General features: G+C 34.6%; 1 protein-coding gene and 1 long non-coding RNA gene across 2 annotated transcripts; both read left to right on the plus strand.

The window, feature by feature from the left end:
* Positions 1-28026: 28026 nt before the first annotated feature.
* LOC116406083 (umecyanin-like) lies at positions 28027-29906 on the plus strand. The gene is made up of 2 exons (XM_031889785.1): positions 28027-28248; positions 29401-29906. The coding sequence occupies exons 1-2, from the start codon at positions 28065-28067 to the stop codon at positions 29712-29714; spliced, it is 498 nt and encodes a 165-aa protein (XP_031745645.1). The 5' UTR covers positions 28027-28064; the 3' UTR covers positions 29715-29906.
* Positions 29907-45135: 15229 nt separating this feature from the next.
* Positions 45136-46408, plus strand: LOC116406086. The gene is made up of 2 exons (XR_004219148.1): positions 45136-45264; positions 45895-46408. It is a non-coding gene; the product is annotated as an uncharacterized LOC116406086 (long non-coding RNA).
* The last annotated feature ends 20844 nt before the right edge of the window (positions 46409-67252 follow it).

Raw genomic sequence — 67252 nt, forward strand, 5'->3', positions numbered from 1 at the left:
TTTGATGTAATGATACACCTTGCTCTTTACCTACCATATGAAATCAAAGTTGTTGGTTCGGTTAGTTACAGTTCGATGTATCCCATTGAAAAAAGTTTAGAAATGTTAAAAAATTTGTACATAACAAAACAGTCCTAAGAGGTCTATTGCAGAAGCATATGTGATGAATGAATCAGAGAATTTTTGTTTGCGATATCTAAGTGGGATTGAAACACGATCCAATAGAGATGGTCAAAATGATGATAACATTCTCGATTATGAGGTATTTGGTGAATTTGAAGTGTTTAGGCAGAGAGTACGACCATTAGGGCCATCAACTTTACAAAATCTTTCACCAAAAGAAAAACAACAGGCACATTAGTACATCCTTAACAGTTGTAAAGAAATAACGAATTATCGCAGGTACGTATTTCAAACTTTATATTTTACTCACTATTTTAGGACTTTGCAATTGTCTTCATACAACATTACAATTATTAACTTTAGGCAACACATGAGGTTGATATGTCCTCAAGTTCAAAGCTCTTCTGATTTCCGTATAAGACATAAACAAGCATTTTGTGATTGGTTTAGAGCTCAAGTATATATCGTATATGAATTTGAGAATTGATATATCTTACTTTAGGATTTATATTCATGTATATCAAATTTTAGGTTCTACAAATGCGTGAAAGAGAAAACCTTTTTGATGATTTATTCTCAGTTGCAATGGGACCTTCATCTGAGGTTCACTCTTACAGTGGATGCATTGTTAATGGGGTATGATTTCACATGGTAGAGAGTGATTCTCAACGCACTACACAGAATAGTGGATTTATATTTGTCAATGAAAATAGTGACAAGGGAAGTACTGACAAGAATGTCTACGGTGTTTTAGATGAAGTGTTGGAGTTTCAATATGTGTTTGGACGACGTGTTTGGGCATTCAAGTGTAGATGGTTTGACACGGATAACAAAAAAGTAATAGAATACAGGTGGAATTAGGATACAAATCAATCAACACGTTGCATTTTCGGTTTGTTTATGAACAATTCATTCCCGCGACAGGGATGTAACAAGTCTTTTATCTCGCTGATTCAAAATATGGTAGCAGTTGGAAAGCTGTTCAAGTGGCGTAAAATAAATGTATATGGAATGTTTCTGAAGTGGAAGATGTTGAAAATGAACAGTTGGATGCATTGGAAATTGTTGTTGGACATCGTGTGGACGAACACATTGAGGATGATATTCTATGTAGAGTTGGCATTGATCCTATAGTGGTGGAAAGATCAGTTGTTCGACATCTTGTTGACGACTTCATAAATGAAGATGATGAATCTCCTCAAAAAAGATCAAGCGACAACGAATCATGACACTTTAGGTTAGTTTCGTGACTTAGAGATGACACTTTAGGTGAATTTCATAAGTTTACATGAGTTCACACTAATACTTGTTTTTTTCTTAGATGGCTCTAAACCCATTTATAAGACATGTGACCACTCTCGAAACATTGAGTTGGAGAAATATGTCCACAAACATAGAAAAATTCTAATATCCATCACACCAAAAATGTCAGAGATGTATGTCCAATAAATGGAAGAAATGAAAAAAAAAAAAAACGATTGAAGAAATGACATGAGCACAAAGAGGACCTGGTAAATAGTTTTGAAATTTCTAATTATCGATATTTTATTGAGGATAGATAGATTTATTTCAAATGATTGGTTATGGTTATCTTGTAGTTATGGGTAGTTTTTAGTTAATTCTAGCTTTTGCATTATGATGATTGGTTCTAGCTATCCTGGAGTTATGGTAGTTTTTAGTTAAACTTAACTTTTGCATTTGAATGTGTGTTCTGACTATCCTACAATTATGGTAGCCTTCAGCTGAACTTACTTTTTGCATCCTTAAAGGTTGGGTTGTTATGAGGTAGTTTGATCATGGAGTGAAGTTTTCGCGGGGAGGGGACTTAAACGTCAATTTGACACTTCACAATGTAATTGTTACGTTGGATGACACACCAAAGTGATTTTTTTAAGGAGTCAAGGTTTACCGATACTATTGTTGTTGCATTTGTGGAAAGTGAAGTTGAGAGGTTGAGTTGTTATGGGGTAGAGTTTGATCATGAAGTGATTTTTTTTTTTTTTGGGGGGGGGAGTTGAAATTAGTTTTTGCATCCTTAGAGGTTAGGTTATTATGAGTTTGATCACGAAATGAAGTTTGGGGGGAGGGGGAGCTTAAATGTCCGTTTGAAGATCTCAATGTCATTGTTACCTTGGGTCAAAATTAGTTTTTATATAAGGAGTAAAAATATTATATTGTTGTTGCATTTGTACAAAAAAATCAAAGTTGTTACATTGGGTTATTATGGAGTAAGTTGTTGGAGTGAGTTTGTTGGGTTGTTATGAGATAGTTGGTTGGTCATGGGAGTTAGTTTGATCATTGTTGTGAATTTTTTTTGGTTTTTTACATCCATTTTGGTTATTTGAAGTTTAAACAATGTATTTTACTTTATTATAGGTGTGTTAGTAGATGACATCTGGTGAGATGATATTTTTTTTCTTTTTATGTATTTATTATTTAAAATGAACATCGTAAACAAACTCTCCCTTTCTTTTATAAAGTATGTTCTAAATTTTGTTAATTAAACTTTGGTATTTTAATGTAATTAATTTTGTGAACTTTTTGTAGAAGGTTTTTATTCAACTTAAAAGTCAAGCTTTCTGTTCTTTTGCTGGACATAATTCTATTTGGTGGAAAAAGGTTTGGAAATCGTCTCTCCCCTAAAACATTACAATCTTTTTTGGAGGGCTTTCAGGTTGAGGAGGTGTTTGTGTTGTGGAAGTGATTTTGAGTCTATTGTACATGCTCTTTTCTTGTGTCATCGTGCTCGCAAGATGTGGAGAAATATCTTACCGTTGATGGGTTGCAGATTGGGGGCAATAGCTTCGGCTTGCGACGTCTTTTTTGTGGATGTTGCAATAAGGTTACTGATTTGGACTTCCTCCTCTTTGGGATGATTGGAATAAGGTTAATAATTTGATACGGATTGCCCTTGTTGATTACAAAATTAAATGGATTCTCCACTATAGATATGAGTTTTGAATAGTTGATGGATTGGTCATGTTGTTGTTACTTCCACTGGTGTGAGGGTGTGAGTTGAATGGTTTGGCTAGGCTTTGGTGGAGGTCGCTGGAGTATGGGTGACTTCAAATAAAATGTTGGTGTTGCCTGTTCCCTTTTCAAAGATGGTCTCAGTATGGGGTTGATCGTAAGAAATCATGATAATGATGTGGTCGAAGCTGGTGTTGTGTTCTGTAGGGGTGGTTATATGGCTGAAGCTGTACAGATTCTTGCTTTGTTATTTTAATTAATTTTTTGGCCACCTAAAGTTAGAGTTAATGTGTAATATATAATTATGGATGTGTGGTGGAAGGTGGAGATAAGGAGATTGGAGTTAAACTATGTAGGGAGAAATTATTGTATAATTATTATTATATTTATGTAACCGTTGTGGTTGGTTAATATTTAATTGATCAAAATAATTAGTTTATTGAATAATTGTGATAAAAACATTTGTTTGGTGGTCATCGCCATTAGCCTGTTCATATTTTTAATTTCAATTTGAAATAAACGTATCTTTTAATTGACCCAAAATTTCTCGTTTAGTAAATGGTTTTTAACTTTTTTTTTTTTTAATTTTTTTTAAATTTTTAGATAGTCTAATTAAATGGTTTCAATTTACAAAATATTGAATGCAACACATATTTTGGATTTATAAAAGAACCATATTACAATTATTGAAACCCAAGTACCATCTGGATTGTGGACCAAAGAGAGTTCTAGGAATTTACATTAAAAGTTCGAAAGTCATAAAACCACAAATTTAAGTTATACCGATAAGAAACTTGACTACTCACCTTTTCTATTCAAAGGGAAGCATGTATAAGTTATTATTAAAAGTCAAATTTCAATATGCATATCTTAATTGATTAAATCCCACACTCCCACTTCCTTGTACTTAATAAAAGGTTAAATTATTAAAAAAACATTGTCACTAAATGTCAAAAAAAAAAACTTGGTCAAGTTTCAAAAGTACTGTTCAACTTAAAAAATATTTCATCAACTTTCAAACGTTTAAAAAACACTTTTAAATGATAAAAAAAAAAAAAAGTTAAGAAATTCAGCACTTTGACTGTTGTATGAGCAGAAACCATTAATATTGACAATTGTTCTACGTCTCTGTTTTTCATCCCTCTCTCCTCCCTTCTGCTATTAGTCATTTTATCCCTTTTTGTTAACTATTTTGACACTTGCTTATCTAAAATAAATGAATAAATCAAATTCCACATTTCAATCAAGTGTGTATGAAATTATGGTAAAAATAAATATAATAAATAAAATACCAAATGACTTTAGGTTAATTAAGAGTAATATTATCTTATTTGACCGTTAGAACTCAGCTTGACCAAAATATGTTTTTTTAAAAACGTTTAAGAACTAACGTATAAACGTTTTTAAAAGTGATAAAAATTGAATAAAATAAAAAGTTTAGGTCTAAAATAATTTTTAAACCATGATTTAAGATAAAATATTTCTTACGTCGGTAGTTTAGTAGTTGAATATATGTTAATAGGCATTTTTTTATTTAACTATTTATGGTTTTGGTACGTTTTAAGTGAAAGATTTTGATTTTGGAATTTCCTAAAATTTGTGATATTTTATGTTTTAACTTTTTTTTTTCTTTTGTTGTCAGACAAAAATTTTGTAGACTAAGAATTGGAAAATTAAAAGAAATATGAGAGTGTTTAATGAAAAAGATCCAAATATAATTTTATTAACAGAGCATTTTAAAAGTATTAAAATAAATAAAAAAATTTACTAACTATAACAAAATTTTGGATTCTATTAATTATAAAAGTTGATAGACTTTTATTCTTGGCTATCAATGTCACTCGTAAGAGCATATCAGTGGCTATCAATTTCTATTATTAATAGAATCTCTAAATATTTTGTCAAATTTGTTATTTTTAATAATTCCTCTTTATTAATTTATTTTGAAAATTTTTATTTCAAACTTAAAAATTCAAACAAATTAACCATCATATTATAATGATAGAAGCATTTTTTTAAAACGAAAAATTACATCAAGTGACAAAAACATTTAGAAAAAAACAGTTCATGATATCTTTTTTTGCATATTGCGAATATGGCAAAGTTAGTGATATCAGACGGTAATCATAAGACTATCAAAGGGTTATCCGACGGTAATCATAGGATTATCGGATTTTGAATTTATTACTTTTGCAATTTAGAAAACGACTATTCTATTATCATTAATTTTTTTTTTTCTATTTTTGGTCTGCTCAAATAATAGTGATAGTAGATGTATTTTTGAAACAAAATTTTAATAGTTTCTTTCCAAAACTAATAATATTTTTGAATTCTTTGGTAATTTTTATTTGCATTGTAAAGTTCAAACCAATTTTTATAATTTAGTCTTTATAAAATAACTTGCTTCCTATTTTGAAATAGAGAAAAATGAACCAAATCATTTACAAAGCATTACAAAATATCACAATCTATCTAGAATAGACGATTATACTTTATACTTGTAAATATTTTTATATTTTTTTGTTATTTAAGATAATATTTCCATATAAACAACTTGAAAATTTTACTTAATATTCCAAAAAAATCAAGCCTAAAGATCAATCCTAGATTGCAAATAATGTCAACTAATTTAAATATATGGTGTCTAGAAGTCGAACTTCTCCCTATGCCATAACTTGAAAACATGTTTATCTACGCAATTAAATGTTTATACTTTATAGCTTAAATTTTCGTTATTAATGAGTTAATATATATATCTTTCAATGACCAAATAATTTTGTTGACCAAGACCTAAAGTTGTCATTGTCATTTGTATGAAGGGTAGCAATCAACCTGATTAAGATTATTATGAGTATAATTAAATGTTATATAGTTCTTAAGAGAAAATAATAATAAATAAATATTGTTGAACATATAAAATGGACACATTCAGACGGCAAGAGAGACTTATTCAAAAAAAAAAAAACTATTTATATCTGAATTTAATAATATTATTATTATTATTAATTTTTTAAAAATATAAACTTAGGGTACGGTATTTCATCTTTTAATTTTTAACGATTTGAACAACAAATCCTTCATTCTTAATACAAATGTATGTATTTGGATTGGGATTGAACTTAAACTATACCTACTTTTATTAATTGCCTAAAATAAAAAATAATAACTTTTTATTTTATTCGTTATCAAAGAAAATTTTTGGTGTTTGTCTTTTTTTTTTTTTTTAAAAAAAAATTCAATTGACCAAGTAATTATAAATTATTATATTTGGAAGTTAGACCAGTTTTATTTTTATTTTTACTATCATTAATTTTTTGAATGGAGAGCTTTATTTTATCCAGTCTTGTAAGCAACCCTTATTTTATTGCCAAATGGTATGGCTTTAAAATATAATATGTAAGTCTTTGGAAAAATATCAATTACCCTTAATTTGTGCAAGTTTGAATTAATTTGGATTCTAAACTTTCTTTTTTATTTATCAATTTAACCCAATTTATATTTAACATTTAGTTAAGCTTCACCTAATTCACCTACTAGTTTTAACCTAACATTCTTCATCAACTTATTAATTTCAACAAGTTAAGTTTTCTACCCAAATAGGTTTGGTAAATGCACAAGTTAAGTATTAGATAATACTTCTGAAATTAGTAATTTTTTTAATAAAAAACTCTAATATTATTTTTTGAAAAAATTGTGAATTTTATATTGTAGGTATAATTAAATCCATAAAGTTATATTGAGTGAGGGATGAGATAACATATGAAATACACTATCTATCTTTGCTTAATTCAGGCTCGTTTTGTAATTTTACGATTTGATTTGATTGTGTTATAGGTTTTGAGCTATACAAAGGTAGATTGTGTAATTGATATTGATTTGAGGCTAATTATATTCAAGCAATTACGAGGTCATAAGACATCAATCGAGACATCCAGACTAGAAAAAGAAGTCTTTTGGCTTATGCCTTGCAGCGCTGCGGCACCCCACAGTGCCCTATGTGGTCTCGATGTTGTAAGATAGAATGGTAACTATCTGCAAAAAGAGTTTGGCGCTGTGACTCCCCAAAATTTTTGCATGTGAGTTTACTGGTTAACCTATCTCATATTCCGTTGTTCTAAACTTATTTTCTCTCTTTTTTCTTTTTCCATTTGTTCTCTTTTAGTCCAACTTGGTTTTTAAATACTTCCTCATCATTTGACCACCATTTTCAGCTTGGATTTTTAGTATTTTTTTTCTTTTTGCTCCTTTGAATTTACGAGAGTTTGAACTTGTTTGATGTAATCTTGGTTTCAATTTTATAGTTGATTGGTATTTTGTTATATGTTGGGAAGCATGGATAATGTTTAACTTAGGCTTTACATTGAATCTTTAACTTGTGACATTTTAATAAGATTTAGTTAGAAGCAATAGATTATGTTAGCTTGTTAATATATTTTGACGAGTATTGTTCTAACCAACCTAGAACTAAACCTAATGAATATCAATTAGACACGCATGAAAATTAGGCATTCTACCAAAATATCTCTTGATCTTAATGCTACTGAAAAATTTGATTAAGCATGCTTAATCGTATTGGATTAGAACAACAAATACCTTTGAGATAATTTAATTATCTCAAGTAATTAAATTGGTTAGGTGAAGGTTTCATATAAATAAGTGGTGATACCTCAATGAATTAATTTTTTTGGATAGAGCTGGGAGAGATCATTATAACCCAAGCTAGGTCTTTTTATTGATTCTTTACAATTCTTCGTTCATTTCATGCAATTTAGCTTTCTTGCGATTGAAATCAACTTCAAAACCCCACCTTTTTTTGTTCCCATGCATGGTTGGAAATTAGTTTGAGTTTGAAGAATTAGTGTGCTTGTTGAGTTCAACCCGGATTTACCACCAAGACTAGTGCTTAGTGTGAATTTGGTAATTTATTTAGCACGAAATTGAGTGACAAAATCCGTTTGTCAAATTGGTGCCATTGTCGGGGAGTGCTTAGATTATCTTTTTGAAAGAGTTTTCTATCTTTAATTTTATTGTTCTTTATCTTTCTTTTTCTTTATCAAGAAGTTCCATGTAGTGTGAGGAGCAAATTGAACCTCAGAGCCTTCTCCTTTACCTTAAGGAGGATGCAAATCTTCCTATTCTCCTTGCAGGATCTAAGACCACGTGTGGACTCAGATGAAGAAGCTTTTCCTTGGAAAAGTTTTTCCTGCTTCTTTTAGTTCCAACCGTGTGTATATATATTGAAAAAAAAAGAAGAGAAAACAAGGTACATACACATCCAATAACACTCTCCTCATATTTATAATTCAAAAAAAAAAAAAAAAAACAATAAATTAAGGATATTGTCTATTTAAGCATAAATGATATGTCTTTAATCCGTAATTTTACTTTAGGTACCGCACTTAATTAAAATGATCGTGTATATAGCAATGAAGACAATTGTCCACATATTTTTACACATCATTATCTCCTAACTAATGTAAAACTTTGTTTGTACTTCCAAACAAATAGATGTATCTTAGACTAATATATATTTAATCATAATCATAAATGAAACTGCTGAATCGAGTCAAACTCTTGTCGTTAAAGTTGGTGACAAAGGGAAGAACGTGGTGCAAGAAAATCAGCCACAACAACAATCAACTTCTGTGGCTTCTCTCTCGGTTCAACTTACAAGATATGATCACAAACTCCATCAGAGCACAATATGGAGGCCCATCTCAGACTTCTTTCATGTACTCTAAACCATACACCAAAAGAATCGACAACTTGAGAATGCCGCTTGGATATCAGCCTCCAAAATTCCAGCAGTTTGACGGAAAGGGCAATCCAAAACAGCACGTTGCTCACTTCGTCGAAACATGTGAGAATGCAGGATCAAGAGGAGATCAACTAGTCAGACAATTTGTTCGAAGCTTGAAAGGAAATGCTTTTGAATGGTATACTGATCTGGAGCCAGAAAGCATTGAGAGTTGGGAACAACTAGAAAAGGAGTTTCTCAATCGCTTCTACAGCACCAGGCGTACTGTAAGCATGATGGAGCTTACAAATACGAAACAAAGAAAGGGAGAACCAGTCATCGACTACATCAATAGATGGAGAGCTCTAAGTCTTGACTGTAAAGATCGGCTCACCGAACTGTCGGCTGTAGAAATGTGCACCCAAGGCATGCACTGGGGACTCCTCTACATTTTGCAGGGAATAAAGCCCCGCACATTTGAAGAACTGGCAACTCGAGCTCATGATATGGAGTTGAGCATCGCCAGTAGAGGAACTAAAGATTTTCTTGTTCCTGAAGTAAAGAAAGATAAGAAAGAGATGAAAGGTGCTGAAAAGATAGTGAAAAGCACGCGAAAGAATCTATGGTCGTAAACACAACCCCGCTGAAATTCTCCAAAGGAAAGGAAGCGAGGGTTGAAAAGAAGGATGATGGAAGCGAAAGGCGACGTCTGACTTTAAAAGAAAGGCAGGAAAAAGTTTACCCATTTCCTGATTCAGATATCGCTGACATGCTAGAGCAACTACTAGAGAAGCAGCTGATCCAGCTGCCAGAATGTAAACGACCTGAGCAAGCAGGAAAGGTAGATGATCCCAATTACTGCAAGTATCATCGGGTCATCAGTCATCCAGTAGAGAAATGCTTCGTGCTGAAGGAGCTAATTCTAAGGTTGGCTCGTGAGAAAAGGATTGAGCTAGATTTGGAGGAAGTAGCTCAAACAAACCACGCTGAAGTGACGATAATGTCTGAGGCTTCTTCGTCGAGATTGATTTTTGAGCAAAGGAAAAGCTTGGTCCAGTTCGGGACCTTTGAGCCTATAGTTGTCCAATTCTTTCAGGAAATCTCATACGAGGATCCTCAAGGAGAGAAAAGACCAATGAAGAAGACGATGAAGGGTGGATAGTGGTGACCCACCGAAAGAAAAGACAGTCGATCCCGACCCAAAGAGAGTCTCGCTCTTACCAAAACTATAGAAGAGGAAATAAGACTCAAAAGAATAAGAAAAAGAAGAAGACTCATAAGCTTAAGCTCGTACATAATGAAGACATGAATTTCTCTCGACCTCAACGCTTAGTGACCTTGGCAGACTTCCTTCCAAAAAGCTTCCTTTGTGATCATCAGGATGAAGACCCAGAAGTCGTTGCGTGTCATGCTATCAACACAACGGAGGAAGAAATAATCCCTCCAAGATCACTAGAAGGAGAGGGAGTATCAAAAGACCTTTCAAGGTTTAATGTAGAGGATCTATTATCACTTCCTCAAGAGACCAAAACCATCCTTATTGATGCATTGCTAAATTCAAGAGCATCAAGTTCGAGTACTCCGACTATGACATATGAGAGTGGTTCTTATTGTATGTCTATAGACTTCTCAGATGAGGATTTGTTGTTGGGATCTAAACTTCATAATAGACCTTTGTATGTTTCTGGATACGTTCGAGAACAGAGAGTCGATCGAATCCTCATTGATAATGGCTCAGCTGTCAACATAATGCCAAAGTCGACTATGTGGCAATTAGGCATCTTGATGGACGAGCTCTCAAATAGCAAGCTAGTAATTCAAGGTTTTAACCAAGGTAGCCAAAGAGCAATAGGCATGATACGGTTAGAACTCATAATTGGCGACCTAAAGGCCAGTGCATTGTTTCATGTCATAGACTCAAGGACTACTTACAAGTTGTTACTAGGGCGTCCTTGGATTCATGGAAACGGAGTAGTAACTTCAACACTGCATCAGTGCTTCAAATTTTATCAGGACGGTGTAAAGAAGGTTGAAGCCGACTCTAATCCATTCTCAGAAGCTGAGTCTCACTTCGCAGATGCAAAGTTTTATTCAAAGAATAATAATATTTTAGAAGTTTTGCCTGCAGAAACCCCTCTTACAAAAGGAGAAGATAATTCACAACTGAAATCACTCGCAACCACAGAACCACATGAAAGTGCGAGAACCTTTAACTCTGGAAAGGGTGAAGCATACACTAGCAGCACAAAGGGTATGATCTTGAAGGATGAAAATGCTGCAAACACACCAGTTTTGCGTTATGTCCCTCTGTCAAGGCGCAAGAAAGGCGAATCACCATTCATGGAGTCTCCAAAAGGTTTGAAAGTTGGTGACATCGAAATCATAAAAGAAAGCTTCACTACACCACTAACTAAGATAGCGAAGCAGAGGTAAAGGTAGATCTGGTGGAAGCAAACTTGCCCCAAAGGCGAACGAAAGACGGATTCGACCCCAAGGCTTACAAATTGATGGCGAAAGCAGGTTATGACTTCACAGCTCACACCGAGTTTAAAAGCTTGGAAATTCATGACCGACCTGAGCTCTCCTCAACTCAAAAGAAGCTTCTACGGGAAGGACATTCTATACCCGTGTCGAGAAAAGGACTCGGATACAAGTCGCCAGAACCGATCCGTATAACTAAAAAGGGGAAGGAAAAAGTGGTTGACATCAATCATATAACTATAGAGGAGGATGACAATACTGACGTAAAAGAAGGTGATAATCAGAGAATCTCAGTATTTGATCGAATTAGACCATCTGTTGCACGTCCCGTAGTATTTGAAAGGCTAAGCATGACAGAGGCAGAAAGAGAAAGGCTCCAGTCAGTACCAAACCTTGAGAGACATTCGGTCTTTCGAAGGCTAACTACGACTCCCATAAAGGAAGAAAGCACATGCCATGCCTTGACAACTACAAGACCATCAGCCTTTGAAAGGCTAGGTGTGTCTAAAAAGAAAAATGTACAAGCACCCCGTGCTCCGATTTTTAATCATCTCGGGGATAAAGGATCACACGACAACATTGATTCCAACATAGATACAAAGAAGAAGGAACCAATGTCTCGTGTGAAAGTTTGGCGTCGAATTAAGCATACAGATGTCGAGAATTATCGTAGTAAGAAGTTTCCTTGCGAGACAAAGGAAAATGGAGAAATTCATAGCAACGTTCCTTCTCGCATGAAAAGAAAAACTTTTGTTACTCTCAATACAAGTCAAGGTTCGTTAAAGGTAAAAAGACATGATGTTATACTAACGAATCCTGAAAAAGAAGGGTCGGAACAAGGGGAAGGTGAAACTTCATGTCATCACATCACCATTATTGAGGAATCAGAGACTGGAACTCATGAAGAAGACGCAGAAAATGCCCCACAAAGTTTAGAGGATGGTGGTCAATCTACTGTAGACGAGCTAAAAGAGGTGAACCTTGGTACAATAGAGGAACCACGTCCGACTTTCATTAGTGCGTCCCTCTCTAACGAAGAGGTGGATAAATATATGAGTTTGCTCACCGAATACAGGGACATCTTTGCGTGGTCGTACAAGGAGATGCCAGGACTTGACCCAAAAGTAGCAGTCCATCATCTTGCAATTAAACCGGATATCGACCGATTAAACAAGCACAACGACGTTTTCGACCGGAGCTTATCCCTCAAATCGAGGTGGAAGTCAACAAGTTGATCGAAGCAGGATTCATTCGCGAGGTCAAATATCCAACGTGGATAGCAAACATTGTCCCTGTTAGAAAAAAAAATGGACAACTTCGCGTTTGTGTAGACTTTCGCGATCTGAATAATGCATGCCCTAAAGATGATTTTCCCTTGCCCATCACCGAAATCATGGTTGATGCAACTACTGGACACGAGGCGTTGTCGTTTATGGATGGGTCGTCTGGATATAATCAAATACGGATGGCCCTCTCAGATGAAGAAATGACAGCTTTCAGAACTCCAAAGGGAATATACTGTTACAAGGTGATGCCCTTTGGATTGAAAAATGCCGGCGCTACTTATCAACGTGCCATGCAGAAAGTGTTTGATGATATGTTGCACAGGTATGTTGAATGTTATGTTGATGATCTTGTAGTCAAAACAAAGAGACGACAAGACCATTTGAAGGATCTAAAAGTCGTGTTTGATCGCTTGCGAAAATATCAGCTAAGGATGAACCCTCTCAAGTGTGCGTTTGGTGTAACTTCAGGAAAATTTCTTGGCTTCATTGTAAGGCATCGAGGGATCGAAATAGACCAGTCCAAGATTGATGCCATTCAGAAGATGTCAAGACCTAAAAGTTTGCATGACCTAAGAAGTCTCCAAGGACGACTGGCTTACATCCGAAGGTTCATCTCTAACTTGGCCGGTCGGTGTCAACCTTTTCAAAAGTTGATGAGAAAAGGAGAAAATTTTGTGTGGGATGAAGCTTGTCAGAACGCTTTTGATAGCATAAAGAAATACTTGCTTACTCCCCCAGTGCTGGGAGCTCCAGTACCTGACAAACCACTAATATTGTACATTGCTGCACAAGAAAGGTCCTTAGGAGCATTACTGGCACAAGAAGAGGTAAAGGGAAAGGAGCGTTCTCTCTACTATCTAAGCAGAACATTAATTGGGGCTGAAGTTAACTATTCTCCTATCGAAAAGATGTGTCTTGCACTTTTCTTTGCCATTGATAAGTTTGAGGCATTATATGCAGGCCTTCACGGTTCATCTAGTGGCAAAAGCAGACCCTATAAAGTATGTTCTATCCAGGCCAATCATCGCTGGACGCTTAGCCAAATGGGCGGTTCTACTCCAACAATATGACATTGTCTATATTCCCCAAAAGGCGATAAAAGGACAAGCGCTAGCAGACTTTTTAGCAGACCACCCAATTCCTTCGGATTGGAAGTTATGTGATGACCTACCAGACGATGAGGTTTTCTTCACAGAAGTTATGGAACCTTGGACTATGTACTTCGATGGTGCAGCTCGAAGAAGTGGTGCGGGGGCAGGCATTGTCCTCATTTCTCCTGAGAAGCATATGTTGCCTTATAGCTTTGCACTTTCCGAATTGTGTTCAAACAATGTGGCTGAATATCAGGCTTTGATAATTGGCCTTCAAATAGCATTAGAAATCGGAGTGTCATTCATAGAGGTCTATGGTGATTCAAAATTGATAATCAATCAACTCTCGCTTCAATATGACGTGAAACATGAAGACTTGAAGCCATATTTTGCTTATGCTCGACAATTGATGGAAAAGTTTGATAATGTGATGTTAGAACATGTCCCTAGAGTAGAAAATAAGAGAGCGGATGCATTGGCAAATTTAGCCACGGCCTTGACCATGCCAGATGATGTAACTCTGAACATACCACTTTGTCAACGATGGATTATACCCCCAGTTAGGCCTGAATGTCAGGAAGTGAACATGGCAACATCCTATTTGATTGATGAAGAAGATTGGCGTCAACCCATCATATAGAGTAGTATCTTGAACATGGAACATGCTTCCAAAGGATTCTCGTCATAAAATTGAGATACGAAGAAGGGCAGCACACTTCATTTATTACAAGGGAACTTTATATCGCCGTTCTCTTGAAGGGCTCTTCCTTCGATGTCTCGGAAAGGAAGATTCGGTAAAAGCTCTAAAGGAAGTACATGCAGGTGTTTGTGGAGCACATCAATCGGGACCAAAGCTTCAATTCCAGCTAAGAAGAATGGGCTACTACTGGCCTAAGATGATCCAAGATTCAATAGACTATGTGAAGAAGTGTGAGCCTTGTCAATACCATGCAAACTTCATACACCAACCTCCAGAACCTCTTCATCCAACTGTGGCTTCTTGGCCTTTTGAGGCTTGGGGACTCGATCTGGTTGGCCCCATTACACCAAAATCATCAGCAGGACATTCTTATATCCTAGCAGCAACAGACTATTTTTCAAGGTGGGCTGAGGCCATTTCATTGAGAGAAGCCAAGAAGGAGAACGTGGCAGACTTTATTCGAACACACATCATCTATCGATACGGTATTCCACATCGAATCGTGACGGATAATGGAAAGCAATTCTCCAATAGTATGATGGACAAGTTATGTGAAAAATTCAAATTCAAGCAATATAAGTCATCCATGTACAACGCAGCTGCGAATGGACTAGCAGAAGCATTCAACAAAACATTGTGTAATCTTTTAAAGAAAATTGTCTCCAAGTCAAAGAGGGATTGGCAAGAAAAGATCGGCGAGGCATTATGGGCTTATCGGACGACTCATCGCACCCCTACAGGGGTTACACCATATTCGCTTGTTTACGGTGTGGAGGCTGTCCTTCCTCTCGAAAGGGAAATTCCGTCACTAAGAATGGCAGTACAAGAGGGATTGACTACCGAAGATAATGTGAAGTTACGTCTTCAAGAATTAGAAGCACTTGACGAAAAGCGATTAGAGGCTCAGCAAGCATTGGAATGTTATCAAGCGAGAATGTCCAAAGCTTTTGATAAACACGTTAAACCTCGCTCCTTTCAAGTCGGTGATCTAGTACTTGCCGTAAGGAGACCGATCATCACAACAAGGCATACAGGAAATAAGTTCACACCTAAATGGGATGGACCTTACATTGTTAAAGAAGTTTATACAAATGGCGCATACAAGATCGTTGATCAAGACGGACTACGAATTGGCCCAATCAATGGTAAATTTCTTAAAAAATTTATGCTTAATTTTGTTAGGTAAAAAAAAAAAAAAAGTTGAACTACGTTATGACTTGATCCCTATATTATAAAGGGTACGTAGGCAGCTTAAGGAAAACCTTAAGCCCAGTCCAGCAAAAAAAAATTGAACTACGTTATGACTTGATCCCTATATTATAAAGGGTACGTAGGCAGCTTAAGGAAAACCTTAAGCCCAGTCCAGCAAAAAAAAAAAGTTGAACTACGTTATGACTTGATCCCTATATTATAAAGGGTACGTAGGCAGCTTAAGGAAAACCTTAAGCCCAGTCCAGCAAAAAAAAAGTTGAACTACGATATGACTTGATCCATATATTATAAAAGGTATGTAGGCAGCTTAAAGGAAACTTTAAGTTCAGTCCAGTAAAAAAAAAGAGAAGAAAGACAAATTACATTTAATAGAAAATATGATGAGGGGTGGAACAATGAAAGAATAATTTTTTTTAATATTATTATAAACTTCTAGCAAAAAAAAAAAAAATTAAAAAGCTTCCAAAGGATTGGCGTCAACCATCATAGAGTATCTTGAACATAAAAAGCTTCCAAAGGATTCTCGTCATAAAATTGAGATACGAAGAAGGGCAGCACACTTCATTTATTACAAGGCAGCTTAAGGAAAACCTTAAGCCAAGTCCAGCAAAAAAAAAAAAGTTTGAACTACGTTATGACTTGATCCCTATATTATAAAGGGTACGTAGGCCAGCTTAAGGAAAACCCTAAGCCCAGTCTAGCAAAAAAAAAAAAGTTGAACTACGATATAACTTGATCCCTATATTATAAAGGGTATATTGGCAGCTTAAAGGAAACTTTAAGTTTAGTCCAGTAAAAAAAGGAAGAAAGACAAATTACATTTAATAGAAAATATGATGAGGGGTGGAACAATGAAAGAATAATTTTTTTTATTATTATTATAAACTTCTAGCAAACAAAAAAAAATTAAAAAGGCATAAGTAGATAAACAAGAGAAGGCAGAGAATCATGGAGTCCATTTAAAGTTCTTCAGCTCCTCTAGTGTGCTTTCTAAAGATTCACGAAGTGTTGATAGCATTTTAGCGTCAATATCTCCAACGATCGGGGCACATTCGAGTTGGTTAATTTCCTCACAAGTCTTCGAAATCTCATGTTGCTTCTGCTTCAGCTCCAGGTCGTTCTTGAAATTATGCCAGAAAGTTTAGCAGACTCAGCCCGCACCATCTTTAGTTTTGCCTCTAGTTTAGCCTCCTTAGCGGACAGTCGTGTAAGACGACGTTTAGCAATGTTGGTCTCTGCCAATATACGATTCTCATCAACTCGCAGAGTTCTTCAAAAAACCTTTTGCCTCCGTTAACTGAACATCCTTAGTTGATTGGAGTAGAAATCAGGAATGTATTTGATTATGGTTCTCGACACCTTGGAAGTAACAATTCACAAGCTCCTCAAAACAATAAGGTTGTCGCTGTCGCTAGTCGCAATCGCATCAAAGATCTTATGCATTTCTGGTTCAATACTACTCAGTTCGTTCAAAAGGGGACGAATGATCTTCTGTCGTAGGTTTTTCCATAAGGTTATGGCAGTCTGTCGTCCGGAGGTTAGAAATTAAGCTGTCAGCACAAAAATGAGAAATCTCAGAAGCTGCAATAGGCTCTGTTCCTTCCACTTTTTGAGGAGGTCCCTTGATCACAGGAGGACGAGCAGACACAATATTTGCGCCTATAGGTTTCTTAGAGTTCCCATTATAAGAAAGTACAATGTTACAGTCTTCTAGATTCGACATCGACTCTAGGGTATCTTCGATGTGTAGGTCATGATCACCTAAAGAAGACTGCAAAATAATATTAACAACAAGAAATAAGAGGAGTAAAGGAGAGAAAATACAATAAATAAATAAATAAAAAGGGAGACGAAAAGAAACCATGGGGGAAGGGACATCGAAGAATTGTGGCAGCATCAGGGACCCGAATAGGAGACTCTTCATCATCGATCGACTGTTTGTTGGGCTTCTTGGGTCTCTTCCAATGGCGATCATCATTGCTGCTTTGACTGTCCTCAATACGTTTAGAATGATGCTTGGCAGCTATCGATAAGCGGTTGTCCTTACCCACATTGTCAATACCACCTTTAATAAGATGTTTAAATCGTGTAGAAAGAGACAAATTATCCACCAAGCGTTTTGTCCCTCCCTCAATTTTCTCCACAAGTCGTTCATCAGTTTCATCGGAGCATATCTTCTGATTTCCACTACCAAAATTATTTTCAATCTTTTTTGTGGTTTTGGATTTGATGTGAGGGGGAGTAGGACGATCTATCAAATGTTGTACTCCTTCTTGGAAGGTAATCACCGTGTTTTGCAAGCCACCAGACCTTATAATGAGAGGTAACATGTGTGTCTGGGTTAGGGGCAGACACTGGAAGATATACTTGGGAAAGCGTATTCTCGCGAATACAAATCATTCAACATAATCGTAACGTTAAAAAAATAATTGGCTTAGGGAATTTCTTCACCTAAGTCATATGGCACGTCTTGATAAAATCCAAATTGTCGGCTAAAGCGACAAGGACTATAAGGCTCAATAACTGTGGAGGATCCACATTGCGAGGATAGAAAACAAGAAGCGAATGCTTATGAAAAATGAAGGCATTCCAACTAATTAACTCTCCATCATCCGTTAAGAGTTCGTCCTTATTCTTTGTTGGAAGACACGCATGCCATGACACATACTTTCCCTTGTGGATATGTGTTCGAGCCTCAAGATTAGTATAATATTTGGCCCCACCTTCACCAGAAAATTCAACCATGCAAGGACCCCTAAGACTCCTAGGGGCTTTATAATGAGTGTTGAAGGTAAAGAGCAAGCCACCCATGGACATAGTGAAGAGGAAAACAGGCATTTGAATAACCAAGTGATGAAGTAGAATCATGAACTTGGCGTAGGCCACTATAACTATTAGCTAAAACAGGGACGACAAGGCTAAATGTGTAGCCTTCCGCCATGAGGCTAGCAACCTTAAAAACCTCCAGACGAAGGGAAAGTTGCTTATCAGGGAACACAAACACCACATAGCCAACAAGAGAGAAATGCCGCTAGATAGGTTTTTGTCCCTATGATCATCAGTGGCGCTTAAGTCAAGGAACACTTTGAGTTCAGCTTCAGACCAGTCAGGACGTCTGATGGGAATTCCATCTGGATTATGAGTTGAGCGAAGGGCGAGAAGTCTTTTTTAGGCTTTCGAGGAGGCGGTTTCGAATACTTTACCTCAGATCGTGTAACCCAGAAAGAGATCCATTCACTTACAGTGATTTGAGAGTGATCCATGCGTTGAGAAACAATGCGGTAATCAGGCTGCAAATAAATGCTCACAACTTCTTGGACATACATCAGGTGATCCTATTTAAGTCTTGGTGGCAAGGAATGCTTTCTTCATAAAATCTACCTTTAATCGGGAGTCCTCCTAGTATCCATAAGTCCCATAAGGAGATGGACATTCTCACCAGCTGAGGTGTGAAGAGTGTTTGTTAAAGGACACCATGCCTCGCAGAAAGCCCGATCAATGTCACTGTTGCGATCATATGTATATAGGGAAGCCATCACAGCATTAAATAGGGATCGCTTGAGTACTGCCGTATTTCTAGCAACAACGAGCTCTAACCACTCCCAATAATGAGGAAGATAGTAAAATTCTCCATGTACCTTGAGCACATTTCCCCAACGAATTTTTTGGGTCGTTTATAATTCGACGACCCAACGTTGATTCTGGATCCTCATTTGGAGGCTTGTTGTGAATCGAAGACTCCAGAAACCAAGATTTTAAAGATGAATTTGGATTTACAAACCGTTCCTTGGACCATTTAGGCAAAAAGATAAAATTGTCCTCGAGTATTTGGGAGTCCATAATATTCTCATATGTCCCTCTCTCACAGGAAGAATGATCCCTTCCTCTAAAGATTGATCTACGTCCTTCAGGATAATTAAACACCTTTTGGTCGAGTCAGAATACTCAGTGAAGTGCACCATGATGAAAAGTAGAGTTCCTGCAAAATAATAATAATAATAATAATAAGAAGTAGAAAAACAAAAAAAAAAACCAAAAAACAAAAGAAAAGAAAAAGAAAAAAAAAGAAAGAAAGAAGAAAAAAAAAGGGTGGGGAAGAAAAAGCAAATGAAGATTGAAGCCTAACGATGACAGAGTCGATCTCTCCTACTAGGGCGATAGATCTGACGGCAAAAGCCCGATCGTCCCTAGAAGAAGCTCAACAAAGTCATTTATGCAAACGAAGATTGAAGCTCGACGATGACAGAGTCGATCTCTCCTACTAGGGCGATAGATCTGACGGCAAAAGCCCGATCGTCCTAGAAGAAGCTCAACAAAGTCATTTCTGCAAACGAAGATTGAAGCCCGACGATGACAGAGTCGATCTCAACTACTAGGGCGATAGATCTGACGGCAAAAGCCCGATCGTTCCTAGAAGAAGCTCAACAAAGTCATTTCTGCAAACGAAGATCGAAGCCCGACGATGACAGAGTCGATCTCTCCTACTAGGGCGATAGATCTGACGGCAATAGCCCGATCGTCCCTAGAAGAAGCTCAACAAAGTCATTTCTGCAAACGAAGATTGAAGCCTGACGATGACAAAGTCCGATCTCTCCTACTAGGGCGGTAGATCTGACGGCAAAAGTCCGATCGTCTCTAGAAGAAGCTCGACAAAGTCATTCCTGCAAAAAAAAAAAAAAAAAAAACAAAACAAACAAAAACAAAAAACAAAACAACACACAAAAAAAACAAAACAAAATAAAAAACACACACAAAAAAAAGAGAAAAAAGAGAAAGGGAGAAGAAAAGTTTTCTATACCTTTCTGCTTATTGGATGAGGAATAAGCGTTGGATGAGGTATAAGTGAGTAGGTATGAGTCTATTTATAAGTCCAACAAATTCAATTCCTAAAAGGATTAGGAATGATATTTAATTATTTTTTTAAAACAAATCCAATTCCTAAAAGGAATAGGAATGATTTTAAATATATATATATAAAGAAAAGATAATCCAATTATCTTATTTTATTTTAAATTATTTCATTTTTTTCTCGATAAATCTCAAGTTTAACTTTTATTGAGATATTTAAAATATTTAAAAATTTCAACATTTTTTTTAAAAAAAAAATATATATATAGATAAATATTCTCAATTTCAAAATTCAAGTTAAATTAACTTGCATATATGACCTCTTTTTTATCATGAATTTAAATCGGAGCCATAAATCCAACTTTATTTAAGATTGAGGACCTGATTTTTTATCTCAAATTAAAATTGGTCATTCCAAATTCTTATGCATCCCAAGATAAATTAAGGTACGGTAGAAACATTATCCTTATTTCAAAATTAAAATTTTGGTTATATTCCAAATTTTACTTAAAAAAAAATCATCATATTAAATTTTTTTATCCTCAAATAAAATTAAGTTGAGAATAAAACTTTGAATTTTTTAAGGTTTGACCATATTACAACCCTTATTTTAAATTTAAATCAAACTCACGTACTAAATTCATAGTTTGATTAATTTGATATGTTGAATTGAGTAAAAAAAAAAAGAAGCTCGTACTTTGACTTCAAATTTATCTTTTCCGAGATTCATTCACCCATATACGTGCATAAATCTCGAAAAGGGGCATTTGTTGAATAAGAAATTTTGAGACCAATCACAAGTTGCCACATCATTTATTAAGTTAATGATGAAAAGTACAAATAATTAAATTTGGGACTAATTAAAATTGACATATGCTCCAAACTAATGAGTTAAAAATAAATAAATTGGTCATTCTAATAATGCCACATATTTTTCATATTAATCGTTGGATTAAGTTAATCATTTTTAGTTCAATTAAATATTATTTACTTGGACTAAGTTCAATTAAGCCCAAAAATAAACTTAATTGAGCCCAAAGACTAAATATAACCTAAGTCCATATGGTTGAACGCATGGGGTCTGGTCCATGGACCAACCAGGTTCAAACCCATAAAGCCCACCAGTGAACTCTATAAATAGAGAAATTCTCCTCATTTGTAGGGGTTGGCGAAAATTTTGATCGAGAGAGAATTCTTCCAAGAGCCTAGAAGACTCCCTAACTCCTGAAGTCGACCATCCTCGAAGATTGAAGTTTCTTTAAAGATACAAGCTTTCTTTCAAGGCTCCAACTTCAAGAACATCACGTGCTTCGCTTCCTCCAAATCAAGCTAAAGCATCTAGTTGAGAGAGAATTAGAGGATCAAATTCTAGAGATTGAACCGCATCGCATCAAATCAACAAAAATACAACATCAACCCAAGTTCAAGTCCACGAATTAAATTTCTCCGGAAATCTCGTGCGAACAAGATGTATCTTAGACAAATATATATTTAATCATAATTATAATAGCTAGTAGGTTCAATTTCATAAGTACGACTTTTTAATTAGCAATGTTTTTTCTAAAATAAATTGCAACATGTGTGTTCTCCAATTAAAAAAAGAGAAAAAAAAAAAAAAAAAGACTAGTAAACACATCCTTTCTCTTGTTCTCAAACCCAACATTACATTATATATATAGAATCCATATCAAGGCCCTCAAGAGCTTATATTGTTTACGTTTTAAACATAAACAATGAGAATTGTTGGGATTGTTTTTTGGTGGCGCTGGTGGCGACCACCGTGCTTCAAGCAGCGGAGGCGGTGGTGATTCCGGTCGGGGGTGACAGTGGCTGGATACGTCCTCCTAATTCTGACTTCTATTCCTCTTGGGCCGCGGGTCTAAAGTTTACCGTCGGAGATATTTTAGGTTTGGTTCCATATATATATATACACTAATTCTCTGCTGTTTAATTCTTTATTTTCGTTACTGAGGCGTGCTAATTCGATTGATATAATATGTTTATTATTAATTACATGAAGTTTAATATATCATTTTCATCTTTACTATAATTTTGCTTTTTACCTATATATTTGCGTGGTCTCTGTCACTCACATGTGTACTTGAATAGCAAGAAGATACAAAACATTAGATAATATTAAACTGATTAGTATAATATGGACTTATTTAATACTATACAACATAATTTAATCTCTCAAATTACAAACTAAAAAGTAAATTAATTAATAGTAATATTGGCCTAAATGATTAACTTCTTTAATTTTCTTAAAATTTCAAATACTGCTAGAACTGAAACAAATATCCTCAAAGTTTTTTGTCTTATTTTTTTATTACAACTACTCTGTATAAAAATGTTTAGGTCAATAATTGTTAATTATTCATTCTTAAAATTTGGTGGTTGAATTTCAAACTTCAACGAGGTGAAAGTTTTTTTTCAAAATTACACTCAAGTAAAAATTGTTTATAGTAATTAATTTTTGACAAATAATAAATAAAAAAATAGTAATTCAAGTTCAAGTTTTGAGTCGTTGTTGTTTCTATTTCGGTTGCAGTGTTCAACTTTATGGCGGAGCTCACGACGTGGCCGGAGTGACAAAAGAAGGTTACGACAACTGCATCACAACCGATCCTATATTCTTAAACACTACATCCCCTTTTTCTTTCACTCTCGATAAACTTGACGATTACTTTTTCATCTGCACCATCCCCGGCCACTGCTCCGCCGGCCAGAAATTGGCCATCACCAACCTCCAACAATCGCCCCACCTACCTCTCCCAGTACTCCTCCCGTTCCCGGTAACGAGCCAACACCAACACCACCTGCCTCCCCTGATTCTCCACCCATTTCGAATGAAATGCCACCGCCCGTCCCAGTTATTGCTGCTCCGCCGCCACCAAACTCCGCCACCAGTATTGTGGGCTCTATATTCACTGTTGCCTTCGTCTCCATCGCTGTCAGCTTCATAATATATTAATCACTCGTCGTTTTCTTTCTTTGTTTTAGTTATTATTAATGTTTGGCTTATTACATAAGAGTTGAGGGGTTTTGTCAACGGCGCTATTTTCAGTATTGTATTGAGATTTTTATTTTTATTTTAAATTTTATTATAGTTTTGCTTTTGGTTTATGTGAAAAAATTATTGGATGAGATTGTTAGGTATAATGTAGGGTCACAGTTCTTACATAATTATTAAATATCTGGCTGTAAAATAAATAAATAAAACTAAGTACTTTAAACTTGTATTCAATGTTTTATTAAAAGGCCATCCCAGTGAATAACATGTAAGTTTCAAGACATGTTTACATTTTAGAAATTGAAAAAAAAATAATAATAACTGGATTTTTAAAAGATACCCCAACCAATATGATCAAAACATCAATTCAAAATAACAAATCCAATAAAGAAAACAATTTTGTTTCATCCGGAATTTAACTTTTTGTAGTACAAGTGAAAGGGATGATTTGAATCTTAGACTTGTTAATCCTTATATGTATTCAGATGACAGTTAAACTAAGCTATAGTCGACTACGATACTATATTAATAAATCATAAAGCTAACCATATAGTTAGCCCCTAAATTTTGACTTTGAATATAACTCATGATTACATAATTTATGAATATTTAGTTTTTTTAAAATATATTTTAATTTAAAAAAGTAATCGAGTTTATAACTTAAAACACTGGTATTTACAAATACTTTTATCCTTTTTAATTTTAAAATTTAAAATTTGAAATCCAGATACATTAAAAACGTGTCTAAGTTGCAGAGTCTGATAACAATTGTCATATACCCTTCCCCAATACTCTATAAAACTAGAATGAGATGTGACGATAATAGACCCTAACGAACTAAGTATGTAATCCATTCTCAAAATGAAAAGAATAAAAAATATATAACATTATTAAAACTAAAAAAATATATCTTTATTAAAACTTATAATGCACATTAAATCCAATATTGTAAAATATATATGTACACCACCCATCAAAATTTAAAACCATTTCCAATACCTTTGCTTTAACTTGAACATATGTACATACAAATGAAGACATGCACAAATATATGAGGTTTGGTTTTTTCTTTTTTAATTTTTACCTTTACTTTTTTTTTCTTAATGAAATAAAAAGAATGTTGATGTTTGAATTGGATGTAAAAATTCTTCTTCATTGTCTTTCCTTATTGAACTTTTCTTTATTGCTTTAGTCATAGGATCTTGGCTCGATGGTAATGGATTGTTTTCCTTATAATTAATTAGTAAATTTTCTTACCTATTTGTTGGTCCTTGTTGCTTTTTGGGTGGAAGATGAACGAGAACATCTTTTGGTGTGTTGAATGATAGACAATGGTTTTTGTCTGCTTCATGAGAAGCTGTTGATCTCAAGAAGATAGTATTCTTATTGATTTGATCTTGGAAGACGTACAACTTTTTATTGACAAGTTGTTCGACACTGACTGTGAAGAGAATTAGTTGTAGTGTTTAGGGGGAGCCTAACAATACTATAGTGTTGGAGTTGAATAATCAGGGAGCTTAGTTCTATCAAAGGAGAGTCAACCAAGTATTAAACTACTTTCGGGATAGCCTAAGTGATCCTTTAGCTTAATCTTGCAATTTATCAAGACTACTTTAGAAAGATAAGTTGCATATACTTGTAATCCATATTATATACTCTAGTGAACATTCTTCTCAATTGGACAAAGCCTCCAAACATAGACAATATTTCACTTTAAGTGGATTACCAAGTATCATGTGTTATTTCTTTGTTGTATTACCGTGTTGATCCCTTTCTCAATTGGTATCAGGAGATAACCAGAATGTCTTCAAACTCATAAACACATGTGTGTTTCGGCACAAATGTTTTGGAAGATTCTTGACGTTGCTCATGAAGGAACCTTTAAAGTCAAAATCTCTCAACTTCAAATCTTAATATCTCGATTTGAGGCTCTAAAAATGAGGACGAGTCTATTATTGAGTATAATGTGAAAATTTTTGACCTTGCAAATGAAAGCTAGGAAAAAAATGTAAGACGAAAAACTAGTGAAGAAAGTTCTTTGATCCCTTCCAAAGATATACAATATGAAAGTAACATTCATTATTGAAGAAGCCAATGATGTATCCAAAATGAAACTTATTGATTTTTTTTTGTAAATCCAATGAGAATCTAATCTTCATTCCTTCAATTAAGTTGTAGGGGATTTAAAATGAAGAGGTTGATATAAAATACATGATTTTTTGTAAATCCAATGAGAATCTAATCTCATTCCTTCAATTAAGTTGTAGAGGATTTGACATGAAGAGGTTGATATAAAATACATTAATTTTGGTAAAGTATTGAGGAAGTTATGAATGTTTCAAGTTTGTTTAGTGAATCTAGAAAATTGTGTAAAAAGTATGAAATGTGGTTTTATTTCTTAAGTTTAGAATTCATGAGCGACATTTTTTGTACATCATCTTAAACTTATTATAGAAAGACAAGAATATTCGGGTTCTAATTCTCGAATTTGGTTTGCTTGTCAGACCATGAGGAAATAGGTTGAGATTACAAACTAGGAAACTAGTTCGATCAAGACTATGAGTGATAAAACAATTTTTTCTGACTACAAATTTATGAGCTCTACATGATTCACATGACTAATTTACAGCATGAGTTTCGAATTTAAATTTGTTTAAGGAGTTGTATATTAACACATGAATATTGAGTTTCTGTTTAAAGTATTTGAAACGGTAATATTTTAGGCAAAACATGTTTTAGCAAGTATTGTTTAAATTTTCAAGTTTTCTATAAACAAGCTAAGTAAGGCTTAAGTTTTTACGAAAGAAATGATAAGATGACATGCTTAAATATTTTCGTGAGATCATATTATGAGTTTTCTATTGACTACATGACAGAGATATTGAGTTTGAGTCTGTATGGTACTGTGTGCACATAGGTTATATTCCATTGTTGACGTTGAAGTTTAGCTCCGTGTCAATGATGTTGTCGGAGGTGATGGGTGAGGCCCACCACGACAAATATGATGGGAGTGATGGGTGATGCCTACTACATCGTCCAGTTGAAGTTAGGGATTATGTTGGGATAAATTTCTAATAGGAAAACCTAATTAGAAATTTAATATGGTTTTCCCTAGATCAATATATATAATGAACAATGCCCTTTGTTGTTGACTACATTAATCACACGTCTATATATCTAACATATCTAACATATACAATCATAGTCACATATTATACATTAATCTAAAACGTGGAATTGCACAATCAACATTGGGTTGACAATCAATAACACGAAAATGTAATTCATAATAACAAAGAAAATCATAGACAACAAATATCAATCATACTATCAAAATACTCCAAAAATAAAAAAAAAAATACAACAAGTTCCTCCAAAATCCTCAAAACTAAAAAGAACTAAAATCTTACTTTCTCACATTAATGGTAGAAAAGATAGAGACCCACATCGTTTTTGGTGGATTACAAAGTTAAGATGAAATCAAACCTAAAAACCAATATTATAGATGGATAGAGAGAGAAAAAAACATGAAGAACATGACTGACCATTTGTCCAAAACGACCACCTAGATCAAAAGATATAACCTAAAAATCAAAGCTACAAATTTATATCTGCACGACAGCGTCGTGGCACTACAAGACGATGTCATCCTCATAGTGTTGCTATCACATAAATGTAAATTTTGCACCCTTTTCAATTTTGTCCAAGTCTTGAAGAGAGGAAGTCTCACATCTAGGGAAAGCTTAACGTTTCTAGAGAGTTAGCTCTACATAATTTTCATGTAATCTTGAGAGCATATAAATAAAGGAAATTGCATCAGATGACAAAGAAATTCTTTTTTAAAAAAAAGTAGCTCATAGTACCTCTTTTTTGCATATTGAATATATGTCAGTATGACAAATAATTAGATATATCCAATGACTATCATAGGTATATCCACTTTTAAATTTGATATTTTTGCAATTTAGAAAATGTAGTGACATGTGTTCTATTATCATAATTTTTTTTTGTTATTTTTGCAAACATTCTTATAAATAAATACAACTTTATAATTGCTTAATACATTGATATTAATTAGTAAGACTCTCTCCCTTAGACATATATATAGTTGTTGTATCACCAAACTAAGTTAACAATTCTTGTGTAACATCTTATATTGTACCGAAGAACCGGTCTAATTTCACAAAAGTTTTCGAACAGTTTTTTATAATCTATATTTTCCGTTTATGAATTATTATAAATCATTTAATTCACAGTAGATTACAATTTGATTGGCCAAATATAAATAAAAATTAAACAAATGAGATAAGAAAAGTAATTAAAGAAATGGTCGTATCGAGTTCCGATCCTTTGCATACAAGTTCTTCACCCAATTAGAGCTGTTGTATATCACTTCTTCGTTTCCATTATTGAAGATTAACATAATCGTACACGTTTTGTCTACTTCGCCAAATTATATATGTTGTTGAATACTGACCAACTACAAGTTTGGACCTTGACTTCTTCTTACGGTTCCCACACTACGAAGCATCTATAAAAATCCACCCATCTGTTATCTTTTCTTCTCCATTATATATCCATTATCATCATTAAAATAAGAAAAATGGCTACAAAACTAATGAGTTTAAGTTCAATTGCCTGTCTTCTCCTTGTTGGGGCTTTCCTCCATGTTGCCTCCGCTGTCGACTATGATGTTGGTGGTGATTTCGGCTGGAGCCTACCACCGAACCCCACCTTCTTCTCTGATTGGGCTCGTAATAAAACTTTCTTTGTGGGTGATAAACTAGGTTAGTGATTCATTATATGCCCTTACTCATACTCCATTTTTGTTCGTTAAATTACACATTTAAATTAACTTTTAATTTCAAATTTAGTAAGTTAATTTTATGTTGTGGTAAAATTTTATAATCGCTCTATAGTACTATTAGGTTACTTATTTAACCTTTGTTTTTCTTTTGTTAAATATGATACAAAATTATATGCCCATTAACTTTGGGGGTATGTTTCCATGATTCTATTATTTGATGTTAAAAAGTTTCAATTTGACTAAAATCAACTTTTAAATGTGTTCTAAACAAATACCTTTGAAAAAACTCCATCATTAAAATAAGATGTAAATGGGTGCCGTAACTAATTGTAACATCATTTAACTGGTATAAAATGATTCACTTAAATTAACTTGATAATCGTATACTAAATGTGTTTTAATTTATTGAGATGAAATAAATGATAACAATGTAATTTTAATCTTGTATAATACATAGGATTGTTTTCAAATAGAGCAAAATAAACAAACTATCATTGATAAATGTTGATTAACGTACATCGATAGGATTATTAATTATCATCATCTATCACTCAAATATGTGTTTATCAATATCTAAAATTATCTATCAGGATAATATCACATAGTTTTACACATCAATTCTCATACTTTAATTTTCTTGAAAAAACTTAAATTTGAAAAGTTAAAAATAAAACTTTATGAAGTATTGGTTATACACAATAGTTAAAACCCATAACAATTTAGATTGTGTTAGGACATATTGACCCTCTAAATATTTTTAAACACTTATTTTACATCTATAAATACTTTTTTTGAAGCATTAAAAATTGAATCCGTACACTTATTTTACATCTATAAATACCTTTTTTGAAGCATTAAAAATTCAATCCAAACATACGGATAGTCCCTAAATTTTGAATAAGTAATTCAACTTGGTTAGTATATATTTTGAAAGTCTCTCTAAAATTTAGATTCCAATATTTTTGATAATTTATTTAAAAAATTATTTCTATTTAACTTGTTCATTGTAAAAAGATTTTTAAACTTGACCAATTTTTTTTTTAATAATATCTAAATTGTTACAAATCATATAATACATGAACAAGTATTTACCAACGAAAATAAGAGAACTATAAATTGTTTTTGTGTGCAGTGTTCCGATCAAAAGCGTCAGAGACCCATGATGTGGCAGAGCCTGATGGGCAAGTAGATTTGGATGGATGTGTGGAGCCAGGAATTAGTTTAAGTACATCTGCTGTGTTATCTATTTCACTTGATTCTCCACGTCGCCGTTACTTTATTTGTACTATTGGGAATCATTGTAATGCGGGTATGAAATTTGCTGTCGACGTTTTTATAAACCCCAACTCTGCCATGCCGCCACCGCCCAGCTCTGCCTCTTCCTTAAGATTTGGTGCAGTTTTGGCTGCAGCCATGGCTGGATTGTTCTTTCTTTTAACCATATGATTGGTTAGCTTTATTGTTGTTTCATTATTTTTTCTCCTTTTTAGATCATCTTGTGTGTGTTTCTATCTTGTTCTATTATTTTTGTAGCTGTCTAATTGTTTGAATAAATACTATTGTAATATACTCCATCATATATGGTTATCCATTCTTTCTCTCTTTATAAACATAATAAAAAAGATTAATAGAAATGTATATTTGAAAGTATATATATTAAATTAGTGCTGACACCAAAAGTCCATGATTAAATTGTTAATTTTATAAAAGTTTAAGAATAAAAAGGATTCTTAACAAAATATTAAAAATATAAGAAATATAAGTCATCACACAAATCATAGATATGTTTTCGTGCTATAAATTCTATTGTTTTTTTACTTTTGAATGTCTGAATTTAGTCAGTAATTAACCCATAAAATTATTTGGAAAATATCTTTACATTAATAAATTACTTATTTATCGTTCAATTAATACTTTTTAAAATTGTATTTTCTAAGAAAGTATATTTTAAATTAAGGAAAATTTTTAAAAATAGTAGATTTTACAAAATATTTACAATCTATAACAAATTCTATCACCTATAGTCATTGATATGTTATAGTAATAGAAAACCATTAGTAATAGAATCCCAAATTTTGCTATAGCTTATAAATAATATTTTAATTTATTTTACTATTTTACAGAATGTTCCTTCAATTAATAAAATTACGTGTGATTAGTAGCTAAATTATTAATGAATGCAAATGTTGGCCTATGTGACCAAAAGAAAAGTCAAAAGTCATTACTTTTGAAACTCAACTATTACCATTGCAATCTAATTTTAAATGGTTTTAATTTACAAAATTTTCAAATGGAAAACACATGCATTTTTATTTATAAAAAATATAATTTGGTCCACTTTATAATTATTGAAAACCGACTCTCATCTCGACCAAAGAAACTTCTACGAATTTACATTAACAATTCAAAGTCATAATTGCCACAAATTATTTAAGTTGTAACCAATAAGAAACTTGACTAAGTGACCATTGATTCATAGAATAAAGTATAATTTGTTATTACAAGTCATGTTGAAACAGCTACCAAGTTGTCAAGTATTTGTTCCTTTCTTATTGCCTGTGGCACGTCGGTCGTGGTATTATATGTGACATTGTTGCATGCAGATAGAAAAATGCAAAAATAACATGTCCCTACATTTTATAAATTGCAAGGGTATCAAATTTAAAAAGACGTTAACCCTATGATTAGTGTCTGATAGCTCTCCGCTAGCGCTATGATTACCGTCTGATATCATTAATTTTGTCATATTCGCAATATGCAAAAGAAAATAAGTGTCATTAGCTATTTTTTCTAAATGATTTTTTGTTATTTGATGCAATTTCCTAGAAAAATCTGGATAATTTTTTTCCTTATCTAACAACATTTTTAAATTTTTTTGATTTACTATATTTTTTTCCCCGTAAAGAGTTGATTTATTATTTTCTTTAATATAGTCTCAACCATTCCAAAACATATGTTATATGATTTAATTCGATTTTAGGGTTGGTGGTTTGGAAGAATATTGAAGTGCAGATTATTTTGTGTTTATGTCAAACTACATAAGTGTGTCAATCTATGACATTGAGGAGTTTTTATCATTGTAAGAAATAAAAAATATACTGAATGGTTATATAATCTATGTATATATTGGTAAAGATACGTGCAGTAAGAAAAAATTACAAAACATGAATAATAATGTGTATGTATTATTGATGTTGTAATATATATGTGTAACAAATCACAAAACATAAATTTAATATTCAGCGGTATACCATAGTATATATAAATGACGGGACATTTAATAAAAATCATATGTCGAATATGACAGGAAGATGAATTGAATAATAAAAAAATTAAACAAAATAGAAAAAACAATCAACATATTTGCTACAAAATGGAAGAAGAAAGAACAAATGACCATAATTTTTTTCACATAATGTTCACAGACGATAAAAATAATGAGATAATGTTATATTTAATTATCAAATTATTCCATATTATAGAAGATTTCATTTTATATTGAATTAATAAAATATTTTAAATTAATTTCCATAATAAATTTATACATTAATTAATAGGCCAAATATGAAAGCTAATAATTTGAGTATAATCTACTTAAGGAAATAATTTGAATTTTATTTTAAAAATTATATGTAATTAATAAATATGATAAGGTTATAATTGTCGTGAAAATATGAAAACCTAATCAAGGAAATAAATCATAATTTAGGTTATTTGTGAAATTTCCTAATAGATTTAGGTCATTTGTCTACATTTTTTTTTAATTTAGAGATTTCCATGATAGAGTCATCAAGTAGTCTTGATGAAGTTATCTTGACTCCATTTTTTTTGTTATGTCTAAGATAACATGTTAGATAAGTGAAATCCTATCATTCACACTATAAATGATTAATCATTTTGAGTCATGAATTAACTATTAAATACAAATACTTCGTCCACCAGATCAGATATTCTAAATCACTGAGTATGCATGTGAAAAAACTTCATTTTACATTTGTAAAGAAAGCTGTATTCCAACAACCTTAGTTGCTCTTTCCCTAATTCCTTTATTTTTTGTAAACACCTATATTTATAAAGGTGTGTTCATAAAGCAAACTAGTTTTTAGTTTTACAAACACACTTCATCAATCTAAAAAAGCACATAAAGATATATAGGAAACAAGCACTTCTGTACTCATCTTTAATAACAAAGAAATAGATCCTTTCCCGTGGATGTAGGCTTCAATTTGGCCGAACCACGTAAATCATTGTAGCATCCTTCTTCTTCTCCTTCGTCTTCGTATTGTTGCCAACTTCATACACTCAAAATCACAATAGAGAAACACATTAGGGTTTGTTAGCAAAAGAGAGGAAAAACGAAGAAGATGAACAACAAAGAAAAGGTGAAATAATTCTCTCTCTCTTTTCATTTCGTATTTCTTTTCTCTCATAACATGCAGAAATAAAAGAGACCTACCTCCTCACGCATGTACAGCCGTTAAGCAAATAACGTGGCTCTATCTCCTCCAAGTATTATAGCAACCTGAAAAATAAAGGTTCAAATAGAAATTATAAATAATGGAAAAGGCCCAACAATTGGTATCAGGGCGAATCTTGATTTCAAGAAACTGAATCTTGGAGGAAATTAAAGCTAGATAGACCTGAATAATGGCAGTGGCAAGAGTGGAAATCGAGAAGTTCGATGGAAAGAGAGACTTTGCCTTATGGAAGGCAAAGATTAAGGCCTTGTTAGGACAACAAAAAGCTCACAAAGCCCTTCTAGATTCTTCAGAACTTCCAACAACCCTCACAGCAGTACAAAATGAAGAAATGAAATTAAATGCCTATGGAACACTAATACTAAACCTTAGTGACAATGTTATAAGGCAAGTACTAGAAGAAGAGACAACACACAAAATTTGGAAGAAATTAGAAAGTCTATATGCCACTAAAGATCTCTCAAACAAGATGTATCTAAGGGAAAAATTCTTTACATATAAAATGGATCCTTCCAAAAGTTTAACAGACAACTTAGATAAGTTCAAGAAAATAGTTTCAGACTTTAAAAGTCTTGAAGACAAACTCAGTGATGATAATGAGGCATTCGTTCTCCAAAATTCTCTACCCGAGGCATACAAAGAAGTGAAAAATTCACTAAAGTATGGTAAAGACTCAGCCAAAACAGATGTCATAATATCAACCCTAAGAACCAGAGAATTGAAAATACAGTTATCTCATAAGGAACATCAAAGTGGAAATGGTTTGTTTGTCAAAGGTAAATCCCAAAACAATCAGGGTAAAAATAGTAGCAAATCCTCCTCTTATGAAGATAAGAAAGTTAAACAAAAAGAGAAGTGTAAATAGAGTAAAAAGAAGGGACACCTTCAAGAGTGTTTTTTCCTTAAAAGAAATATCAAGAAAAAGAAAAAGACTTAAAAGGAAAACAACCATAAGCCTTCATAGTAGAAATATCATTTACCTACACGGATGCCCTGACATCAACCTTAGACCAAGCCAATTATGTTAACCCCTTCCGAAAACGTGATTGGGTCCTAGACTCAGGATGCACCTACCATATGACACTTTTTAGAGCATGGTTCAATACCTATAAAGAAATCAGTAGAGAGTCTGTGTTTATGGGGAATAATAATGCTTGTAACATTGCTGGAATTGGATCGGTCACCATGAAACTAAAGGATGAGACTGTAAATCTCCTTAGAAATGTAAGACATGTTCCTCACCTTAAAAGAAACTTAATCTCCTTGGGAATGCTAGACTCTCTAGGATGCGAATACAAAGGAAAATGTGGAGTCTTCCAAGTTTTCATGGACTCTAAAGAAGTATTGGTTGGGGGAAAAGGTAAATGACCTGTTTATAATAAAAGGGGTTGAAATGATAGATGAAGCAAATATTGTATTAGCTCTAAACTTAACAGAGGATGACCTTTGGCACAAAAGACTGTCTCATATAAGTCAGAAGGGACTTGAGGCTTTATCTAAACAAGACATTCTACCTTTAGACATATGCAGTAAACTGTCTTTCTGTGAACACTGTGTGCTAGGCAAAGCAAGGAAACAAAGTTTCACCAAAGCACAACACACAACTAAAGGAATTCTAGACTATATCTATCCAGATTTATGGGTCCAACCCCAACTCCAAGCCTAAGAGCTCAAGGTATTTCTTATCATTTACTGATGATTTTTCAAGAAAAAATTGGATTTATTTTAAAAAAAAAGATCAAGTTTTTGAAAATTTTAAAAATGAAAACTAATGATAGAAAAACAAACTGATAAAGAGATTAAATACCTTAGAGCTGACAATGGTTCGGAGTTTTGTGGAGAGGTGTTCAATCATTTTTGCAAGGAAAGTGGAATCACAAGACACAAAAATGTGAGATACACACCTCAACAAAATATGGTGGCAGAAAGACTTAACAGAACTATAATGGAAAAGGTAAGATGCCAACTATCAGATGTCATTCTGGAAGAAAAGTTTTGGGTTGAAGTTGCTGCCTATGCGGTGTACACATTGAATAGAAGCCCCATACCTCCTTAGGACTCTTAACACCTGAGGAGAAATGGTCCATCTAAATGATCTTTAGGTGTTTGGATGTGTAGGGTATGTCCATCAAAACTAAGGGAAACTAAAGGCTAGAGATGTTAAGTGTATGTTTGTTGGCTTCACAGAAGGGGTAAAGGGTTTCAAGTTGTGGCACACTAACAAGAAGTTCATAATTAGTAGGGATGTTCATTTCAGAGAAACTGAGATGTTTATGCAAGGGAAAGGTAATACTAAAAGGAGCACTGAAGCCACAAAAACCTATACTCAGATTGAACTGGAGAATGCTAGAAACGGTGCTCAATTTACTAAGAAAACTAAAGTTATTGATCAAGAAATAGATGGAGAACAAACTAAAATAGTTAAAGAACAATCTAACTTGAGCCAATATTCCTAGCAAGAGACAGACAAAGAACGGTAATTATTCCTTCAATCGGTATGCTGAAACTAACTATATAAGTTTTTTTCTAAACGTTACTATAGCTCCCAGTGATAATGAACCTAGTTCTTTTGAGGAAGTTAAGCTGTAATGATGCTAGACGGTGGATTGAAGCCATGAATGAAGAAATAAATTCTCTAAAGGTAAATGACACATGGACCCTTATCCCTTTACCTAAGGAATGCAAACCAATAGCATCTAAGTGGATCTATAAACTCAAGGAAGGAGTCACTGAACTCACTACCAAGGTACAAGGCAAAGTTGGTAGCTAAGGACTTTACTCAAAGAGAAGGTATAGACTATTCTGAAATTTTCTCACCAGTTGTTAAACAAACCTCTATTAGACCTCTCTTATCCCTAGTTACTTAATATAATCTAGAGTTGGACCAACTTGATGTAAAGGCAGCCTTCCTTCATGGCTATCTAGATGAAACAATTTACATGGTTCAACCTAAAGGTTTTGAAGTTCAAGGTAAGGAAGACCTCTATTGCTTACTAAAGAAGTCAATATATGGACTGGAGCAATCACCTAGGTGCTGGATCTTATGGTTTTATATCCAGACTGAGTTTTAATAGAAGCTCATACAATATGTGTGTCTACATAAACTCAACAACCTATAAGGAGATGGTTTTCTTTCTACTGTATGTCGATGATATGCTCCTTGCCAGAAGCTCTAAGGAAGATTTAACTCATGTCAAAACTCTTTTAAGTAAAGAATTTTACATGAAGGATTTAGGTGAATCAAGAAAGATCCTAGGAATTGACATCACAAGAGACAAAAACCAATCCATACGAAGCATAAGTCAATCAACCTACTATGAGAAGGTGATCAGAAGATTCAACCTCACCACTGCTAGACCAATCACACTTCCTATTGCACAATATTTTAAACTATCAGCCGCTAATTTTCCTAGTGAGACAGACATAGAGCACAAACTATTAGAAATTAATAAGCTAGATACATTATGGATAACACATTAATAGATACATTTCTAGTTTCAAGATACATATGCATTTCTAGATACATGTAATTATTCAAGTACATGAATGGTATGTATTCATGTACTTCATTTATTTTGTGTCTTTTAGGAAGTGTCTCTTGAATACTATATATAGAGATCATTTCCTTCATTTGTATACAAGATAAAAGAATCAAATCAATAGAAGCAAATTGAGTTTTAGAAAGTAAGTGAGTTTCAAGAGAACAACATTCTTCTCTTGTGTGTTATTGAGTTTTCTAAGAGAACAAATTTCTTCTCTTAAAAGTTTGTGAGATTTAGAGTAAATTTAGAGTGGGCTCGTCAACGCCTCCAACAAAGTGGTATCAGAGCAAGGATTGAAAGATGTCATCTAACATGTTGCAGCCTCAACTTCCTCGTTTTGAGGGAAAAAACTATAGGCGGTGGAGCCAGCAAATGAAGGTTCTTTATGGATCTCAAGATCTTTGGGATATTGTTGACATCGGATATTCAGAGCCAGAAAGTGAGAATGGTCTTTCAGCACAACAACTCAATGAGTTGAGAGATGCTAGAAAAAAGGATAAGAAGGCATTATTTTTCATCTACCAATCTGTGGATGAAAATATTTTTGAAAGAATATCAGGAGTCTCTACTGCTAAAGCAGCATGGGATGCATTGCAAAATTTGTATGAAGGAGAAGAAAAGGTAAAATTGGTCCGATTACAAACACTTCGAGCTGAATTTGATACAATTCGAATGAAAGATTCTGAAACTATTGAAGAATTTTTCAACCGTGTTCTCTTAATTGTTAATCAATTGAGATCAAATGGAGAAACAATTGAAGATCAAAGGATTGTTGAGAAGATTCTTAGAAGCATGACTAGAAGATATGAGCATATTGTTGTAGCAATTGAAGAATCCAAAGATTTGTCAACTCTCTCTATAAATAGCTTAATGGGATCTCTTCAATCTCATGAGCTCAGATTGAAGATGTTTGATTCTAATCCTTCAGAAGAAGCTTTTCATATGCAGTCCTCCTATAGAGGTCGATCCAATGGAAGAAGAGGTGGACGTGGTGGTAGAGGCAATGGACGATCCAACGTTGTAACAAATACAGAGTCAGAAAGCAGAGACAATCAATTTTTTCAAATAGAGGACGAGGAAGAAGTTCAAATAGAGGAAGAGGTAGAAGTGGTGGTCGTGGAGATTTTTCTCACATACAATGTTTCAATTGTAGACGTTATGGACATTTTCAAGCAGACTGTTGGTCTAAGAAGACTAATTCTAATCAAGCAGAAACCACACTAATGCATGAGCAATCAAATAATGATCAAGGTCTTCTCTTCCTCACTCTCAATGTTCAAGAATCAAGCACTGAAGAAATATGGTATCTTGATAGTGGTTGTAGTAACCACATGACAGGAAGAAAGGATATTTTTATATCTTTAGATGAATCTCATCAAAATGTAGTGAAGACTGGTGACAACAAGATGCTTGAAGTCAAAGGAAAAGGAGATATTCTTGTCAAGACAAAAATGGGAGCAAAAAAAATTACTGATGTGTATTATGTTTCAGGTCTCAAACACAATCTTTTAAGTGTTGGACAACTTCTCCTAAGAGGACATGATGTTATTTTTAAAGATAACATATGTGAGATTAGAACCAAGAATGGAGATCTCATAACGAAGGTTCGTATGACTCACAACAAAATGTTTCCAATTAAAATATGTTATGAGAAGCTTGTTTGTTTTGAGACTTTAGTAAATGACACCTCATGGTTATGGCATTGTCGATTTGGGCACCTAAGTTTTGACACTTTGTCTCACATGTGTCAACAACATATGGTGAGAGGAATGTCAAATATTAAAAAGGAAGATCAACTCTGTGAAGCATGTGTTTTCGGAAAGCATCATCGAAATTCATTTCCGACTGGAGGTTCTTGGAGAGCATCAAAACCACTCGAGCTTGTTCATACAGACTTATGTGGACCTATGAGAACTACTACACATGGAGGTAACCGTTATTTTCTCACATTTATTGATGACTACAGTCGAAAAACATGGATTTATCTACTAAAAGAAAAGAGTGCTACTTTCGAATGTTTCAAGACATTCAAAGCAATGGTGGAAAATGAAAGTAACTTGAAATTGAAATCATTGCGTTCGGATCGTGGAGGAGAATATATTGTTTTTGCAGATTTCTTGAAGGAAAATGGAATCAAGCATCAGAAGACTGTTCGAAGAACTCCTCAACAAAACGGAGTTGCAGAGAGGAAAAATAGAATAATAATGGAACTTGCAAGAAGTATGTTGAAGGCAAAGAAGCTTCCTGATCAATTTTGGGGAGACGCAGTAACTTGTGCTGTTTATCTCCTAAATAGAGCTTCAACGAAAAGTGTGCAAGGTATTACTCCTCAAGAAGCATGGAGCGGATTGAAACCAACCGTTAGTCACCTAAGAGTGTTTGGGTGCATTGCTTACTCTCACATTTCAGATGAGAAAAGAGGTAAGCTAGATGATAAATCAGAGAAATGCATTTTTGTTGGGTACAGTGAGAACTCTAAGGCCTACAGACTATACAATCCGATAAGTAAGAAAGTTATTATTAGTCGAGATGTCAAGTTCGATGAAGCAAAATTGTGGCAATGGAATGCACCAAATGAAGACCAAAATCCATTACATGTTGATATGGATGGAAAAAAAGATGCTCGAGACTTGGAGCTTGAAGTAACTCAACCACTGACTTCACCTTCTTCATCACACTCCACAAGTGATGAAGAAACTACTCCAAGGAAGACCAGAAATATTCAAGAGATCTATAATACTTCAAGAAGGATACTAGATGAAGAACATGTTGATTTTGCTTTATTTGCAAATGTTGATCCTGTATACTTTGAAGAAGCAATTCAAGATGAAAATTGGAAAGATGCAATGAATCAAGAGATTGATGCAATAAGAAGAAACGAGACATGGGAGTTAGTAAAATTACCAGAAAATAAAAAGGCTCTTGGAGTCAAATGGATCTATAGAACAAAGCTAAAGCAAAACGGAGAAGTGCAAAAATACAAAGCCAGACTCGTTGTAAAAGGTTACAAACAAAAGTTTGGTGTGGATTATGAAGAAGTTTTTGCACCGGTAACTCGCTTGGAGACTGTTCGTTTGTTGTTAGCCCTTGCAGCAAAAAATAACTGGAAAGTTCATCAAATGGATGTAAAGTCAGCATTCCTAAATGGGTATTTAGAGGATGAAATATATGTTGAGCAACCCCCCGGTTATGCAAAGATTGGAGAAGAAAATAAGGTGTGTCGATTAAAGAAAGCCTTGTATGGGCTAAAGCAAGCACCAAGGGCTTGGTACAGTCGCATCGACAATTTTTTCTTAAAGGATGGTTTCAGAAGATGTCCATATGAACATGCTCTCTACACCAAAGAAGATGAAAATGGTAATTTCTTGATAATTTGTCTATATGTTGATGATTTAATATTTACGGGCAACTCAAATATGATGATTGAAGAATTCAAAGAGAGCATGAAAAAGGAATTTGAGATGACTGATATGGGTTTACTTCATTATTTTCTTGGTATTGAAGTTAAACAAGGTGATAATGAGATTGCAATTTTCCAAAAGAAGTATGCAAAAGATTTGTTGAAAAAGTTCAAAATGGAGAATGCTTATCCTGCCAGTACTCCTATGGAATTGGGTTTAAAGTTAAGTAAGCATGATGTTAGTGAAGCTTTTGATGCCACCATTTATAGAAGTTTGGTTGGAAGTTTAATGTATTTAACTACAACTAGACCTGATATTATGTTCTCGGTCAGTTTATTGAGTAGATTTATGACATCACCAAAGAGAAGTCATTGGGAAGCTGGAAAGAGAGTTCTTAGATACATTCTTGGAACTGTTGATCATGGAATCCACTATAAAAGGAATGTGGATAATGTTCTTGTTGGCTACAGTGATAGTGATTGGGGAGGAAATATTGATGATTTCAAAAGTACTTCTGGGTATGTATTTAATATTGGTTCTGGAGCAGTTTCATGGGCATCAAAGAAGCAAGATGTTGTAGCATTGTCCACAACAGAAGCTGAATACATTTCTTTGTCTGTTGCTAGTTGTCAAGCACTTTGGCTAAGAAATGTACTACATGAATTGAAGTGTCCTCAAGAGAAAGGGACCATCATGTTCTGTGACAATCAATCATCTATTTCACTTTCGAAGAATCCCGTTTTTCATGGAAGAAGCAAACACATAAACATCAAATATCATTTCATCAGAGAATTGATCAAAGATGGAGAAGTATATATCAGGTATTGCAAGACTCAAGATCAAGTTGCAGACGTATTCACAAAAGCATTAAAGACAGATTCATTCTTGAAAATGAAAGAGAAGCTCGGAGTTTGGGAAGTCTAGCTTAAGGGGGCATGTTAGAAATTAATAAGCTAGATACATTATGGATAACACATTAATAGATACATTTCTAGTTTCAAGATACATATGCATTTCTAGATACATGTAATTATTCAAGTACATGAATGGTATGTATTCATGTACTTCATTTATTTTGTGTCTTTTAGGAAGTGTCTCTTGAATACTATATATAGAGATCATTTCCTTCATTTGTATACAAGATAAAAGAATCAAATCAATAGAAGCAAATTGAGTTTTAGAAAGTAAGTGAGTTTCAAGAGAACAACATTCTTCTCTTGTGTGTTATTGAGTTTTCTAAGAGAACAAATTTCTTCTCTTAAAAGTTTGTGAGATTTAGAGTAAATTTAGAGTGGGCTCGTCAACGCCTCCAACACAAACTACATATGGAAAATGTACCCTACAGTCATAGAGCACAAACTACATATGGAAAATGTACCCTACAGTCAAGCATTAAGAAGTTTAATGTACTTGATGATCTCCACTAGAACTAATCTATCCAATTCAGCAAGCCTAGTCAGCAGATATATGGCTAATCTTGAAAAACGGCACTAGAAAAAACTAAATGGATAAAGAGATACTTAATCTAGTCCAAGTCTACTAAAATAAACTATCAAAGGTCCACTAAGTCAGAACTATAACTGATTGGTTATGTGGACTCAGACTTTGTCAGTGACAGTGACAAAAGAAGAAGTTTAATCGGATATGTTTTCCTCTATGACCCTAATCTAATTAGTTGGAAGCAACCCTACAATCTATTGTTGCTCTCTCTCAACTACAGAAGCAGAATACATAACATTAGCAGAAGCTGTAAAAGAAGGATTATGGCTTAAAGGACTGATGAAGGAGTTTGGAATCAAACAGTGGATTGTAAAAATCTCCTGTGACAACCAAAGTCCCATTCACCTATCAAAAACCCACAATACCACAGCCAAACAAAGCATATAGACATAAAATACCACTTTATACGAGGAAAGATTGAAGCTTACCAAGCCGGTCTCAACAATGCAGCTCCAGAAGTTCCTCTAGCTGGTAGGTTTCAACCTACCTGAAAAAGAATAGATCAGAAAAAGAAGAGTAAGATGGAAGGATCACTATCACATGTTTAAGTTGGATTCAAGGTGGAGATTGTAAAGAAAACTGAATTCCAACAACCTTAGTTGCTCTTTTCCTAATTTTTTTTTTTTTTTTTTTTTTTTTTTTTTGTAAACACCTATAAATTTAAAGGTGTGTTCATAAAGAAAACTAGTTTTTAGTTTACAGACACACTTCATCAAATTATATATGTTGTTGGATGTTGACCAACTACAAGTTTGGACATTGACTTGTTCTTATATTGTTCCCGGACTACTTAAAAACATCTATAAAAATCTACTCTTTCTGTTATTTTTTCCTCTCAGTTATTCATCATCATCATAAAAATGGCTACAAAATTAATGAGTTGGAGTTCAATTGCTTGTGTTTTCCTCGTGGGAGCTCTCCTACAAGTCGTTTACGGCTTTGATTATGATGTTGGTGGCGATTTCGGTTGGAACGTTCCACCAATACCCACCTTCTTCTCCGATTGGACTCATAATAAAACTTTCTTTGTTGGTGATAAACTAGGTAGCTGCTTAATTATACCCTAAGACTACTTTTTGTTTGTTTCTATTACAAATTTAAGTAAATTTAAAATAAACCATATATTATGTTTTACAATAAAAATTAAATCATATCGTACAAGTGAGAAATACATAAACTAAATCATTATCGACAAGAATGAGAGATTCCTTGTTTTATAGTTTGATATATGTGTGGTTTGTTTTATGTACAGTATTCAATCAAACTCGTCGGAGTTCCATGACGTGCAGAGCCTGAAAGTCAAACGGATTTTGATGGATGTGTGAAACCAGGAATTAGTTTAAGTACATCATCTGCCATGTTATCTGTTCTACTTGATTCTCCCCGTCGTCGTTACTTCATTTGTACAATTGGCAATCATTGTAACGCGGGTATGAAATTTACTGTCGACGTTTTTGTAAACCCCAACTCTGCCTTGCTGCCACCGCCGCCGCCGCCGCGAGCTCCGCTTCTTCCTTGAGATTTGGTGCAGTTTTGGCTGCAGCAATGACTGGATTGCTCTTTCTCGTAACCATATAGTTAGTTATTGTTTATTGCTGTTTCATTATTTTTCTCGTTTTGTGATCATGTTGTGTGTGTTCCCATATTGTTCCATTGGTTTTTGTAGATGTTTCTTATTGTTTGAATAAATGCTATTGTAATATTCATCATATATTTATGTATTATTCTTTTCTTTCTTTTCTTTTTTAAATAAGTTATTAGAATGTAATGTTTGGGCAATTTGAAAAAGTTTATAAACAATTATTAGGTAAGGCCTAATTTACATGTTTGGTAAAGTTTATATATATAAACTCAATTATTCCCAACTTGGAGTAGTTCATGAATTAAATGACTACTTTCCTAAAGTTTAGGACTAAAAAATATTGAAAATTAAGAATGAATATGTCACACATAAACAAAATATCTTGACAACTTTAGAGACAACATTAGAATAACAAATTATATTATAAATGAAGAGTGAACACGTAGAGATTTGTAAATTTGTTCGGTGATATTCACATACGTTCTGGCGGTAGCGTATCAGAGAATTAGATAATTCAATTCACTAATATTTAAGAGTCCAGTGTTTACAACACGTAGGTATGTGTGTGTGTATATATATTTGAAAAGTCACGAGATTTATAATGATACACATATAGAGCCTAACTCAATAATCACTTAGACTCCATTAGATGTGAGATAGACTCCTCCTTAATCGAATTTAAGCTCCTCTGCATATGCAAATTAGTAAAGAACACTCCAAGTTGTCTAGTTTATAAAACTCCCACTCTCTTTTAATGTTATCTTTTTACCTCTATTGTGAAGATGTTTCACTAATGAACCAAAGTTGGAGACCTCCATTTTGTGTAATGAAAGTCTCAGGCTTCCTCTAGCACCATGAAAACTTCTTATTCTTAAATCTTCAACAAATGTTTCGTATGATTATTGAATGTAGATCAACGACAACACAATGAGTATTATATTAAACTGCCACCACAAAAACACAAGAATTCCAAACCGCAGTAAATAGAAGTGACAGCTTTAACAGTGTAAAGATTTATACAAACAATAATAGGAACAATAATGGAAAAGGAAAACAACCATAAATAACGAAAATAGCTATACAAAAAATTTCAAATAAGGAAACATAAACTAGAAGAATGGCACAACTTGTGTGACATCTTTTGTGTCAACGTCTATGACAACATGTGATCATCCATGAAACCAAAAACTATTAACCTTAGACAAGTACGGAAAACTCTAACGGCAACATCTTTAATTATATGTTGAACTTTGCATTATTTTCTAGTTGACATATCTCTTCTCTTTTGACGTATATACTACTTTAAATTGTGTTGTGTTGTAAGGTTGTTTATGATTTTCATAAGTATTATAGTCATAATTGTTTTTAGAAGTAACGAAAAATAAAAATTTCAATCTTTCTGCTCCAAGGAAGGAACAATTCTTGCTCTTTTTTAACCATGTTTAGTTTGGTCCATATATATAGTTAGAATTTATTGGATAAAAATTTGAGCTTTCAAACTATGAAAATAAAATCTAATGATAAATAAATCAAATCCCAACATTAAGCATTAAAAAAAAACTTTGGATAGGTTCCCAAAATTATAGTCTAATATATGATGTGTTGATATTTTTCATGACTGACTATTTGACTTTGACCCTTCAAAGTTTGAGACCACCAATGCCCCACTGGACCTTAATGGCATTGATTCAAATTTCAATCAAACATAAGTGTTTTAATTTAGACAGTAAACAATTCGTAACTATTTTTAATTCCTTTCATTATTTAAATTGATTTATTTATAAAAAACGTAAGAGAGTTTAATTAGAAAACTTATTAATTTAAGACTTTTAGATGATTCGTATAAAGATATAGAGACATAAATTAATATTTCTTCAAATTTAAACAAAGTAATTTAAAAGTTTAAATGTTAAAATAAAATAAATATCGAAAATGAAAATTAAAACTTTTGAGTTGGATAACAAGTTTAGTTGTTAGATTGGTTGAAACGTGGAACTAAATAATTTCAACCATGGTCGAGCTAAAGAATTAATACATTAATTTTAAAATGGTAATCGGTCTCAGTTATTCACTAAAGTAAATAAATTTCAAAAATAATAATTAGAATTAGAAGTACAATTCTCCACGGCTATTAATATTGACCCATTTCACTTCGTTTCATTATTTAATTCAAAATTGGCAACTCATGTTCTCCTCTTTTATACTATATTATCCATTTCCCACACCATCAACCTCTTTTCTGTATAAATCTCTATAAACTCCTCTATATATACTCTTCTCTTCTTCTCATTTCAGAAACAAAAGATCTTCAAGAATGGTTTCAACACAAAAAGTGACTTTCCTTGCTTCCTTCCTCTTCATCGCTGCTCCTTCCGGCTGTTGCTGCTGTTGACTATCAGGTCGGAGGTGATTTCGGTTGGAACCTACCGCCAACTCCCACCTTCTTCTCCGAATGGGCTAGTAATAAGACTTTCTTTGTTGGCGATAGGTTAAGTAAGTAATCATATATATACTCTACATTTTATTTTAACTTCCAAAGCTTTCCTAAATTTCTATTAGATTTCAATTATATATATTCCTAAACTTTGAAAATTGTTCTGAACGATTACATAAACCTCTTAGTTCTAGGATAGAAGGTAATACCAACTTTCACTTTCACATGTTATTATTTACAACTATATATATAATATTTGGATTATTAACATTTTTTTTATTGTCTCAAAATGTATCATATTATAAACACTTACGTAATCCATTTTTACACTTCAACCATTGTGTCAAATTAGATGATTAAATGTTGTATACAATGCCAGTTGTTGCATGAATTTTCATCATTTTGTTTATGATGAATAAAAGAAAATTAAGGATAATTTGGAAGATAATTAGTATAATTCATTTAATATTTGTTTACTTGCTAACTTAGATTAATTATATTTTAGAATACTAATTAGTTAAATGTTTTATTTTCTTGTAATTGGCTATAAATAACCACTAGAATTGTGAAAGAAAGCTTTGGATCATCAATTTGAAATAGAATGTCCGTCCTTAGATATTTAACTGTCATCTTAAGGGATTAAACTTTTGTTTGTTTATAGATTTGACTTAATACTTTTCTCAACCTAGGGTTCAATTCAAGTGCAAATGAAACTCACAACTATGCAATGCCTGGGTCTCAAGCAGAGCTTGATGGGTGCGTGAAGCCAGGAATAGTTTTTGTGGGAAATGTGTTTTCCTGTACTGGATCGTCCTGGTCGTAGATACTTTATATGTGAAGTTGGTAACCATTGCAATTTGGGCATGAAATTTGCTATTGATGTTATGCCTATACTTGGATCGATGCCACCTAATGCTGCACTCAAAATTGATGCATTTCCTATGCTACTACTCTTCATCACCATGATCACCAATTTCTTGTTCATCATATGAGATATTAATTTATGCATCTCTCCAAATTAATAATCTCAATGTTCTATTTTTCTAGAGTATTTGATATCTTTCTACTTCATTCAATAAATGCTATTGTAACAGGATTGTACATGCTTGCATTTTTTTTTCTCCCTCACAATTCAATATAATGTACGTTTCTTTGATTTGTTTGTAGTGATTTATAAATTTGGCATTTTTATGGCCTTCAAGATGAGAGTGATAGGGAATTAATTAACTCTAGGGTACTTGATTTTGCATTTGTTCACTTGTGTTGAATTATCAAATTTCTTTCAAGGGAGAAAAGAAATTGTGTTGAGGGAGAAAGCAAGGTATTTTGTCTTTGAAACGAACGACTATATTTAAAAAGAAAAAAAACAAAAAAACTCCTGACATCGTATGTACGACCATCAAGAGTTTTATTGGCGTCGAAAATTTTACAAAGATCTTCTAGTGCCATAAACTTTTGACACCTAAATACAGCAAATTCTCAATCGACATTTTATTTAACAACATCAAGAAGACCTCTTCCAACACATTTCGCTTGACCTGGCGTCCGACACACATTAATTTATGTGTCGGAAAGATCCTTTTTCGACGCATTTTGATATTTTTCTTGACGATTTTCTACTTCAGGAGATCCATAATTTTTTTTAGTTTCGGTTGAATAAGAAATTTTGAGACCAATCACAAATTGCCACATCATTTATTAAGTTAATGATGAAAATACAAATAATTAAATTTGAAACTAATTAAAATTGACATGTGCCCCAAATCAAAGAATTGAAAAAGAAAATAAATTTGGCCATTCTAATAATGTCACATGTTTCATCTTAATCGTTGGATTAAGTTAATCATTTTGGTTCAATTAAATATTATTTACTTGTACTAAGTTCAATTAAGCTAAAAAATAAGCTTAATTGAGCCCAAATACTAAATATAACCTAATCCATATGGTTGAGCCCATGGTCTAGTCCATGGATCAACCAGGTTAACCCATAAAGCCCAGTGAACTCTATAAATAGAAGAATTCTCTCATTTGTAGGGGTTGGAAAATTTGACTCTAGAAGATCCAAAGAGAATTCTTCCAAGAGCTAGAAGACTCCCTAACTCCTGAATCGACATTCTGAAGATTGAAGCTTCTTTGAAGATACAAGCTTTCTTCCAAGGCTCCAACTTCAAGAACATCACGTGCTCCTTCCTCCAAATCAAGCGAAGCACCCAGTCGAGAGAGAATCAGAGGATCAAATTCTAGAGATTGAACCGCATTGCATCAAATCAACAAAAATACAACATCAACACCAAGTTCAATCCACGAATTAAATTTCTCCGGAAATCTCGTGCGAACAAATTGGCACACCAGTGGGACCATCTCTACCTCTCATCTCTCTCTCGTCATCTAGAGCTACAAGCAAATCAATGGCATCAAAGAAATCTGCATCCAAATCTTCACTGCAAGCGACACCTACCGGACCTATCACCCGTAGTCGTTCCAAGGGGATCATCCAAGGGCAAGATCAAGGTTCCGCCATCGCGCGCAGAGCATCCTGAAGCAATTGATGGAATCTCCTAAAGCTGGAATTGTCATCAAGGAAAATCCTCTATATAATGATTTGATTTGCCTCTAGCAGGTCACTGAAAGAAGCACACCCAGATGTGATGTTTGTCATGATGGCTGATTGTACAGTCGAGACTGCCATGGCGGAGATGGAGAGAAAAATTAATCTCCTGATGAAGGTTGTTGATGAACGAGACCACGAAATTGCAGCTTTAAAGAGCAGATGCAGACTCGTGAAACTGCTGAATCAAGTCAAACTCCTGTCGTTAAAGTTGTGACAAAGGGAAGAACGTGGTGCAAGAAAATCACCACAACAACAATCAACTTCTGTGGCTTCTCTCTCGGTTCAACAATTACAAGATATGATCACAAACTCCATCAGAGCACAATATGGAGGCCCATCTCAGACTTCTTTCATGTACTCTAAACCATACACCAAAAGAATCGACAACTTGAGAATGCCGCTTGGATATCAGCCTCCAAAATTCCAGCAGTTTGACGGAAAGGGCAATCCAAAACAGCACGTTGCTCACTTCGTCGAAACATGTGAGAATGCAGGATCAAGAGGAGATCAACTAGTCAGACAATTTGTTCGAAGCTTGAAAGGAAATGCTTTTGAATGGTATACTGATCTGGAGCCAGAAAGCATTGAGAGTTGGGAACAACTAGAAAAGGAGTTTCTCAATCGCTTCTACAGCACCAGGCGTACTGTAAGCATGATGGAGCTTACAAATACGAAACAAAGAAAGGGAGAACCAGTCATCGACTACATCAATAGATGGAGAGCTCTAAGTCTTGACTGTAAAGATCGGCTCACCGAACTGTCGGCTGTAGAAATGTGCACCCAAGGCATGCACTGGGGACTCCTCTACATTTTGCAGGGAATAAAGCCCCGCACATTTGAAGAACTGGCAACTCGAGCTCATGATATGGAGTTGAGCATCGCCAGTAGAGGAACTAAAGATTTTCTTGTTCCTGAAGTAAAGAAAGATAAGAAAGAGATGAAAGGTGCTGAAAAGATAGTGAAAAGCACCGCGAAAGAATCTGGTCGTAAACACAACCCCGCTGAAATTCTCCAAAGGAAAGGAAGCGAGGGTTGAAAAGAAGGATGATGGAAGCGAAAGGCGACGTCTGACTTTAAAAGAAAGGCAGGAAAAAGTTTACCCATTTCCTGATTCAGATATCGCTGACATGCTAGAGCAACTACTAGAGAAGCAGCTGATCCAGCTGCCAGAATGTAAACGACCTGAGCAAGCAGGAAAGGTAGATGATCCCAATTACTGCAAGTATCATCGGGTCATCAGTCATCCAGTAGAGAAATGCTTCGTGCTGAAGGAGCTAATTCTAAGGTTGGCTCGTGAGAAAAGGATTGAGCTAGATTTGGAGGAAGTAGCTCAAACAAACCACGCTGCAGTGACGATAATGTCTGAGGTTTCTTCGTCGAGATTGATTTTTGAGCAAAGGAAAAGCTTGGTCCAGTTCGGGACCTTTGAGCCTATAGTTGTCCAATTCTTTCAGGAAGTCTCATACGAGGATCCTCAAGGAGGGAAAAGACCAATCGAAGAAGACGATGAAGGGTGGATAGTGGTGACCCACCGAAAGAAAAGACAGTCGATCCCGACCCAAAGAGAGTCTCGCTCTTACCAAAACTATAGAAGAGGAAATAAGACTCAAAAGAATAAGAAAAAGAAGAAGACTCATAAGCTTAAGCTCGTACATAATGAAGACATGAATTTCTCTCGACCTCAACGCTTAGTGACCTTGGCAGACTTCCTTCCAAAAAGCTTCCTTTGTGATCATCAGGATGAAGACCCAGAAGTCGTTGCGTGTCATGCTATCAACACAACGGAGGAAGAAATAATCCCTCCAAGATCACTAGAAGAAGAGGGAGTATCAAAAGACCTTTCAAGGTTTAATGTAGAGGATCTATTATCACTTCCTCAAGAGACCAAAACCATCCTTATTGATGCATTGCTAAATTCAAGAGCATCAAGTTCGAGTACTCCGACTATGACATATGAGAGTGGTTCTTATTGTATGTCTATAGACTTCTCAGATGAGGATTTGTTGTTGGGATCTAAACTTCATAATAGACCTTTGTATGTTTCTGGATACGTTCGAGAACAGAGAGTCGATCGAATCCTCATTGATAATGGATCAGCTGTCAACATAATGCCAAAGTCGACTATGTGGCAATTAGGCATCTTGATGGACGAGCTCTCAAATAGCAAGCTAGTAATTCAAGGTTTTAACCAAGGCAGCCAAAGAGCAATAGGCATGATACGGTTAGAACTCATAATTGGCGACCTAAAGGCCAGTGCATTGTTTCATGTCATAGACTCAAGGACTACTTACAAGTTGTTACTAGGGCGTCCTTGGATTCATGGAAACGGAGTAGTAACTTCAACACTGCATCAGTGCTTCAAATTTTATCAGGACGGTGTAAAGAAGGTTGAAGCCGACTCTAATCCATTCTCAGAAGCTGAGTCTCACTTCGCAGATGCAAAGTTTTATTCAAAGAATAATAATATTTTAGAAGTTTTGCCTGCAGAAACCCCTCTTACAAAAGGAGAAGATAATTCACAATGAAATCACTCGCAACCACAGAACCACATGAAAGTGCGAGAACCTTTAACTCTGGAAAGGGTGAAGCATACACTAGCAGCACAAAGGGTATGATCTTGAAGGATGAAAATGCTGCAAACACATTTTGCGTTATGTCCCTCTGTCAAGGCGCAAGAAAGGCGAATCACCATTCATGGAGTCTCCAAAAGGTTTGAAAGTTGGTGACATCGAAATCATAAAAGAAAGCTTCACTACACCACTAACTAAGATAGCGAAGCAGGAGGTAAAGGTAGATCTGGTGGAAGCAAACTTGCCCCAAAGGCGAACGAAAGACGGATTCGACCCCAAGGCTTACAAATTGATGGCGAAAGCAGGTTATGACTTCACAGCTCACACCGAGTTTAAAAGCTTGGAAATTCATGACCGACCTGAGCTCTCCTCAACTCAAAAGAAGCTTCTACGGGAAGGACATTCTATACCCGTGTCGAGAAAAGGACTCGGATACAAGTCGCCAGAACCGATCCGTATAACTAAAAAGGGGAAGGAAAAAGTGGTTGACATCAATCATATAACTATAGAGGAGGATGACAATACTGACGTAAAAGAAGGTGATAATCAGAGAATCTCAGTATTTGATCGAATTAGACCATCTGTTGCACGTCCCGTAGTATTTGAAAGGCTAAGCATGACAGAGGCAGAAAGAGAAAGGCTCCAGTCAGTACCAAGCCTTGAGAGACATTCGGTCTTTCGAAGGCTAACTACGACTCCCATAAAGGAAGAAAGCACATGCCATGCCTTGACAACTACAAGACCATCAGCCTTTGAAAGGCTAGGTGTGTCTAAAAAGAAAAATGTACAAGCACCCCGTGCTCCGATTTTTAATCATCTCGGGGATAAAGGATCACACGACAACATTGATTCCAACATAGATACAAAGAAGAAGGAACCAATGTCTCGTGTGAAAGTTTGGCGTCGAATTAAGCATACAGATGTCGAATTATCGTAGTAAGAAGTTTCCTTGCGAGACAAAGGAAAATGGAGAAATTCATAGCAACGTTCCTTCTCGCATGAAAAGAAAAACTTTTGTTACTCTCAATACAAGTCAAGGTTCGTTAAAGGTAAAAAGACATGATGTTATACTAACGAATCCTGAAAAAGAAGGGTCGGAACAAGGGGAAGGTGAAACTTCATGTCATCACATCACCATTATTGAGGAATCAGAGACTGGAACTCATGAAGAAGACGCAGAAAATGCCCCACAAAGTTTAGAGGATGGTGGTCAATCTACTGTAGACGAGCTAAAAGAGGTGAACCTTGGTACAATAGAGGAACCACGTCCGACTTTCATTAGTGCGTCCCTCTCTAACGAAGAGGTGGATAAATATATGAGTTTGCTCACCGAATACAGGGACATCTTTGCGTGGTCGTACAAGGAGATGCCAGGACTTGACCCAAAAGTAGCAGTCCATCATCTTGCAATTAAACCGGATATCGACCGATTAAACAAGCACAACGACGTTTTCGACCGGAGCTTATCCCTCAAATCGAGGTGGAAGTCAACAAGTTGATCGAAGCAGGATTCATTCGCGAGGTCAAATATCCAACGTGGATAGCAAACATTGTCCCTGTTAGAAAAAAAATGGACAACTTCGCGTTTGTGTAGACTTTCGCGATCTGAATAATGCATGCCCTAAAGATGATTTTCCCTTGCCCATCACCGAAATCATGGTTGATGCAACTACTGGACACGAGGCGTTGTCGTTTATGGATGGGTCGTCTGGATATAATCAAATACGGATGGCCCTCTCAGATGAAGAAATGACAGCTTTCAGAACTCCAAAGGGAATATACTGTTACAAGGTGATGCCCTTTGGATTGAAAAATGTCGGCGCTACTTATCAACGTGCCATGCAGAAAGTGTTTGATGATATGTTGCACAGGTATGTTGAATGTTATGTTGATGATCTTGTAGTCAAAACAAAGAGACGACAAGACCATTTGAAGGATCTAAAAGTCGTGTTTGATCGCTTGCGAAAATATCAGCTAAGGATGAACCCTCTCAAGTGTGCGTTTGGTGTAACTTCAGGAAAATTTCTTGGCTTCATTGTAAGGCATCGAGGGATCGAAATAGACCAGTCCAAGATTGATGCCATTCAGAAGATGTCAAGACCTAAAAGTTTGCATGACCTAAGAAGTCTCCAAGGACGATTGGCTTACATCCGAAGGTTCATCTCTAACTTGGCCGGTCGGTGTCAACCTTTTCAAAAGTTGATGAGAAAAGGAGAAAATTTTGTGTGGGATGAAGCTTGTCAGAACGCTTTTGATAGCATAAAGAAATACTTGCTTACTCCCCAGTGCTGGGAGCTCCAGTACCTGACAAACCACTAATATTGTACATTGCTGCACAAGAAAGGTCCTTAGGAGCATTACTGGCACAAGAAGAGGTAAAGGGAAAGGAGCGTTCTCTCTACTATCTAAGCAGAACATTAATTGGGGCTGAAGTTAACTATTCTCCTATCGAAAAGATGTGTCTTGCACTTTTCTTTGCCATTGATAAGTTGAGGCATATATGCAGGCCTTCACGGTTCATCTAGTGGCAAAAGCAGACCCTATAAAGTATGTTCTATCCAGGCCAATCATCTGGACGCTTAGCCAAATGGGCGGTTCTACTCCAACAATATGACATTGTCTATATTCCCCAAAAGGCGATAAAAGGACAAGCGCTAGCAGACTTTTTAGCAGACCACCCAATTCCTTCGGATTGGAAGTTATGTGATGACCTACCAGACGATGAGGTTTTCTTCACAGAAGTTATGGAACCTTGGACTATGTACTTCGATGGTGCAGCTCGAAGAAGTGGTGCGGGGGCAGGCATTGTCCTCATTTCTCCTGAGAAGCATATGTTGCCTTATAGCTTTGCACTTTCCGAATTGTGTTCAAACAATGTGGCTGAATATCAGGCTTTGATAATTGGCCTTCAAATAGCATTAGAAATCGGAGTGTCATTCATAGAGGTCTATGGTGATTCAAAATTGATAATCAATCAACTCTCGCTTCAATATGACGTGAAACATGAAGACTTGAAGCCATATTTTGCTTATGCTCGACAATTGATGGAAAAGTTTGATAATGTGATGTTAGAACATGTCCCTAGAGTAGAAAATAAGAGAGCGGATGCATTGGCAAATTTAGCCACGGCCTTGACCATGCCAGATGATGTAACTCTGAACATACCACTTTGTCAACGATGGATTATCCCCAGTTAGGCCTGAATGTCAGGAAGTGAACATGGCAACATCCTATTTGATTGATGAAGAAGATTGGCGTCAACCCATCATAGAGTATCTTGAACATGGAAAGCTTCCAAAGGATTCTCGTCATAAAATTGAGATACGAAGAAGGGCAGCACACTTCATTTATTACAAGGGAACTTTATATCGCCGTTCTCTTGAAGGGCTCTTCCTTCGATGTCTCGGAAAGGAAGATTCGGTAAAAGCTCTAAAGGAAGTACATGCAGGTGTTTGTGGAGCACATCAATCGGGACCAAAGCTTCAATTCCAGCTAAGAAGAATGGGCTACTACTGGCCTAAGATGATCCAAGATTCAATAGACTATGTGAAGAAGTGTGAGCCTTGTCAATACCATGCAAACTTCATACACCAACCTCCAGAACCTCTTCATCCAACTGTGGCTTCTTGGCCTTTTGAGGCTTGGGGACTCGATCTGGTTGGCCCCATTACACCAAAATCATCAGCAGGACATTCTTATATCCTAGCAGCAACAGACTATTTTTCAAGGTGGGCTGAGGCCATTTCTTGAGAGAAGCCAAGAAGGAGAACGTGGCAGACTTTATTCGAACACACATCATCTATCGATACGGTATTCCACATCGAATCGTGACGGATAATGGAAAGCAATTCTCCAATAGTATGATGGACAAGTTATGTGAAAAATTCAAATTCAAGCAATATAAGTCATCCATGTACAACGCAGCTGCGAATGGACTAGCAGAAGCATTCAACAAAACATTGTGTAATCTTTTAAAGAAAATTGTCTCCAAGTCAAAGAGGGATTGGCAAGAAAAGATCGGCGAGGCATTATGGGCTTATCGACGACTCATCGCACCCCTACAGGGGTTACACCATATTCGCTTGTTTACGGTGTGGAGGCTGTCCTTCCTCTCGAAAGGGAAATTCCGTCACTAAGAATGGCAGTACAAGAGGGATTGACTACCGAAGATAATGTGAAGTTACGTCTTCAAGAATTAGAAGCACTTGACGAAAAGCGATTAGAGGCTCAGCAAGCATTGGAATGTTATCAAGTGAGAATGTCCAAAGCTTTTGATAAACACGTTAAACCTCGCTCCTTTCAAGTCGGTGATCTAGTACTTGCCGTAAGGAGACCGATCATCACAACAAGGCATACAGGAAATAAGTTCACACCTAAATGGGATGGACCCTACATTGTTAAAGAAGTTTATACAAATGGCGCATACAAGATCGTTGATCAAGACGGACTAAGAATTGGCCCAATCAATGGTAAATTTCTTAAAAAAATTTATGCTTAATTTTGTTAGGTAAAAAAAAAAAAAAAGTTGAACTACGTTATGACTTGATCCCTATATTATAAAGGGTACGTAGGCAGCTTAAGGAAAACCTTAAGCCCAGTCCAAAAAAAAAAGTTGAACTACGTTATGACTTGATCCCTATATTATAAAGGGTACGTAGGCAGCTTAAGGAAAACCTTAAGCCCAGTCCAGCAAAAAAAAAAGTTGAACTACGTTATGACTTGATCCCTATATTATAAAGGGTACGTAGGCAGCTTAAGAAAACTTTAAGTTCAGTCCAGTAAAAAAAAAAAAAAGACAAATTACATTTAATAAAAAAATATGATGAGGAGTGGAACAATGAAAGAATAAATTTTTTTATTATTATAAACTTCTAGCAAAAAAAAAAAAATTAAAAAGGCATAAGTAGATAAATAAGAGAAAGCAGAGAATCATGGAGTCCATTTAAAGTTCTTCCGCTCCTCTAGTGTACTTTCTAAAGATTCACGAAGTGTTGATAGCATTTTAGCATCAATATCTCCAACGATCGGGGCACATTCGAGTTTGTCAATTTCCTCACAAGTCTTCGAAGTCTCATGTTGCTTCTGCTTCAGCTCCAGGTCGTTCTTAAAAATTATTCCAGAAAGTTTAGCAGACTCAACCCGCACCATCTTTAGTTTTGCCTCTAGTTTAGCAGTGTTGGTCTCTGCTAATATACGATTCTCATCAACTCGCAGAGTCTTCACAAAACCTTTTGCCTCCGTTAGCTGAACATCCTTAGTTGATTGGAGTGGAAATGAGGAATGTATTTGATTATGGTTCTCGACACCTTGGAAGTAACCATTCACAAGCTCCCTCAAAACAATAAGGTTGTCGCTGCCGTTAGTCGCAATCGCATCAAAGATCTTATGCATTTCTGGTTCAAGACTACTCAGTCGTTCAAAAGGGGTACGAATGATCTTCTGTCGTAGGTTTTCCATAAGGTTATGGCAGCCTGTCGTCGGAGGTCAGAAATTAAGCTGTCAGCACAAAAATGAGAAATCTCAGAAACTGTAATAGGCTCTGTGCCTTCCACTTTTTGAGGAGGTCCCTTGATCACAGGAGGACAAGCAGACACAATATTTGCGCCTATAGGTTCCTTAGAGTTCCCATTATAAGAAAGTACAACGTTACAGTCTTCTAGATTCGGCATCGACTCTAGGGTATCTTCGATGTGTAGGTCGTGATCACCTAAAGAAGACTGCAAAATAATATTAACAACAAGAAATAAGAAGAGTAAAGGAGAGAAAATACAATAAATAAATAAATAAAAAGGGAGACGAAATAAACCATGGGGGTAGGGACATCGAAGAATTGTGCAGCATCAGGGACCCGAATAGGAGACTCTTCATCATCGGTCGACTGTTTGTTGGGCTTCTTGGGTCTCTTCCAATGGCGATCATCATTGCTGCTTTGACTGTCCTCAATACGTTCAGAAGGATGCTTGGTAGCTATCGATAAGCGGTTGTCCTTGCCCACATTGTCAATACCACCTTTAATAAGATGTTTAAATCGTGTAGAAAGAGACAAATTATCCACCAAGCGTTTTGTCCCTCCCTCAATTTTCTCCACAAGTCGTTCATCAGTTTCATCGGAGCATATCTTCTGATTTCCACTACCAAAATTATGTTCAATCTTTTTTGTGGTTTTGGATTTGATGTGAGGGGGAGTAGGACGATCTATCAAATGTTGTACTCACCGTGTTTTGCAAGCCACCAGACCTTATAATGAGAGGTAACATGTGTGTCTGGATTAGGGGCAGACACAGGAAGATATACTTGGGAAAGTGTATTCTCGCGAATACAAATCATCGAACAATATCGTACGTTAAAAAATTGGCTTCGGGAATTTCTTCACCTAAGTCATATGGCACGTCTTGATAAAATCCAAATTGTCGGCTAAAGCGACAAGGACTATAAGGCTCAATAACTGTGGAGGATCCACATTGCGAGGATAGAAAACAAGAGCGAATGCTTATGAAAAATGAAGCATTCCAACTAATTAACTCTCCATCATCCGTTAAGAGTTCGTCCTTATTCTTTGTTGGAAGACACGCATGCCATGACACATACTTTCCCTTGTGGATATGTGTTCGAGCCTCAAGATTAGTATAATATTTGGCCCCACCTTCACCAGAAAATTCAACCATGCGAGGACCCCTAAGACTCCTAGGGGCTTTATAACGAGTGTTGAAGTAAAGAGCAAGCCACCCATGGACATAGTGAAGAGGAAAACAGGCATTTGAATAACCAAGTGATGAAGTAGAATCATGAACTTGGCGTAGGCCACTATAAATAATAGCTAAAACAGGGACGACAAGGTTAAATGTGTAGCCTTCCGCCATGAGGCTAGCAACCTTAAAAACCTCCGGACGAAGGGAAAGTTGCTTATCAGGGAACACAAACACACATAGCCAACAAGAGAGAAATGCCGCTAGATAGGTTTTGTCCCTATGATCATCAGTGACGCTTAAGTCAAGGAACACTTTGAGTTCAGCTTTAGACCAGTCAGGACGTCTGATGGGAATTCCATTTGGATTATGAGTAGAGCGAGGGCGAGAAGTCTTTTTAGGCTTTCGAGGAGGCGGTTTCGAATACTTTACCTCAGATCGTGTAACCCAAAAAGAGATCCATTCACTTACAGTGATTTGAGAGTGATCAATGCGTTGAGAAACAATGCGGTAATAGGCTGCAAATAAATGCTCACAACTTCTTGGACATACATCAGGTGATCCTATTGGCAAGGAATGCTTTCTTCATAAAATCTACCTTTAATCGGGAGTCCTCCTAGTATCCATAAGTCCCATAAGGAGATGGACATCTCACCAGCTGAGGTGTGAAGAGTGTTTGTTGAAGGACACCATGCCTCGCAGAAAGCCCGATCGATGTCACTGTTGCGATCATATGTATATAGGGAAGCCATCACAACATTAAATAGGGAGGCTCGCTTGAGTACTGCCGTATTTCTAGCAACAACGAGCTCTAACCACTCCCAATAATGAGGAAGATAGTAAAATTCTCCATGTACCTTGAGCACATTTCCCCAACGAATTTTTGGGTCGTTTATAATTCGACGACCCAACGTTGATTCTGGATCCTCATTTGGAGGCTTGTTGTGAATCGAAGACTCCAGAAACCAAGATTTTAAAGATGAATTGGGATTTACAAACCGTTCCTTGGACCATTTAAGCAAAAAGATAAAATTGTCCTCGGGTATTTGGGAGTCCATAATATTCTCATATGTCCCCTCTCTCACAGGAAGAATGATCCCTTCCTCTAAAGATTGATCTACGTCCTTCAGGATAATTAAACACCTTTTGGCCGAGTCAGAATACTCAGTGAAGTGCACCATGATGAAAAGAACAGTTCCTGCAAAATAATAATAATAATAAGAAGAAGAAGAAAAAGAAAAAAAAACCAAAACCAAAAAAGAAAAGAAAAGAAAAAGAAAAAAAAAAAGAAAGAAAGAAGAAAAAAAGTGGGGGGAAGAAAAAGCAAATGAAGATTGAAGCCCGACGATGACGGAGTCGATGTCTCCTACTAGGGCGATAGATCTAACGGCAAAAGCCCGATCGTCCCTAGAAGAAGCTCAACAAAGTCATTTCTGCAAACGAAGATTGAAGACGACGATGACAGAGTCGATCTCTCCTACTAGGGCGATAGATCTGACGGCAAAAGCCCGATCGTCCTTAGAAGAAGCTCAACAAAGTCATTTCTGCAAACGAAGATTGAAGCCCGACGATGACAGAGTCGATCTCTCCTACTAGGGCGATAGATCTGACGGCAACAGCCCGATCGTCCCTAGAAGAAGCTCAACAAAGTCATTTCTGCAAACGAAGATCGAAGCCCGACGATGACAGAGTCGATCTCTCCTACTAGGGCGATAGATCTGACGGCAAAAGCCCGATCGTCCCTAGAAGAAGCTCAACAAAGTCATTTCTGCAAACGAAGATCGAAGCCCGACGATGACAGAGTCGATCTCTCCTACTAGGGCGATAGATCTGACGGCAAAAGCCCGATCGTCCCTAGAAGAAGCTCAACAAAGTCATTTCTGCAAACGAAGATCGAAGCCCGACGATGACAGAGTCGATCCTCCTACTAGGGCGATAGATCTGACGGCAAAAGCCCGATCGTCCCTAGAAGAAGCTCAACAAAGTCATTTCTGCAAACGAAGATCGAAGCCCGAGGATGACAGAGTCGATCTCTCCTACTAGGGCGATAGATCTGACGGCAAAAGCCCGATCGTCCCTAGAAGAAGCTCAACAAAGTCATTTCTGCAAACGAAGATCGAAGCCCGACGATGACAGAGTCGATCTCTCCTACTAGGGCGATAGATCTGACGGCAGAAGCCCGATCGTCCCTAGAAGAAGCTCGACAAAGTCATTCCTGCAAAAAAAAAAAACAAAAAAAAAAACAAAAAAAACAAAAAAAAAAACAAAACAACACAAAAAACAAAACAAACAAAAAAACAAAACAAAACAGAATAAAAAAACACACAAAAAAAAAAAAGAGAAAAAAAGAGAAAGGGAGAAGAAAAGTTTTCTATACCTTTCTGCTAATTGGATGAGGAATAAGCGTTGAATGAGGTATAAGTGAGTAGGGTATGAGTCTATTTATAAGCCCAACAAATCCAATTCCTAAAAGGATTAGGAATGATATTTAATTTTTTTTAAAAAAAACAAATCCAATTCCTAAAAGGAATAGGAATGATTTTTAAAAATATATATATATAAAGAAAAGATAATCCAATTATCTTATTTTATTTTAAATTATTTCTTTTTTTTTGGATAAATCTCAAGTTTAACTTTTATTGAGATTTTTAAAATATCTAAAAATTTCAACATTTTTAAAAACATATATATATATAGATAAATATTCTCAATTTCAAAATTCAAGTTAAATTAACTTGCATATATGACCTCCTTTTTATCATGAATTTAAATCGGAGCCATAAATCCATCTTAGGATCTGATTTTTTTTATCTCAAATTAAAATTGGTCATTCCAAATTCTTATGCATCCCCAAGATAAATTAAGGTACGGTAGAAACCTTATCCTTATTTCAAAATTAAAATTTTGGTTATATTCCAAATTTTACTTAAAAAAAAAACCATCATATTAAATTTTTTTTTTCCCTCAAATAAAATTAAGTGAGAAATAAAACTTTGAATTTTTTTTTTTTTAAGGTTTGGCCATATTCCAACCCTTATTTTAAATTTAAATCAAACTCACGTACTAAATTCATAGATTGATTAATTTGATATGTTGAATTGAGTAAAAAAAAAGGGGGGCTCGTACTTTGACTTCAAATTTATCTTTTTCGAGATTCATTCACCTATATACGTGCATAAATCTCGAAAAGGGGGCATTTGTTGAATAAGAAATTTTGAGACCAATCACAAGTTGCCACATCATTTATTAAGTTAAATGATGAAAAGTACAAATAATTAAATTTGGGACTAATTAAAATTGACACATGCTCCAAATTAAAGAGTTAAAATAAATAAATTGGTCATTCTAAGAATGCCACATGTTTTCATATTAATCGTTGGATTAAGTTAATCATTTTAGTTCAATTAAATATTATTTACTTGGACTAAGTTCAATTAAGCCAAAAAATAAGCTTAATTGAGCCCAAAGACTAAATATAACCTAAGTCCATATGGTTGAGCCCATGGGTCTGGTCCATGGACCAACCAGGTTCAAACCCATAAAGCCCACCAGTGAACTCTATAAATAGAGGAATTCTCCTCATTTGTAGGGGTTGGAAAATTTTGGCTTTAGAAGATCCAGAGAGAATTCTTTCAAGAGCTAGAAGACTCCCTAACTCCTAAAGTCGACCATCCTCGAAGATTGAAGCATCCAGTTGAGAGAGAATCAGAGGATCAAATTCTAGAGATTGAACCGCATCGCATCAAATCAACAAAAATACAACATCAACCCAAGTTCAAGTCCACGAATTAAATTTCTCCGGAAATCTCGTGCGAACACCTCCTAATCCAAAATTCCGAACAACAAAATACTAATAAGCAAACCAGAATATAGAACATGGATAAGATATATTTATGTACATATCTTATTATTTATAATTTATAAGAATATATACACTAGACTCATCGTGGCTAGTGGCTTACTCAGAAATTGAATCAAATAGGCCTTTTTAACTCAGTGGTAGAGTAACGTCATGGTAAGGCGTAAGTCATCGGTTCAAATCCAATAAGGGGCTTTGGTTTTTTTCATAAAACTCCAGCCGTAGTATTCATATTTGATTGAGGGAAACGTGAGTGAGAGAGAAGGGGAGATGAGGGAAAAACTATAAAGGATTTAGTGAAGAAAAACCCATTTAAAATATATTTGAATTATTTGTGATAAAGCTCATTTAAAACCCAAAACAATTTCTTTATAACTAAAACAAATATTTTGTTTTTAAAATTTAGACTAAAAAAATCAAATTTTACTGCAAAAACTGAGATAAAATTGTCAGTAATGATAAAGCAAAAAAAAAAATATTTTGTTTTTCAAATAATTATAATTCATAATTTTCAAGAAATGTGAAATTTCATTTAATAAGATAAAAAAAATTGTGAACATTAGTTTCCAACTTTGGCAATGGATGAAAGTATTAGAAATTGAAAATAATTGTTAGACATGCATGTTAGCCGTCACCACAAACCAATCCAATTTTTCATTAAAAAATGTTGAATTTATAATTAATGGTTCTCGAAACATTCATACAATTTTTTTTTTAATTTAACTTACTTAATTTGAGTTTTCTTACGATGTTCATGTCGATATTATACGAAAAATTGTCTTAAATGATAAAATTGCTGAAGATATTCACAAATATAACAAAGTTTTACCGTCGGTTAGTTAGTGATAGAACATGTACTAGTGGTCTATCAATTATCCTCTATGGTTTTAGTTTAGTGGTTATTTATCAAGCTCTTAATAAATTAAATAGTGATTTAACAAATATAATGTAAAAGAATATTCCAAGAATAACCTTGGAGTATCACTTGAATTTTCAAAACGACCTAACAATGCTAAACTATAAGCTCATAACTCATAACCTATCAAAAAAAGTACAGATAAAACAAAAAAACTATTTAAATCTTGAAAAATGAAATATGAGAAAAAAAATGAAAAGAGAAGAAATAAATTTTAAAGTATATGTAAATTTTAGATATTAAGTAAAAAAGAGAATATGTAAGTTGAATTTTAATCGGTAAGAATATGGATGTCTAGAAACAAATTTTTAATTTTTTAAAAGTTGATTTATAATCATTTGATTTCTTTAAATTCAACAACATAAACATAAAATGATTTGATTTTGAATTTATCACACCTTACAAATATTTTTCAAATTTCAAATCAAGAGATACTAAGTTTGTTGACCTTACCCACTTGATTGCCATTTTGAGACTTGTTTAAGACTAAGTTTGTTTCACTTGCATACTTGGTTGTCATTTTAGGTCTCAAAGTGCATTTTTCACGCATTTTGAACTTTTTTTTTTAATGGGCTTTATCAAAAATAATTCAAATGGAATTGGCAGATGGCTGAGGGCCTTCGTGAAACGTGGGAGAGAAGCGATAAGAATATGGATGTCTTAATGGTCATAGAAATTTATTATGCTTGGTTTTTGCTTGAAATTTTTTCTATTATTTACTTTATTGAACACACACGAGCACCCGTACATCTGGATTTGTAAGAATATGTATCATTATAAGGTTTCCATCCATCTTTCTTATGCCATCGATGAAGTTTTCGCTTAGATCTTTATCTTAGTTCGGCCTCTTTAAAATGTTACTCCATACAAGGAAGATCGAAAGTTGTGATTACCAAGTGTAGATTTGTATTGTATAGTTGCCTTAGTTATTTTTTTAATTATTCTTTTTAGACGTTATTTTCTTTTATAATTAGTTCTCTTTAGTTAGAATTTCTATTAAATTATACTTACCTATTATCAAATCCTTTTTCCGTAATAAGAGAAAATGGAGTTTTTCTCAAATAACAAAAAGTGATTATTTAAGATAGTATGCTAAAGGGAACACATCCAACTACCATGTTCAGAATATTACCTTTGCCGATTGAAAGTCTTGGATTCTTGGTCAACTTTGAACGCAAATTTTTCTTAGTTGATTAATAAATATCAGGGTAAAAAGATCTTATATTGTAATATTGTTTTGCTTCACTTGCATCATACACTAAAACACAAGATTAAAAAAAAATATTATATTTAGACTTTTGTATGGTAGATTAGGTGTTCTCTTTGAATTGGTGGTTGGTATTGGCTTTCTAATTATGATATGATTTTGGGAACCTTTGAATTATGTTCTTCAAACCTTCTCTCTTCGATTGAAGCTTATTATATTTTATCGTTGTTAGTATGTTTTTTTTCTCTCCATTTTTTCCCTTCTAATATTTTTATTTGATATATAATGTGCATAAAAGAGAAAGTAGTTAATGTGTTTTACATTGTTGTGTTGTGCAAAGTTGGTGCACTTGGTTCAAATATTTAAGATTTGGTGAAGCACTTGGAATAGTCTAAGTTCAAACTTTTAATTTGTAGGATAATTTACTTTATAAGAATCACACATTTACCTTTTTTTTTTTTTTTTTGAAATAGGAAAGGAGCCTCTTCATTAAGCTGAAAATGAGTAGACAAGACAAAAGATAATACAAAGAAGCCCTAGGATCAGCTAGTGCACTCGGACATCTCATCTAGGTTGACACCCACTTAGCGTTCTCACCATATCGAGACTTAAACCAAAAAACTAAACCAACGACAAGGTTTAGAATAGATCATACAAACTGCCCAATAACTATACAACATAGATTTAAGACCACTAGAAATCCAAAAGAAATAAAATAAGAGTACAGTAGTGGACTAAGAATTAAAAATGAAAGTCGGCCAGTTATGACTTATATCTTGTATGGAGAAATCTTTGATGTCTTTTGAAAGAGAGCATCAAGTAGAAGCATTGATTCTAGCCATTTCGACTCGAGTTGTCCAAGAGAAAGCTTTATTTTGAAATATTAGTTGATTATGTTCAAACCAAATTTCTGGTAAAATGGCCTTTACTGCATTTAACCAAATCAATCTTGGTTTCTTCTTGAGAATGGGACATGAAATAAGCTGGACCGCGTTCTCCTAAATCTATAGTCGAAAATCCAATTCAAATGAAGATAGCCAAGTAAGCCAAAACCAACACTTCTTTGCATGTAGGCAGGAGAAGAAAATATGATGTAAATCTTCTAAAGCATGCAAACACAAGGGACAAACATGAGGAGATAAACTGAGAAAGGGAGGTTTCATTTGCAAAACTTCTGCACAGTTCATAGTCCATTTCGCATTCTCCAAAGCGTGATATTCACTCTTCTAGGGCTTTCTGTCTTCCAAATTGTCGAGTACTTTGTTTTCAAGACTGTGTTAGAACATGTTTGGCTGATTAATAAATTAGTAGAACACACTATTTGGTGTTCTATCATTTTGGTATCGGAGAAATCGAATCTGTGAAGTTCTATATCATGGCTCAAAAGCGAATTGAGGAAAAGTTGGAAATGGTAGATCAAGAAATATCCGGCATTCGAGCAGAATTACATGATCTGCCAACAATCAAGGAAAACGTGTCATCTTTGGCGAAGAGTATTGAGAGGTTAGGAGTACAGGCTGAGAAGAAACAACAGCAACCAGAAACACTGTTGAAATATATTGAAGGAATGATCAAAGGGAAGACAACGATGGAAGAAGTACTAGAAGGATCATCAAGTGAGTTGACAGCATGGTTGATGTCAGTGATTGGACGATGATGGGAGGAAAATATGAGGAAAAACATACCAAGTTGGAGGGTGAAGATTTGCGGGCGACCGAAGCAAATTTAAAAAATTGAAATGCCAGTTTTTGTGGGAAATGATCCTGATTCTTGGTTGTTTAGGGCTGAGAGATACTTTCAGATACACAAACTGAGTGAGTCAGAGAAAATGACTGTGTCCATTATTAGTTTTGATGGAGCAGCTTTGAATTGGTATAGATCTCATTATTAGTTTTGATGGAGCGAGATATATCCTATTAAAGTTGTCGTGTTACTTAATCGCATTATAACGCAAAGACATTCCTTTGCTCTTTCTTGCATACAAGTTAGTTCCCATTTCTATTTTGTCATCCATATTCCCTCTTATAGAATCTCTAAGCGTAGATATCTAGTGGTAGTTTGTTCTTGTATTTCTTTTATACCATTCGTTATTCTTTAATTCTTTTATACTGCCTAGATAATAAGTAATACCTAAAATTAATATCTTGAATCAATTCCTTATGTTCGACCCGGGATCACCCAAGTAAACCTACCATTTCACTTGCACTTGGACAAGTAGTAAGAAAACTTGTACTCAAGAGGACTTAGTTGCCACACGATATGAAGGTCTAGTGAGCAATTCACATGCAGTTAACATGCTTAGTGATATATCGCCTAGATTGAGTATAATTTTCATTCACCATTTACTAACACTAAGTCCTGATTGTTGAAGAGAAACAACACCTCAATAACCGGAGCGATCGACTTCTATCTTTAGTTATTCGATCTTGAACCTTAATTGCACCGAGAGATGGCCTGGGATGAAACAAATTTACATTTATTTTATTCAGTCTCGAGCATACATTGTCCTAAGATGCTACATTATGAAAGACTTCTGCCTTTAGTTATTCGATCTCAGGCCTTAATTGCACTGAAATGGCTCGGGATGAAAGAATTCTGTCTTTATTCTATTTAATCTTGGGCATACATTACATTGAGATGCTCCGAAATGAAATTTTTTTGCCTTTAGTTATTCGATCTCGACCTTAATTGCATCGAGATGACCCGTTATTAATAAATCACAAAGAAGATATAAATCCCAAGGACGTCTATGGAATTTGGGAAAAAATAATCTCGCATCATGGACTTTTCTTATTTTGTTATACGAACCATAAATATTTTGGATTTTTCTACATTTATGTAAATTACTCTTAAATTAATCTAATTAATATTTAATTGGAAATCACCGCCACTTGGATATAGGAATACGGGAGCATCCCACATTCTCTAAATAACACCCACATATGGAAGTTATTATCTTAATTTAAATTAATGATCACAAATAGCAAAAAAGTTAAAACTATTTACAAAATATAGCAAAAAATTGAAACTATTTACAAAAAGACTCAAATGTGCTATAGAGAATTTAATTATTATGCTAATTAGTTTCAATTTAATTAGTATATTTGAAAATTCCACTTAAATTTGATTAACACTAAAATAATTAGTTAATATATAATAATTATTTAAATCACATTTAATTAATATTTCATTTAAATCACATTTAAATGAATATCTCTCACATAACCAATAGTTTGAATTTAATTAAATAGAATTAAACTAAATTATTAATTAATTCTTCAATTATTTAATTTCTAAATTAAATATTTTATATTTGATTTAATATAGATTTGAATCATACTCATATATGAATTTCTCTCATAACCTATTGTTTGAATTTGTATCATATACGTATTAAATTTTAATCTATAGTTTTATTACAAATTTAATTCATATTAAATTAATATTTGAACTCATTCAAATATTTATTATTTCATAAATTAATTTTAAATCATATACAAAATTAAATTTATATAATAAAGTTCAATTAAAAGATAAATTTTATATTATAATATATCACCATACATTATACTAATTTTCAAAGTAAATATGAACATTTCAAATTACAGTCAATATGTAATAACCTTAATACCCTTTACATACTAGGAAGGGACCTAATAAATTTACATTTCAAAGTGAAATCAATTTATTTACTTTAGTTGTCGTATTATCCTTAAGAGCACCTCATGCCTCCACATCAATAATCATTTTATCTCATTGCAACAATCACCCATATAAATATTGAATCAACATATGGTTCTGTACCTAATGATGAAAAACTTGGCACTGAGCCAAGTATCTCCCCCAATAATCGTAAAGTGATTCATCCTTTCCTTGTGTGATGCCATAGATTTTCTTCCTCACACTAGTAGCATAAAAGGTTGAAAAGAACTTTTCCAAATATTGTCTCTACATCTACTCCCATGAAATAATGCTCCCTGGTGACAAGAAATAGAGCTAATCTTTCACTTCTTCGTGTTACGAGAAGGGAAAAGCTCTCATGTTCGTCTCCTCAAGGGTTATAATGTGAGGACTCATTCCATTGCAAACAATATGGGGCTCGGCTATCGAGAATATAACGACTGAACCCTAAGTGGAAGTCCATAAGTTCACTTTAGCAGTTAGCTAAATGAAAATCTACTTATAATATGGAGCAAGC

The sequence above is a fragment of the Cucumis sativus genome, unplaced genomic scaffold (assembly GCF_000004075.3).
Source record: "Cucumis sativus cultivar 9930 unplaced genomic scaffold, Cucumber_9930_V3 scaffold64, whole genome shotgun sequence".
NCBI classification, from domain to species: Eukaryota; Viridiplantae; Streptophyta; class Magnoliopsida; order Cucurbitales; family Cucurbitaceae; genus Cucumis; species Cucumis sativus.

Bases quoted from the DNA above. Each gene is read 5' to 3' on its own strand.
- LOC116406083 (XM_031889785.1), top strand. From the start codon at position 28,065: ATGGCTACAAAACTAATGAGTTTAAGTTCAATTGCCTGTCTTCTCCTT. The intron at 28,249-29,400 runs GTTAGTGATTCA...TTTTGTGTGCAG, and splicing joins CTTTGTGGGTGATAAACTAG to TGTTCCGATCAAAAGCGTCA.